Here is a 72,089-nt window from a genome sequence, read left to right on the forward strand (position 1 = left end):
ATCTGGGGGACTTTTGTTTGGCTGTTTTTGTGTGTATGCGTTTCTTTACTTTCTTGGCAATTTTGATGACTGGTTTCTCTTGAGGGTAAAAAGAAGAAAAAGAGAAGCATACTTCTTTCTTCTACAGATCCTTCCAAATCTGCATTTAAAAGCAACAGCATTGCCTTCTATCACTAGTTTGTACATTTTGCATACAATGTTTTAAGGGATGAAAAACTCTAAACTATAATTCTGCCTTCCATCCTCTCTCTGAAACATTACATTCAAAAAACTCTGATGAAAACAGAAAGAGCTATCCACTGCAAATAGGGATGCCTGCAATCCCTCACTACCTAGGAGCTCTCAGAGGAAAGAGATTAGATTGCCCCTCAGCTGCAAGCACAGTTCAGCAAAACCACTAGGAGCTCAGAAACGACTTCACCTCTGTCCCTCAGATCTCAGCCCAGCTTTCCTTCAGGCATTCTTCAGGTTGCAGCCAGCCAGTGCTGCAATATGGTTATGCTACACAACGGAAAGATGCAGTAATACTAGCAAAGCTGACTTTGGAGGTTCTGGTGTTTAGTTTAGTTTTATTATTATTATTATTATTATTATTGTTGTTGTTGTTGTTGTTGTATTGTTCTAACCGCTTTTCATCTTTATGCATACACATGTGCATTTACAGGCAGGGGGGACCTTCATCTCCAGACACCGTTAAGGGTTGCCTCAGCTAGAAGCATTTTGCCATCCAGTATTACTTTAGCAACAAAGTAATGCTGCTCTACACACAGGCCAGATTTCACTCTACTTAAGTACTGCTGCTTGCCAAAGGTTTCTAGGGTTCACAAAGCTGCAAACACATATTTGGGAAACATCAGTACCTGGATAACTATTAGCACAGCCTGTGAGTATGGTTCTGCTGAGTTCAGTCCTGTAAGATCTAACCAACCTGTCAATTCTTTTATTGAATTTATTGGAAAATTTGTAAATTTGATAAAAAGCTCAGCCCTAAGAAAGCAGCTCTCTAACCAAACTCCAAGCCTATGGACTACAATTATGTACTTCATAGCACCTATTGTTCTTGTACAGTTACACGAGTCTTCCACAAAGTACCTTAGAAGTATTTCTATTAATGATTTCTGCTAACATCTGAAAATCTGAGCAAGTTTCTCAACCTAGCAAAAAACCGAACTTAGACTGGATACCCCATGTCACAGTCAAAAACAAACCAGCTGTCCCTGTAAGACTGCTGACAGCCACACTCCGTTGTTTGGAGAACCAATGCTGCCTCCCTGCAAGTGAAATATTTGCCTACTGGACTTATTTTGGATTTGGTTAAGCCATGGCCTGGAGGTTGCTGTGAATCTTTTGCTCCAGTGCTCAGCAGTAAGAATCTGATGGAAAAAGTTTGTGGGGAAGAATAGGATTTTTACTGAGGTGCAATGATTTCTGTAACTGTAGATCTTCTGTAGTCAGTCTTTGTTATGTTAACTGCATCACCCCCGGAAGAGCTAGCTTTATCCACTCCTTTAAATATATACAAGATGAATTAAAGAAATAGGTATCTGCCTGAAAAAAAATCCAGATTTTAAAACAAAAGGAGGACCAGGCAGGGAAAAAAGATGCCTTAGTTGATTGACAACATGGGATTTAAAATCTTTCAGATCCTAATCCATGAAGGGATGTTTGCATCTGGCCCTGTAATGGAGTCCACATGCCTGAATTAGATGCCTGGACTCCGTGCATGTGCGAAAAGGAGTTAAGTGCCTCAGAGGGGGATTCACAAAAGCCACTGTTTGAAGAGCTGCCTAAGCCAGCCAAATAGGAAAAGCTGAAGATTGCACTTCATCCTAAATCCTAGCTCTCTTGTGGTTTTAGGAGCCTTCTGGGCTCAAGTCCCTCCATATGCATAGCCCATAGTCCTCTTTCAAAAGTGGATGCCAAATTTTTCCTTCAAACCATGAGGTGCCATCAGCAGCTCGAGCACACGCTTGCTCAGGCTGCGGCAGAGGGGTTTAATTCTATCTTTCAACAAAGGGCACCAACACACCTATTTTCTACCCTGAGGCACTACCCAGCCAGCCAGCTGCAGGTGATGGTGAGCTGCAGTGGTGTTCAGGAGGCCACGGAGGACCAAAGACACAAGAGAGTTTGTCTCGAAGCTTTGGCAACAGCTAATCAGTCTCTGATCAGAGATTTGAATTTCATCTATGGACTAAGGGGCTTTAATTTCTCCCTTCAATCCTATTTTCCTGCGTAGCTCCCAACCCACCTCTGCTTTGTAATGCTGTCAGCATCCATCATGAGGCTGGTGCCCCCACTGGCTCCAGAGGAGAAGTTTAGTAGCATCAGGTTCTTCAGCCTGCCACCATCAGTGCAGTCCTCCATCCTGGCCATGGTACTCATGAAATGCAAGTGCCAGTTCCTATTGCAGACATTTTTTATGACCTTTCATTTTAACTAGTATCACAGTTACCAATCACGAGTCCAAACGGTTATGCTGAACATTCTGTATTGTTTCTCTTGGAGCAGTGTTGTGAGATTTAAGCAAGTGATAGTATTTAGTCTCCAGTGCTTGGCTTTGATCTCCCTTGGCTCTTGGTTGGGTTATTCCAAGGTGATAGATACAATAATTTCAAGTCCTTTGAACCACAGCACACTGGATTGCATATAGGAAATAAATACTATCTTGTAGCATTTTAGGGGTCAAATCCAAAGCAATTTAAGTTGAGGGGACACAATATATTTGTTTCCATGAGAAGAGAATCTGACTCGATTAATTAAGTCGATTAATTCCTTATTTTGCACAGACATATATTTTCATGGATCCAGAATAAATTTGTCAGGGGTGAAGGAGAGCTCTGCATGTGTATGTGTTTTTCAGAACTATTATTTTTCTTTTGACAGACCTGATAAACATTTACAGTCAACATTCAAAACACTGAAGCAAACCTATGCTGAGTGTTTCAAAACTCAGGTTCGTAGTTTTTTGATGATGGCCCTTATAGGCAAATCTGTTTGAAGTGGTATAGGGATGTACAGAATCATAGAATCATTAAGGTTAGAAAAGACTGCTAAGACAGATCAAGTTTAGTCACCAGCCCATCCCCACCATATCCACTAACCACATCCCTCAGTGCCACAGCTACATGGTTCCTGAACATTTCCAGGGATGGTGATTCCACCATCTCCCTGGGCAGCCTGTGTCAATGCCTCACCACTCTTGCTGAGAAGAAACGTTTCCTAACATCCAACCTGAACCTCCTGTCGTGCAACATAAGGCCAGTGCGTAGCTCAGCCATGATGGCAGTGCAGAGATGTATGTTAGAGCTTTTGATAGAGCTGGCATCCAGAGAACCATGTTAGGAAGAAATATGCACTGGTAGATCCACCAGTCAACCATCCAGCAACTCCCAGTTTTACGTTAGCCCACACATTTGGCCCAAAAAACAGTGTTTAAAACAAAAAAGAAAGAGAATAAACAGCCCAGTTTTTAAAGCATTTCAACTGAATGAGTGCTTAGCTGTGGTTATTGTCATCTTAGTCCTTCATCTAGACACGTAAGAATGAAAATAAGACTTGCTTATGTAGGGAGTAGGATTATGGAATAACATCTGTTTGATTTGTGAGAATGAAGCAGTGTCAGGTCATGACTGAGATCAGCATGTCCTAACAAATATGACAATATCTGCAGCATTTGACAATAAAATAGGGAAATTTTTGTTGCTAAATAATTTTTAAACAACCTTCACTGATTTTTATCTGAGTGGCATAGTCTTGTATGCTTAACCTTCTAAGGCAAGATTACTTCTTCCACTGTTTAAGCAAAGGTAGGGAAAGTAGGTAAAGGGCAGGAATCTTTCAGTGGCAAATAACTTCCCAATAAAAATCCTCTAACAGAAAGGAGGCTTTTTTCAAGAAAAATATTTTACAGACATTTCTTTCATATATATGTTTTCATATCTCCCTTGGACTGGGACTGTGGGGTTCTAAAGTGCTGTAAAGTCAGACCACAACAAAAAAAAAAAAAGGGAGAGAAGAGCTGATCTTTCCCTTAACAGGCTTATCAAAGCAGAGAAAAGGGAAATACTACAAATGGTAACAATTCATCTCCAAAATGGAGTCTCCAAACCCTTTTGAATTTATTTAGAAAGAAAAAAATATGGAAAAGCATGAGTGCGAAAGCTAAGAAAACAGATTTTGTATACCATCAAAGTGGGAAAGTGAATAGGCAATGCTGTGCGTTGTTAGTTTCAAAAGGAGCAGTCAAGCATATTTTATGGCAAGAAGGCAGTGTAAGGCCACAGGATTGCAACAGGAGTCACAGAGAACAATAAATTGCTTCAGATGAATCAAGCCAAATACTTCAGTCCTGCACAGATTTTTGACTTTAGAGTTCAAGAACTCCAGAACTGTTATAGTAAATGCAGGCTGCAAAGACTACAGTACAATCAGTGAGAAGAGACACATCAAATGAAGTTTCTCTGTAATAAAGAGTCATAGAATGGCCTGGGTTGAAAAGGTCCACAGTGACCATCTGGTTTCACCCCCCTGTTATGTGCAGGGTCACCAACCAGCAGACCAGGCTGCCCAGAGCCACATCCAGCCTGGCCTTGAATGCCTCCAGGGATGGGGCATCCACAGCCTCCTTGGGCAACCTGTTCAGTGCGTCACCACCTCTGTGAAAAACTTCCTCCTAATATCTAAGCTAAACCTCCCGTCTCAGTTTAAAACCATTCCCTCTTATCCTGTTGTTATCTACCCTCATAAACAGCCATTCCCCCTCCTGTTTATACGCTCCCTTCAAGTACTGGAAGATCACAATGAGGTCTCCCCTAAGCCTTCTCTTTTCCAAGCTAAACAATCCCATTTCCCTCAAGCTTCCCTCACAGGAGAGGTGCTCCAGCCCTCTGATCATCTTAGTGGCCCTCCTCTGGACCTGCCCTAAGAGTTCCATACCCTTCCTGTACTGGAGGCCCCAAGCCTGGATGCAGTACTGCAGATGGGATCTCACAAGAGCTGAGCACAGGGGGACAGTCACCTCCCTCTTCTTGCTGGGATATAGCCTGGGATATAGTTGGCCTTCAAGGCTTCAATCAAAAAAGACTGTACCCAGAATTAGACACTCAGTGAGATTTCATGATGTTGACACCTTTTTAGGGGTTAATGACTCCTATTTGGACCACTGAAAAACACTCAAACTTAATCAGCATCAACGTGCGACGCCAAAAAAGAGAAGGGGAGGAGAGTTACAGGTCTAAACTTTTAAGAAACCCATTTTGTCACTGATAACAGAGACTAAACCACACCCCATTTTTTACACATACAGACAGGCTTTCCTAAATGCACTGAGAGCTGCCAGCTTGTAACAGGCTACCCCTCTAAGCAGTCTTCTCAGAGTCACAAGAGAAAATCTTGAACCAGTCTATGTTATATATGCATGTGGCCTGAGCTGAGCCTTGCTGGCCTCTCTAGGAGTCAATGCACCTCCACAAAGAATGTATTTTGATTTTCCTACTTTTAGTACAATACTTCCATTAGTAAAAGTTCTCTGAGAGTAAAACCAGCAGATATCCCTGAGACTCTTTGCCATTTATATTTGGGTGAAGATTCAGGTCACATTTAGTTCAATTTAATTGCCAGAGCTGGCAGCAGCCTCCTGCTTCCCTTCTGCCTACTCACACACCTGATGCAATGGGGCAATTCACCCCTTCACTTCAGAACCAGCCCTCAGAACAGGACTGGCATCAGATCTGCAGTTAGCTCAGCTGGGGCACCTGTTGGAGCCCTATCAGCTGCAGCTGGCTGAACAGAAAGGCACCAAACTGCAAAACTCTTTCACCTCTTACAGTGAGTACAATTTACAGCAGGACTGCTAGAGAGATTGTCTTGTATTAAAACACTGAAATACTAAGAAACACCTTGCAGATCACCACAATTTGGGGAACTTTCCCTGCATGTTATTAGCACAACCTCATGAGGGATGGAGTAAAAACCAAGAGCAGCTTAAAAGCCAGATTGTTTTGTGGCCAGTAATGCTTTGTAGCCAGTTATGGTGTGAGATTCAGCCCAGGTTGGGCACTGCACCAGGAAGGTTACCAGAGCTGATCAGCACACAGACAGCACTGGGATTTGATCACTGTGTGGCTGCCTTATGGGGCAATGGCCTGGCCAGTATTGAAGGTGTCTCCATCGAAGCCATCTGACCAAGACTGCAGGCAAATGGCCCAGAAGAGAGCATTAGACAGAGGATTCAAGCACATGATGCACGGCAGGAAAATGTATTCAAAGGCAGGTCTTTGCTAAATCCAACTCATAATTAATACTAGTCCCATAATTACAGTCACATGCTGTTATGCTAACATTCCCCTAAGCTGGTCCTCTCTCCAGGTATACAGAGAAGACTGAGGACAGTACAGTTAGGTCTACACAGCCTCGCTTCCCCTTCCCATCTGCTGCTTCCAATCACAGGACGTGCTTTCACACACAGTACACACAGAACTATCTGCAGGTAGGCAAATATGTATGTAGCTACAGACACACACACATGAATGTAAGTTGTTTGAAAGTAGGAAAGGGGTCACTTAAAGGGTGCCATTTCCATCCAGACAGCCAGCTCACTATCCAGGCTGAGCACATGCACAAATCTGCTTGGAAGAAGATTGGAGCAGAATGGTTGCTTCATCTTTGGAAATGGATTTACAAATGAATAAATGGAAATATCCCCAGGCACTGAGAGAAAAGATCATGTAATTGCCATGAAGCAAAAGGCAGCTTATAGATGATTATCTGTTACTAAGATTAAGCCATTTACTGAGATGTTTTCACGCTTCTCCAGGAAAGCAACTTCAGGCATCATTTTGATTTAAAAAGACAGAAATAGCATCTGCCACGTATTGAGTATTCCCCACTCACAGCAAGTTTATGCATGTGTGCATTTAAAAATGTTTATTGTGACAATCCGTGGTATGACTGTCTTAGATTTACTAAATAACACATGGTAATCAGCTGCAGTTCGCAGACCTTCAGCAAAATGATTTAATTTATTTTGAACGTACTGAACAATAGCTGTTTCTCAGTTACCCAAACAGAGCACAAACACTCAACACTACTCTGACTCCTTGGAAGGGGCAGTGAAAAGGAAGGAGGCAAAAAATAAACAAACCTGATCTTTGTGGGGGAATCTCACGGGGCACAAAAATACAGTACTACATTCAACAAACACCAGTTTGCTATGATTGGTCTTCCCTGCTGAGTACTCAGGCCCTTCAGCAAGGTAAACTCTTCACCCACAAGAACCAGGTGTTGTCCCCAGTAACACCAAGCATTGTCAGAAGCAAAATGGTGAAGGATACTCCAAGCCTGGCACAAAAGATCTATTTCCTCCTGGCAGCGCAATGGATGGGGTCACTTCCCCACCTCCCTTATTCTCTCTATTGCCAAAAATAAGGTTTAAGATTAAATTGGTAGAACGAGTCTAAATTGATGTTCTGGAGGTTTGAGGGGAATTTTTGTGCCAAGCTGCAATTTGTTGTCCTTACTTCCTGTTTACATGTGGTTTGTGACTGAACATTCAAAAAGAAACTTTAAATTAAAGGTTTAATTAGTTTGATTGCAAATGTGAAAACATCTGTCCAAATGACATTAAACATTGTTTGGCACAGAAAGACAGAGAAGTGCTTCACCTTCGAGTGGTAAAGCACATATTATGGCATCCTAAGCACTAAGCAAACAAAATTATTTGGCAAGCAGAAGGCTGTCAGTCTTTCCTGCCCCTGAAAATACAAATCGTCACTAAAATTCAACCTCTGTGCAGTACAGTGCATCCCCAAATCCCTTCAGAAAGTATTCAGTGATGGACAAATTACTCCTCAAAGGCATTAAGGACTAATGATGCAGATTAATTTTAGCTGAGATTAGATTTTGAAATCAAGTCTGAAAACTGCAGACATCAATGTGTTAGGAAGGACACTGCTCAAATCACTTATGGGTTGCCATGATGCTTCCAAGAATGAGGACCCCTTTTACTTGACTCTTCATAAATAAAGGCATTTCCCAGTGGCAGTCACCCCAGCCAGTCCCTAGTAATGAGCAGTCACCCTATCTAAAGCTCTGATGGCTGCTCTTGTCATTTTGTGATGCATTTCTCAGAAGAAAGCTGGCTAGGTGGAGGTATCCATGTGCTCACAGGTGTAACCCAGAGGTTAAAGAACAAAGTCACACAACATGGTAGCAGTATAGATTTTTTTGTTACTGATGTAACACCAGAAATGAAAACAGAAAGCAAATGGCTACCACCTGTAGTGAGCCTCTTTTTGGCTCAGCACCAGCTGCCACTTACCTCTGTCTCTGAGCTGGGAGCCAGGGGGGTCCCTGGGGAGGGCTGCCATGCCTCTGAACCTGCCAGTGCTCTGCCACACAGCTGTGCTACTCCTCACTCTGAAGCATGTTAATGGCTGCTTCTGTGGCTTTCTGCTGTCCCTGAGTTCCTCTGTAGACAGGGAGAGACTTGAGTGAGGTTCAGGAGGCCCCAGGTGGGACTGAAACTCCCAGTTCCCAAGACAGGAGCCATCCCTGAGTACACCACTGTAAATATTTTGTAATGTGATAAGTTATCAAGGATAATCCTAAAGTAGCTACAAGTTCCTAACCATTCTTGATCTCAAGCCAAAAACACTGTGGAGAATGTAGCTTTTTGGCAACAAATATTTTTAGTAGCTCTCCTCTGTGTGCAAACCACGCAGAGACATCAGGACGCCTCCTCCTTTGTGAGTTTTCCAGCAGTCATGTCCACATGGCAATCTGAGCACTGGCCAGCCCATGCCCTTGGTGCAGTGGGGAGCAGGTCCCCGCAGCTCCCCCACGGAAAGGACCCTAGGGCAGAAGAGTTCAGGTCACTGTGATACACTCCTCATGTCTCGTGCAGTTTTGAGAAACCCAGCAGCTCAAAAGCAATATCTTGGCAATTTAAACCAGTAGAACTAGCCTTTGGGCAAATGTCCTACAAATCATGAGACACTGGTAAATTATATGTAACCCAAAAATTGACTGCAAAGCAGTCATTTGCCTGTAACAAATGACTAATCAAGGTCTGATTTCCACTCTTTGCAAGACCACCTATGATTTCAAGTCTAGACGGGCATCACTCTTTCCATACATTCTTCACCCAATTAGGCTAAACAGCCATTATTTCTTCACACTAATATAAGAATTATGAGTGCTGGTACATTTTGTTTTGTCTTCGGTTTCTGCTGACAAACACAAACAGCCTAAGGGAGGTCCCCAGCTTTCTCAGGAGAAAAGCTCTACCAAAGAGATTATTGAGAAATGTTCTCACTTGAGCTTTGCCCGTAAAAATGCATTTTTTTTTCCATGGACTCCCTCACCCACAGATTGATCCACATGCATTCACACACAAGCAGTTAAACACTGTGGCTTGGGATAATTTTCCTTTGCCTTCCAGTTGCTTGCCCCACCCTAGGTGAAGCAAAATATTTACAACCTGAATGACAGGAGCAAAATGATGTACCTGACTGCATCTGTTAGAGAGGCAGACGTATGCTTGGCTGTGCACGGGACGCAGCAGCTTTTTCTCCCTCTTTCTTCAGACATTCAAACAGTTTAGGCAAATTTTTGCTTACTTCAAGTCTTTGGCTTCTCTAAATGAGCATGCACACACGGATTCACTTGCCATAAACATGTAGACACATTCTACTAGCCCAGGAAAATCCCTTTCCAAAGTCAGCTTATCACTCTGCTGACAGATAATTTTGAAAGCACATTGGATCATACTGTGTTTGGAGGTCATCCCAAAATTGCTGAGATATGGGTGAAGGGTGTGGAGAACCCTACACTTTGGCTGCATCTTCAGCATGCATTTTTCTCTTCCTGTCTCTGATATTGTCCTTAAACTGTGCCGCTGCTGTCAAAATCTCCTTTTGCTATTCATAAGCTCCAATGTACCTAACCAACAGTTAGGATCTACACACTTACCTAAAAACCAAGACAAGGTCTTCAGCAGCTTCTAGGTACTTAAAGACTCTTAATAGCTTCCTAGCAGCTGAGAGGCATTTTGCAGTAGCAGTCAAACACATGGCTTCATCATGCTCATCGAGGCTAATTTTGCCTGACCCTTTCTCCTGTGGGAGCTGCATGGCCATCAACCAGCACTGCCCCTTCCCAGGTTCCTGCAGTGGATCCAAGACCCCGACAGCATGCGTGAGGCTGCCCGGGAGACACTGACCTCCTCCCACAGCAATGTCAGCCAAGGCCCATTGGGCCCAAGGTCACTCAGTAAATACATCCCCTACTTTCCACTCCACAGCCACTGGCCCCAGCCAAAGTCAATAGATAAGAAACAATCTGTCATTTCCAAGCCACACTGTTTTGGTTACAATGAGTCAAAAAGACTTGAAAGGAAACACAGATGTAATGAGGTCACCTCATTTCTGGAGCCTTCCTATCCCTCAAAGCTCTGGCTGGATTGCCCTCAGAATTTCCACGCACGCGGGCACATAAAAGCACCTCGTGTGTGCACAGTCGTGCCTGCAGGTGCACTGCGAGAGGTTTGGTGTGGCCAGGTATGGCAAGCAGAGAGGTTCAGTTCCCTCTACACTGTGGACTGGTGCCTCCCCATAAGAATTTACTTCAATTATTTCAAATGGCTCCCACTTGCACACCAAAACCACATCTTGCAATAAGAACAAAAAGAAAAATTAAGTCCAAAGGAATTTTACCTATTTCCCTCTCCACTGATTCCACTATCTTTTTTTTTTTTTTTTTTTTTAAAGAAAAAAAATAAAAAATTGGCCACCAGAACAGCAAAGTAGCCAAAACACTAATTTAATAACCTCCTTCTTCCAAATCCGCCCTGCCCTTCATACTTGCAGGTTTCAACAACAGTCTCAAATTATCCCGCACCTTGTACTGCTTTTCTTCAAAAGCTCGCATGGCGATTTTCCCATCACACGAGTAGAGCAGACCTCGACACAGCTCTCCAGCAACACGGAGCGCTCCCTGCACACTGAGCCGGCGTTACCCCAAGAACGTCTCTCTGGGCCACGGGTGCAGCTCAAGCTACCAGACGAGCCCCAGCCGCTTCCCCGGTGCATGCTGGGCTTGCACGCGGCCTAAGCCCCATGGCCAAAGCATTCAGCTGCCTGCACGGCGCCGACTGGGACTGAGCTGCACCACAACCCCAAAGCCTCCGCGCTCCCCTTTCCTCGCCACGCGGCCGTTGCTGCGCGGGAAGAGAGCGCGGAGGGCAGCCGCGAGACGCCCGCTCCACCTAGCGTTAGTTCGCCTGTACTTCGCTTCTTCTTCGGCTTGTTTGCCCTCCGTTCTGACTTCCGTGGCTTGCTTTGCCTGTTTAGGATCGTTACTGAAAATATTAACGTTCTGCTGGGTGTTTTAATGACAGCAGTGTCAACATCGACAGAAAGAAAAGCCTCCTGAAGAGCAGAAATAGGGAAATGGCAGAATCACAACTCACAGTCGTAGGAGTTGGAAGGGTCTTCTAGAGGTTACTGAGTCCAATCCCACTGCTAAAGCAGGGTGCCTACATCCTGCGCATCCTACAGGCTGTACCTGTGCAGGATGCACAGCAAAGTGTCCGGACAGGGCTAGAATATCTCCAGAGGAGACTCCGCCATCTCTCTGGCAGCCTGTGCCACTGCTCCGTCACTTTCACAGTACAGAAGTCCTTCCCAGTGTTTGTATGGAACTTCCCGAGTTCCAGATGCACTGTTGCTCCTTGTCCTGCCACTGGGCACCAATGAAAAAAGCCTGGCCCCATCCATTTGACTCCTGCACTTGCAGTGCTGAGATATCCTCTCCACCTTCTCCAGACAGAAGAGTCCCAGGTCTCTCAGTGTTTGTTTCCTCATAAGTGAGATGCTCCAGGTCCCTCATCATCTCTGTTACCCTCCACTGGACTCTTTCTATAAGATTCCTGTCTTTCTTAAAACAGGGAGCCCAGAACTGGACACAGTACTCCAGGATGTGGCCTTACCATGGCAGAACAGAGGGGGAGGATCACCTCCTTCAACCTGGTGGCCACACTCATGTAATGCATCTCAGGATACCAGTGGCCTTCTTGGCCACAAGGGCACACTGCTGGCTCATGACCAACCTGTTGTCAGCCAGGACCTCCAGGTCCTTCTTGGCAAAGCTTCTCTTCAGCACATCAGCCCCTAACTTGTACAGATGCATGCAGTTATTCCTCCCCAGGTGCAAGACTACACTTGTCTTGTTGAATCTCATTAGGTTCCTCTCTGCCCTACTCTCCAGCGTGTCCAGGTGTTGTTGAATGGCAGCACAGCCTTCTGGTGTGTCAGCCGCTCCTCCAAGCTCTATATAAACAGCAAACTTGGCAGACTTCATCCGTTCATTCAGATTGCTTATGAAGATGTTGAACAATACCAGACTCAACGCTGACCCCTGGGAAACACTGCTAGTTACAGGCCTCCAACCAGACTATGCGCCACTGACAGCCCTGTGAGCACTGCCAGTCAGACACTTCTCAATCCACCTCACTGTCCACTCATCTATCCCGCATTTTCTAAGTCTCATTACAAAGATGTTGCAGGAGACAGTGCCAGACCTTGCTAAAGTCAAGGTATGCAACATCCATTGCTCTCCTGTCATACACCCAACTGATGATTAACATCCTTGTTTCCTACACAGTTTTAAATTACCCCTCCTCAGTAATAATGACACATTAATCACCACTGAAAGATTAGATTTCAGAGAAAGTGAAGGATAATGTTCTACAAAAAGAGCAGGCCCTTCTTCAAATGCAAATTAACAGAGAACTCAGAGCAGGAGCAAAATGTGAGAATTAAGCAAGATGTCACTACATGGTCCAAAGCCTTCATAACAGCTGAAAACAATCTCTGCCAACTGATTTTTTTTCTGTTTTCCTACAGGTGATGGCCATGCTGCTCATTCCCACACAGCTGTTGGCAGTGGCTCTTGCTATTTCCCTGCAGCTGGTAAAGTCCACTCGTGGTGGTGTCTACTATGGAATCAAGCAGCTGCCGCCCCAGGTGCCCCAGTACCAAGCCCTCGGACAACAAGTACCTCACATGCCGCTGGGCAAGGAAGGCATCCCAATGCAGCACATGGGCAAGGAGGTGCCCCACATGCAGTATGGCAAGGAGTACCCCCACCTGCCTCAGTACATGAAGGAGGTTCCCCAGGTGCCAATGCTTGGCAAAGACATGGGTGCCAAGAAAGAAAAAGGTAGGCAGGTCCCTCATCAGCCTGGCCCTGTCACACTCCACACATCAGTGTTTGCCCCTGGGTGAGTGGGCTGCTGTCAGCTGGATGTGGCATACATTTGCTTTTTTGATTCTCTAAGTCATCTTTCTGTTGATTATCTATGGGACTGAAGTGCTGAACACACAGGACTTACTACACAGTCCTGCACCTACAAGTGTTTTCAGTATTCAGTAAAGAAAGTTTGGAAAATATGATGATACTTACGAAAGCAACAAAAAACATCCAAACTAGCAATGCCCACACAACCCTTTTGGAGACAGCATGTGTCTGTGCGACCTCAGCTGGTTAATGCTTTGTGTTTTAAAAGTTCAGATTAACTACAGTCTCCACTGGCTTCAGTGGCAGAGGGAGGATTTCAGGGTCTATTTCTGGAGTATGTGAACAAGAATAACTCTCTGCGGTAAAACCAAACCGTCTTCTGAGCAAAGGACTTTTTCTGTGCGCATAAAACGCAAAACATGCAGAGAGAGGGTTTTCCCCTCCTAAAGAACAGTCAGATCTTTTGCCCCGAAACCTCTTCTTTCATTGAACCTCAAACTCTCACTTTATATTCTCACATTATTCTTCTCACGTTACAGAACAAAAAAGCAACCAGACCCCAGCACAACTGCTCCCATGTGGCACCACCTTCACCTGAAATGCTGCATGATCACATACACAGATAAAAACGTGGTTTGGGATAATATAAAGCATTTTATGAAGCGTTTCGAGGGAGCTCTAATTAGCCATATCTATGCCAAAAACTTTTGAGAGCTTAGCAATGCTGAGTGAGGCTGCAGGTTTCCAGTAATATCTTAAAGGAAGCTAAAGCCTTGGTGTTGGCAGTCATACCAACACATAAATTTCTTACTGATACAACTTTATTGTATTGATCTTGCTAATGTAAGCCCTCCCAGCAACAGTACTCTGATGCCAAAACTACTCCTACCACACAATCACACCACACAGCTTCTGCGTCCTTCTGAAAGTTAGTTACTCACAGGTTAGTCTACAGTAATACAGGAGAAAAGTCAGATTTCTCTGCTTAATACTGTACACATGGAAAATGCTATGAAATGGCTCTTATGTGAAAAAAAAAAAAAGCAAACAGAGAGGATGCAAAACAATTCTTTCATATAAACAGAAACACAAGTTGGAAGTAAGCAAAACAGCAAGAACATCTTCTTAATTGCAAACATCAGCCAGTAATTTTTTTGACTTTTCCAGCTACCACAAAACCAAGAGGTACCATATGAAGCAGGCTCAGTTCAAAATTGCCTTTGTGTTTTTCAAGAGTTGTGAACTGTACATTGTACAATCGTCATTCGATTCATACAATTCACACTCCTACCTTTTCCTTTTCCTTTTTCTTTCTTCTCCTACACAGAAATACCCATGCGCAGCTTAAGGGGTGAGCAAGGCCCCCCTGGTGAGCCTGGACCAAGAGGACCACCAGGGCCACCAGGATTACCAGGTCATGGTGTGCCAGGAGCCAAAGGAAAACCGGGTCCGCAAGGATATCCAGGAATTGGGAAGCCGGGTTTGCCAGGGATGCCTGGGAAACCAGGGGTGATGGGACCACCTGGACCAAGAGGGGAGATGGGGCCGAAAGGAGAGGTTGGGCCCATGGGGATACCGGGGCCACAGGGACCACCAGGACCTCATGGACTCCCAGGAATAGGGAAAGCGGGTGCTCCGGGGCTGCAGGGACAGCCAGGACCAAAGGGTGAACCTGGGATGAAAGGTCCCCCAGGGGTCCCTGGGATCCCTGGTCCAAAAGGGGAGAAGGGTGTTGGGATCCCAGGTTTGCCAGGGCTGAAGGGCCCACCTGGGCTGCCTGGTCCCCCCGGCCCTGTGGGTCTGCCAGGGGTGGGGAAGCCAGGTATGGTGGGGTTCCCTGGCCCTCAGGGCCCTGTAGGCAAGCCTGGTCCCCCAGGTGAGCTGGGGCTGCAGGGGCCTCCAGGTGTCCCTGGGATGCAAGGACCTCCTGGCCTGCCTGGTGTTGGCAAACCCGGCCAAGATGGCATCCCTGGTCAGCCAGGTTTCCCAGGTGGCAAAGGGGAGCAAGGCTTGCCAGGCTTGCCAGGCCCTCCAGGTCTCCCTGGGGTTGGTAAGCCAGGCTTTCCAGGCCCCAAAGGTGAGCGTGGGGTAGGTGGCCTGCCTGGTCCTCTGGGGCCCAAGGGGGAGAAAGGCCATGCAGGGCCGCCGGGCATGGGGGGGCCACCAGGGGAGCCTGGCCAACCAGGCCTGCCGGGCATCATGGGCCCCCCAGGTGCTGTTGGTTTCCCAGGACCCAAAGGAGAAGGCGGCGCTGTGGGGCCACCAGGACCGGTGGGCCCCAAAGGTGAACCAGGCCTGCAGGGGTTCCCAGGGAAGCCAGGCTTTCCTGGGGAAGTGGGAGCTCCAGGGCTGAGGGGGCTGCCAGGCCCCACTGGGCCCAAGGGAGAAGCAGGGCACAAGGGCTTGCCGGGGCTACCAGGTGTCCCGGGGCTGGTGGGGCCAAAGGGTGAGCCGGGGCTGCCTGGTGCCCAGGGTCTTCAGGGCCCCTCAGGCATCCCAGGCATCGCAGGGCCCAGTGGCCCTATCGGCCCCCCAGGGCTGCCAGGGGCCAAGGGGGAACCTGGCCAACCCGGTCCTCCTGGCTTTCCTGGCGTGGGAAAACCTGGAGCTGCAGGGCTGCAAGGCCCTCCAGGGAAGCCTGGGGCACTTGGTCCCCCCGGCCAGCCGGGTCTCCAGGGGCCTCCCGGTCCCCCTGGGCCACCTGGACCCCCAGTAATCATCCCCCCGACTCCACCAGCTGCGGGACAGTACCTGCCCGAGGTAGGGCCAGGGATAGATGGCCTCAAGCCCCCCTACGGCTATGCAGGCAAGAAGGGCAAGGCCGGCGGCGCTGTCTACGAGATGCCTGCGTTCACGGCAGAGCTCCTCACTCCCTTCCCCCGGGTCGGTGTGCCCGTGAAGTTTGACAAGCTCCTCTACAACGGCCGTCAAAACTACAACCCTGCAACAGGGATCTTTACCTGTGAGATCCCCGGGATCTACTACTTTGCCTACCATGTTCACTGTAAAGGTGCTAGCGTCTGGGTGGCTTTGTTCAAGAACAACGAGCCACTGATGTACACCTACGATGAGTACAAGAAGGGCTTCCTGGACCAAGCCTCTGGGAGTGCTGTTGTTCAGCTGATGCACGGAGACAAGGTTTATGTTCAGATGCCATCCGAGCAGGCAGCAGGACTCTATGCTGGGCAATACGTTCACTCATCTTTTTCAGGATATTTATTGTATCCCATGTAAAACAAAAACCAGACACACACACACACACACACACACACATTCACAAATCTAAACCTTTCTTCTCTGCTTCAAACTCTTATACCACAAAAGATGCATTTAATGACTGTTTTGGACCATTCTGTTAAAAAGAAAATACAAAGTTTAACATGCACAGCTAGATATAAAAAAAAAAAAAAAAGCGTGGTGAACATATTTAAAGGCGTGTATCAGGTTCATAAACAGTTGTTTCGTACCCAAGGGGGACATATTAGCTGTACATTATATATTTCTGTGATGCCGTGCTTCATTTCATCACAATAATGCAATATTAAGGTTCAAATCAGTTTTTGTCACTCACTCCTGCTGTGTATTTGACTGATGCATTGATCACAGTTATGAGACGAAAAACAGTGACTGAAAACAGAGTAGGTCAGTCTCCAATTACATGGAAAAAAATGAGTGGCTTTTTATTTGTTTGGGGGGATTTTGGTGGTGGTGGGGTTTTTTCAACAGCAGGGCTGCCTGACAAGCGGAGGTTCTCTTACTGGAGAGCTTTCCTTCTCTTCCCTTTATGTAAGATATACCTACAGATTCATTTTTGTTCTTCCTAAGCAATTTGTTTATTATGGAAAAGGAATACTGACAGCAGAACCGTTCCCTGAGAGCTTTCTCCAGGGGTCTCTGGATTCAGCACACCGCTTTACTCCAGCAGGCACTGGGTTCACCCCCAAACACCACAACACCTTCAAAAAGCCTCCATCTGTACTCGCACCGTTGAAGCAGATGCGGTAGATCAGAGCAAATGTAAGGACTTCACTGTTTGCATTATGCCACGTGATTAAGACATCATAGCCGACACATGGCAATGCAGCAGGGTGGTATAAATTAGCATGGATTCCCATATTCGTGCTAAAAACCTGCAGTCTGTCCAGCTTGCAAAAGGACACACATATTCTGCCACTCAGCCAAAATGGAATCAGTTTACTCTTCCATGACTAGGCAAAGCAAAAGTAGCTCTGTTTGCTAACTAACTAACTCATCGCCTGAGATCAACCAGTAACCTTACCCGCAATGCTGATCACACAAATTCATCTGTGAATTTCGTTTTATCTAACGGCTGATTTCCAATCCCTATTTATATGTTACCAATTGTCTAGGAGAATCCGCAGGCCTCAAATCTTTTCTGTATCTGGGAAAAGCGACTTTTATGCAAGAACTGTCTTTTCATCAATGGTGCTAATCTCACCTCAAGAGTAGTAATTTAAAAAACGACAGTGTCCTTCTCTGTGTTTCCCTGTACAGTGCTGCACATCACACACTTACGTTAGTTGAAAGAGTTGCTCCTCACTTCTTCCATGTCTTAGCTAACGCTACTGCTTTTGATTCAAAAATGAACTAGATTTTTCATGCAGAACTAAAATTGGATTTAACTGGCATTACTGTTATTTAAATACAGAGTTTAATGCAGTCTGACATTGACTAAGGACTCCAGTGATATAATGTGGTGCTTTATCTCAGAAATTTTATGGAACGTTGGCAGGAACAGACGGACAGCTTACCAGCCACTGGTGACTTTGGTATGTTTCCAGAATATATGAGATATGTCAAAAGCAAATAATTTTGTATTTAAAATTTTTGTACTGATTTGAAAAAAAAAATATCTTATTAAATATCTTTAAAAAAAAAAAAAAAGAAAGAAAAAGAAAAATGGATCCTCTCTTCATTAAGCAAAGTCGTTAGAAGGAACGTTCAACCCATCAGCTTCATGTACCAGGCCACAAGGACTGATTTCCTCCAGCTCCCCTGTGGTGGCATGGCTGGCTCAGACCGTGAAGGTCTGCCACTGAAAAAGGCACAGGGGTAAGAAAGGAGGGGAGCTGAGAGATTGGACATATGTGGGATGGGCTGGTAGGTGCTGTACTCAGCCAAAAAGTCAACGTTGGCTGTGGGATGCCAGGCTAAGAGATGTGTGCTACATTCCTATGGTGTGGAAACAACTTTTCACACTCCATCCGCGTCCCCTCATCCTGTTGTTCACTCATGGCAAAAAGCTGGTGCGAAAGTGGCAACTAATTTCTCACTGATCTAGTTCAGTGATAAACTGCAGTTCCACTGCAGAGAGTAAGTTACAGCCCAGGGTGTGCCACCCCAACCTCGCTTCAACGACGAGCATTTCCTCCATCCTTAAAGGGCACTACCGAAATGAATACACTAAATACCCACCACTTGTGGCAGGAAACTGCTTTTTGAACCGCCCTGAAGATGCTGGCATAGCAGGGGAGGGAAAAAAAAAGGAATGGAACATTGCAATCAGTACCCAATCCCTTCCTATCCCTTCCTAGTACCCTGTGTCTTTCATCACACACCATCTTCTTAGTTAACTGTCTTTCATTTTAGCATTCTCCTGAAAGAACCAAGTAAGATAAGATCAGAAAGCCATGAAGCAGTTTCAAGAGGATGTTTGTCTTGATCTTACCCACTAATACCATGTCCAGTTTTGCTGTTAATCAGCCCAGAGCAATATTTCTACCTGCAGCACAGCTTGGTGTAACCAAGGCTCAAGCATTTTAAGCTCTGTTTGCCCTTCTAACCACAAAGGTTTGTTCTGAAACGTGATACCACATCTGAGAAGGCTGTATTTGCTTTACACAGAGCTAATAATGGGATTGGGCATAAACAGCACAGACCTTGCCAAAAAAAAAAAAAACCCAACTTGGAAGTAACATCTTAACACCATTTATTCACAGATAAATAATTGATTTCCATCCGTAGCATTCAAAATTTCACTTGAAACATCCATAAGAAAGCCTTCAAAACACAGTTGACGCTTTAAAGGCACATAAACTTTAGACAAATTGCAAATAAAATAATGAAGTACTAATCTATATCAGAAACAGACGTTGAGCTTTGCATGGTCTTAAGATCAGGCTCATCTTAAAAGTGACAGTACTTTATTACCTGCCCTGCTAAAAAAAGAATCCTGGCACAGGAAACAAGAGGTACCATACACTCACTGATCAATAAACACAAAAGCTGTGATTCTGTGTTGTTCTCAACAAGCAGCCGTGAGAAATGTGATTTAGCTGAATCTGTTAGGCACTGTCCAGTTCATATTCAGTGCAATAATTTGTGACCTTCCTTATCTCGTATCTCAGTATTTCCTTTAATTATTACAGTAAAGATACTGGCAAAAACAAACAGGCTCCCTAAGGGTCTGGACCAAACAGAACTTGGGCTGATGGATGTTATCCAGCTTGCTACTTGTGTGTACTTCGGTACTTCAGAGTGAGGTCTTTCTAATGGTGCAGCATTTTGTAGGGCTAGCAGATAAAACACAGGAGCATCTCTGCTGCAAGATGCTGCTGGTGTGAGCTTCAGTCCACTGCTGGGGAAGAGGAAGAGAAGAAGCAGTGGTGAACCATCTGACTTTGCAATAGATTCAGAAAGAAACTTCACAGGGTACTCATACCTGTGGAGACACGCTACTACAGACACGAAAATAGGGGTTGAGCACCTTGGGATTCACAATTTGACAGCTTCTCCACTGATGATGTAATCAAAGCAATGGGCAGCTTTCAAAGGAAAATTCCAGTGCAGAAACCTTGCCTTTGGAAAGGCAAAAAATAAGAAGTATTTGAGGTATGCATTGTAGCCCTTCTGTTATTATATAATAAAATTTTAAAGCCCTAAGGCCAACCTTTGATATTACATGCTACCATTGAAAACGTGACCCAGATATAATAGGCACCACAATCTGCAGACATTATTGACCAAGTAAACACATTAATTCCTGCCCTCAAGAAGTCCACATAGAAGTCTGTTCTCAAGGCAGAATAGCAGAAGTGGCCATGTGAGGTGGTATGACACTGACAAAGCAGGGCCAGTATACACAGAACCCTTCTAAAACATTTAAGGGAGAAAACCAATGAAAACCAATTAGCTCACTGCTAATTGCTGAAGATAAAAGCTGCTGGACTGCCAGCTGTCCTTTTTCAAAAAAAAACAGTGCCTACTGTTTATCAATACTATCAAATCTTGCTTCATGCCCGAGCAAACAGGTCTGGCTCTGAACATGGCAGAGTCCCCCTGCCATGACAGCAGCCTCAGCCCATGTGGACTCAGTGTTCCTGCAGGAGAGAGAGATGTGGGCAGAAAGCATGCACAGGAGTACTGCCTAATTATCAGAAGGAGAAAGTCATGAACAAGGGAAGACTCATGGAGGAGAAATAAAAAAACAGCAGCCGATAGGGATAAATGCCTGCATTTTGAGCACATTTACAATATCCAATGTCAGAAAAGAAGCTTAGAGAGACCATAACAGTGATGTGATTAAAAATGAGAATAAAGGAGACTACTGTAAGTAAAAAAGGAATTTGGGGACACCGTCTGTTTGCCATGAAGTCCTTTTTACCAGTTATTTTGTCTGCAGGCAGCCCCCACCTCTGCCCTCAGCATAGTGAGACTCCTGCAAGGACTTCTGTGCAAAGAAAGCTCAGCGCTGCCAGCTGCATGAAACACCTTTCCTTGCCCTTTTGTTTCCTTGTGGATTTGCCGTCAGTAGTCTGAATCAGTGCAGGGCTGGTGCTGCATAGTCATGAACACTTTCTAAGTGACTGAGGTAAACATGAGGCATAGATGCTGACAGAGCTAAAGGCAGCGTCACTGTTTTCTGGTGCAGAACTCCACCTTTTTCTGTTCAGATTTTTAAGTAAGACCACTTCTGCTACTTTAACACAGAATCATAGAATGGCCTGGGTTGAAAAGGACCACAATGATTATCTGGTTTCACCCCCCCGCTATGTGCAGGGTCACCAACCAGCAGACCAGGCTGCCCAGAGCCACATCCAGCCTGGCCTTGAATGCCTCCAGGGATGGGGCATCCACAGCCTCCTTGGGCAACCTGTTCAGTGCGTCACCACCTCTGTGTGAAAAACTTCCTCCTGATATCCAACCTAAACCTTCCTGTCTCAGTTTAAGACCATTCCCCCCATTTCCTATCACTATCCACACTTGTAAACAGCCATTCCCCCTCCTGCTTATACACTCCCTTCAATTACTTCTGGTTTCCTCCACCCCTGCAGCACAGGTACCTGACCTGATCCTCCAGCATGCTCCTTCTGTCCCTGCTGCCACCTGCACACAGCTGTTTGAGGGGCCCCTCCATGCAGAAGCACCATCGTGGCTGAACTACCACTTCCTCGTGCCACACTGGGATGCACATTTTTATGACATCTGCAGTTATTTTAAATACGTCCCATTTGCTTGAAATTGAACAGAAGCCAGGAGTCACTAGGTAAAAACAGCATACAACAGCACAAGCCACCTTTTCATTGGCAGTGGCTTGCCTCCAAAGTCACACTGCACTCAGCAGCTGCCAAGTGGCAGAGCCAAGGAGCTAAAGAAGAAGCTATCTGGAATTTTTTTAATCCCCAATTGCATTCTACAAGAGAAATAAGAAAAAGATATGATGGCTCTTCAGTCACTCCAGTGCTTACTCCTCTACACTGCTGCAGCAAAGGAACTGGGATCAGCACTCTTGTAATGCTCAGCCCCTGAAAAAGACAACACTGTGCTCATGACCTGTTAGAGGCTTGAGATCATATTGTAATTGCTTGTACTGGTTCCAGATGTACTACATCTTTGTGTCTTTTTATTAAAAAGCAACAAATTTTTTCTATCCACTTCAAAGACTTTTTTGAAACAGATTTTAGTGTTTTCTTCAGGTACGATCAGTAGATAACTATAAAGATCTTCCCAAAAAAGCCTGACTCTATAAAAAGATATATAAATAGATCCTGTGAAAGATTTAGAATGGAATTCTACTTGTTCTTTCATTTTAAAAGTTGTCAAGTACATTCCCAGGCAAATATAACTTATTTGGTAGGGTGACTGAAACAAATCAATACAGGAAACACAATCTTCCCAATAAATGTCTCCATTAAATTCCCATGTAAATGCCCACTGATTTAGCTCAGCCACATCATTTAAACCTCGAGAGATGTAAACGGTAGCCAAACAGTAATTCAGCTGATGCAGTCTTACAGTGTCCAGTACATTCTGCTGCCGAAGACAGGAACATTTATTGTTCGTACTTATGCATGTCAGAGTTGTAAATGCTTTGCAGCATGCGAGAAAGGGGATTACAGTTGGAAAAATATATTGTCATTCTTGCAGGAGAACAGAAAGACATACTAGATTCTACCCTGAAGTCTGGAAATCCAAAAACCTGTGCCTCTAAGGTTAAACTCAATTGTGAACATCTCTGTCTGAGCTCACATTCCTGTTGTCATTTGGGGGAAGCAAGAGACACAAGCAGTCGAGACAAAGCTTCAGTCTTCAAATTCCCTCTATTCTAAGAGAAGTCAAAAACCGTAAAATTTATTGGAAGCACAGCACAGGTCATATGTTTTTTTCCATAAACTGGTACAACATGAGCATTGTCAATGCCAGCATCTCCAGTAAACAGACCAAAGGGTCTTCACCTTTGGCACACACAGACAGCAGTTCAGAGTTGATGACCAGTGCAGGTTGTGGCTTCTTCACAGAAGATGGATGTCCTCTGCTCAGGAGGAGGGCAGATTGAAATCTGTACGTTTGCATGTTTCCCCTTCTCCCAAACACACAGTAATGACTTAAAGGCATCGCTTGTAAAGCCACTTCCGTATTACAAGATTCAAGCATTGACATCCATCCACTACTTGAATAGTTGTCTCAGTCTCTTAACAGTGTAATCCTTTTGGAGGACATTAGAAAAGAAGGTATTCCAGAGAAGTAACCATTTGGAAAAAAGTTCTTGCTGATAAATAAGTAATGTGAATCACATTTTTATACATCCCTGATACTTTCAGCTGAAAGTTTTGTGTTTTTCCCATTAAATAGCTTCACAGAAATTCAGTTAGCTCAGCTTGAAATAGTCCATTATCCTCTGGCTTAGAAGAAGCTTCTGCCTTATGAGGTTTCCGTGCTGTTTTTCAACAGTAAACAGTTATGTTGCACTTAAAAAATAAAAATGTCATACAAAAAATAAAACATTTTGAAATCTTGAAAATAGTGATTATTCTTCATATTTTCCATCCAACTTTCATGTCAAATTGACCACAAAGTTCTTGTCTATAAGCTTCTTCAAGAATTTCTGCTCAGCGCTGATGTCATGGTATTCATTCTAAGGAGATGTGAGGAAATAATCATCATTAAAAAATTAAATACAATGTATTACCAGAAATATCACCTCATTGCTCCTTCCTCCTAATTTCCCATGAAAGAAGATGCTAAGAGCTGGGGAAAAGACTTCCTAGTATTGGCTGTGCTACAGCCTTCCAAGAAAACAGATAAGTGACCCCACAGCTCAAAACTAGACTAGACTTTCTATTAGGACACAAACCAAACTGATAAGGAAATGGTCTCATGAACATCCTTCCTTTACCAGCTCTCCCATCTCATCTCCGCGCTCAGAGGCAACAGCTGCTTAACCACTTTTGCAACATAAGCAATCAGAAAACAAGTAGCTCTCAAAGCTCAAACATGGTTCTCACAGAGCGCTCGTTTGCAGCTTCAACATGTACTGCCAGTCAGCTTTCCAGCAAGCCAAAGCTAACTCATTTTTAGTGCTCTATCATGCAGGATCCTGAATACATAAGAGATCACTGAGTAACCTGAGGACAGCACAAGGAAACCCAGAAGGCCTCCACTGCAGACAGCAGAGAATGCAAAGAACCTGGTACATCAGGTTAGCTTACTGGAAATCACCTGCAGAGAGGAACCTCAAATTAAAGGTGAGCTCAGTGTCAAAGAAAAAACAGTTTTGAGCAGAGGGTACCTACTACTCCCCAGAGAGATACAATGTCCTATGGACGTTGCCTCATCCTTCCTCTTCAGAAGAGGGAGGAGGAGATAAAATAGGTCCCACATGGAACCAGTGTACCACACTGGGTGTGCATGCGTAAGAGAAAATTGCTCACACTGAGGTAAAGGGTCGAGATGAAGATGCTTGGAGTACAGAGAAGAAGGCATGAGAAGAGACAAAAACCAGAGACATAGCTGTAGCAAAGCCCTTCTCTGCAGGAGCAAGAGGCTTTGCTGATGTCTGCCAGCCTCCTACTGCTTCCTCCTCTGGTGAGCTGTGGCTTCTCCCTGCTGGAAGTCGTTCCTTCTCCTATCCCTTTTTACAAGCTGCTTTTCTGCTTTTCATTTCTGAAATTCATCTCTCTTCCTAACTGCAAGCTTATAGGTCTTTCACTCCTTCCTTTATTTTTCAATTTTTTTATTAAAGAAACTTCTGTGATCTGTGATCACTGTGATCACTTTTGCAAGTAGCTGCCAAAGAAAAAGAATGGAAATGTGAACAGTGCCTACTCATGTTCTAGCGGTGCTAGCAAATATGCCTTTGTAGGCGAGAGCTGTGCAGCCATCATTAAAGGAAAACAACACACAAATGGACAAAGTAACACAGATACGCTACAGAATAAAGTGTAGCTTGAGGGACACAAATATTATCATCCACATTTTTCAGAAGCAACAGCAGAGGTTAAGAGACATTAAGCAATAAAAACACATGAGCAGCAGAGAAGATGGGAAGCCTTTCTAACCTGTAGTTCCTTTTATCTAACTGCATTGCCTTCTTCACTTGCCAGCTGTATTTCCCTAAGCATGCCCCTCAGCATAAACAAATGTGCGTTACCTGCATCATCTGAGACATTGTTTCGTTGCCATAGTAGTGCAAAGAACTGTTCCTGTCAGTGAAGTCGTATTTGAAGCCCGCCAGGTGAACTTCATGACAGATATGAAATGCTAGTGTAATGGCAATTAGCCCCGTTGTTGGATGCTTGGGTTTCTAAAACAAAACACAAACAACATGCATACATAAACAACTAGCAGCTTCACATGAATAGCAAAGATAAGAAAAAAGGCAGTCAGTATCAGGGAACCAAGCTCTTCTGCAGACATTTGGCTTTGTATTTGGACCCCCTCCTGCCTCCTAAGGAGTATGGTGCTGCCTGCAGCAATTCCATGGCAAGTATACTTGTCAGGTCAGCATCACGTTGGCTTCTCCGGTTTCTAACAAGGGCTGAGCACGCACTGTGGCCTTCCCTCAGTAGAGGAATCGGCAAAGTCTCTCCATCGTTCTGCTCAGAAACCTACTTTCATGAAATTGGCTTGACCTCAACGCATTGCAGAACATGTCTCCTCCATTAACTTTGACTGAATTGTCAGATGCTTTCATACATTTCTAAGCGTTGGAGATCCAGACAAACATGATACACTTCAAATCTTCACACTGCCAAACTAAAGAACATGAATGTTATTGCTGCATTAAGTTGGCTACATTTCAACTTTTTCAGAGCAGTGAAATTCCTGAGGAACAGCTTTAGACCTTCCCACACTATTTCCATTAGAGGAAAGTAAACTGTAGATAAAACTGCTCATGTTTCCCTACAGTTGATAGCTCAGAAGTAAATGCAACATAAAACGTCAAGAGCAGGTGATAAACAAGTGATTCAACTGCTTAAAAATAGAAGTATCTAGCTGAAAATGTACACTTCTTATAAGAGACCAGAGAACAACTCATTGCAACTGTCTTATTCTGCAATAACATACATGATCGTTCTAGCAGTAGCTAAAATAAAGAGGAATTAAATTAGGCAGGATTTGTACAATGAAGTGATCTGTCATTAGATTACAGCTGATGAATTTTAGAGGAGAAATTCCCCAGAAATGGACAAAATGTTCAGGCAGACATGCCTGGTTTAGCTAAAACAAAAGAGGCAGTGGCACGGGCTGTCTAAGGAGGTGGTGGAATCACCATCCCTGGAGGTGTTCAAGAGCTGTGTAGATGTGGCACTGAGGGACATGGAACATGGTTAGTGGGCATGGTTGGGATGGGCTGATGGTTGGACAAGATGATCTTGGAGGTCATTTCCAACCTTAATGATCCTGAATTCTGTGAATTCAGAGACCAAAGGAGCTGAACACTTCCAGTAGTTGCAGTCAAACTCCAGCTGAGAAAAAAAAAAAAAAAAAAAAGAAAAAAAAAAAGAAAAAAAAAATCACATCCTGTTTTCAACTTTTACTGAAGGCTCAGTTTATTTGCCTCCAAAAACAAAGCACACAAACCAGAAGTAGGAAATTCTGGGTGGAGAAAGAGTAGATGTATTCTGTGAGAAAAAGTATTTATTTCTGCTGTATGATATAGAAACAAAACCCTTGGAAAAAAAAACCAAACACATTACTAACATCAATTCTGCAAGCCTAATTAAAATCACAATATTGGACTATCATATTTTATATTATTTGGGGGGGGGGTGCACTTGTTATGCCTTCTGTTATGACAACAACATCAAATAAAAATACACACCATTGCCCACGGGTCCTGCCAAACAGAACAACCTTCCAAAAGGGGCCAATAGCATAACATTGTGGTGCACTTATCAGTACCCCAAAATTATTACAGGAATGTTACATGTCAGGAATACTGCTAGTTGGAAATCTCAGGAATATCACCAGCTGCAAACTAACTCTCTTCACCTCTGGCTACCATAAGCATACAGCTCAGAAGAATACACTAATGAAAATCAAAACTGCTTTTAAAATATACTGTCATGCTTTAAGCATGGTTTTTTGTTCAACCAAACCTCAGAGAAACCCTTGAACATGGCAAAGGAAGAAGCCTTGATCAAGCAAACTCATTTTCTGCAGATTCTGCTAAGCAGAACTGCTGCCACTTCAGTGTTCCTAGCATGCCCTAGAAATATCCTGGCATACAATGACATTTGTTCACATCCGATTTTACAGTTGTTTTTCCTGGCTCAGTTAACACCATCATAGTTACTAATAGAGAATTGCTTGCTGGACTGGGCAGAAATGCACAAACAAGGAACATAATTTTGGCTTAATGGAAATGCAGCAACAGCAGGGAAAGTAACAACTGTCTATGGTATCTCCTCCAGGCAGAGGGGGCTGAAGCACAGGACAGCAAAGGCAGTACCACACAGACATGCTACACAACACACCTCTGTGAAATGAGAAAACTGAGGACTTGAACTCACCTATTGCTGCCACCTGGGATGAGAGGTTCCGAAACCCCAAAGGATGAGCAAGGGGACAGAGAGGAGGCAGAAAGGGGAACTACATCCTACCATGGACATAGACTGCTCCAGCTCTGAGCAGGAGAGGAGCAGAAAGCATGCCCTTTGTTCAAAGCAACAGAGCAGCCTGCACTTTGCATTAGCTCTGGAACATCACACACATCTGCTTGGCTCACTGACAGCACCGATCCTACTTTTACTCACACTGACAGGGGAGCTTTATGTAAACTAACAGAACGGATTTCTGAAGCCACGAAAGCCATGGACGTATTGGGCCCTTGAGGAGACCGATCGACCTCCAGCTTCTGGGTTGCCCTCTTCTTATCCTCAGCTGAAAAACTAAAATGCCAAGAAGCCCTGGAAAGCATCTTGTAGATAGATTATTCCAGAAACAAATTGTCAGAAGTTCCCACACGTGTCAGGTAATCTTGATGAAGCAGCTCTGTGTAATGACCATGACCCCAGGGAACAGCACTCATACAAGCATCTGCATTATATAGTGTATGGTCAGTCACGACTGCACAAATGAGCTCTCCAGCCTGAAGCCTTAACTTTCATCCAAAACGTCCTCCAGCCAGATGATAAGAGATAAGATTTAAATGTATTTTTTATATCCAAATTCTTAATTTACCCATTACAATGTTTGGCATCAAATCACTGAGTACAAGAATGCAGTTAGATACATGCCATTAACGTGGGGCTGTTTCCCTGCCCACCCTCAGCAGAACAAAACTGCAGCAGTGTTAGAATTACAGGCTCTCCTTGCCTTTTTGTTGGTGGTGGTTTCATTCTGTTTTTAAATAAGAAAAACAATCCCTACATTTAGTAACTCAGAACTCTTTAATATTTCTAGAGTCTCTACAGATCCACCATGTTCCAATACCTGCCTGGTTTCCCCTATTTTATAAAAGGAATTATCTGTCTACAATGTTGTCTCATTTAATACTAGTGATTGACTCCATAAGAGAGATTTAGCATACAAGACTAGCTATTTTCTCAACTTAGTCTTTTTGTCTCTGAGCATCACCTAAACCCAAGCTAATGTAATACGATCCTGAATTGATATTCTAATGGTGTGCTATAATGAAGAAATAATTACTTTTTTGGATGCATGCCGCTTTTACAGGCAAAAACAAAGAAAGCTTACCTCTTTTTTGGGAAATCTTGTTGGGAAACGAAGCCAATCATAAGCTGTTTTTCTGGTGATGCTAGGATCAAGAATCCTGATTTGATTAGATTTGTATATCATGTTCAGAGCTGGTTTCTTCCAAAAGCCTTTAGCACTCTGCAACGGACAAATAAATACATGTTATTTACTGCTATTTTTAACAGTTGATTTTGTTTTTGTTGCAACTCTGATTCTAACCAAAGCAAAATCTAAAGGTAGGTGTTTGAGGAAGAAGAAAAACAGTGAACCTTCAAGAGCTCAAAGATATACACCGAAATTGTGCTCTTGCAACAGGATCACCCCCCGCAGCAGTAGAGGCTGGGCTGGTTGGCTGGCTTTGCAGAAATGTCCATGGTGGACAACAACACACACCATCACCATGCCCTGGAGGTAATAAATGCTCATTGTATACTTGGCTCCTTTAACAAGAGCATAGGGAGCAACAGAGAGAAGCAATCATTCTCAAGTACTGCACCTGCCTGTGGTCTCACAAACAGCCTTTTAGACTGCCCACAGCAACAGCATAAGAGAGCACTGATCAGGGGCAAGCTCAGTACAGGAGGCCAGAGTGCACAACATGCAATGCGAGAAGGGTATGAGGAGGGTTTGTTCAGCTCATCTTCCAATAAGTGGTAGAGGTTTAAAAGAGGGAGAAGAAAAAAAAAAAAAAAAAAAAAAAAAAAAGACAGGACCAGACAGATCCTGAATGCTCATTGCTCAGGAGAAATCCTTTCTGCGAGAGTAGTGCAGCACTGAAAGAGTGATTGTAAAAATATCCCTGGAAATAACCAAACCTTTTCTGGACAAAGCCCTCAGAAACAGGTATGGCTTTGAACTTCGTCCCATTCTATTTGAGCAGGGGTTTGGTCTCAAAGACTTCCAAGAGAGGTCCCTGTTAACGTTATTCTGCAATTTCACCAAGTGCACAGGATAAAATAACATAGGAAACAGCTGGAGCATTTGTGTTAGAATATGAAGCAGTGCTAGAAGAGAATTAAAAGAAATTTCCAAGAACACTGCTTTGGGGTGAAGGACTGATTAAATGTGGGAGTGAGAAAGGATAGAGGCATACGAGGGAAAGGGAAACTGAGCAGACTTGACAGATGCAGTATGGTCCCCAGCCAGGAGGGTTAAGGTTAAAAGCAAACCAAGTACATCTCACAGGAGAGATACATGGCAAGCTGAGTGCAAAAATGCGTAAGTAATTACACTCACTATTTTCTGACCGCCTAATATCTCCCAAAGCCACTTTAAGTCACGTGGCTTGAAGACGATAATAACAACAGTAGTATTTGGGTCGTAGTGGATTGGATCCGAAAAGATGGATTCTGGGTAGGAAAGGCGGAAAGTCGTCCTTCTCCCAACATCCTCTTCGTAGCCTATAACAGGGCCATTATTCATTCTGGAAAGAACAGAGACACAGAAATGGCAATGACTACTCCAGACACGCATCCTTTCTGTGCAGCGGTTGACACACACGCAAGTCCGCAAGGCAGGCAGCACGTCCAGGTGTGCAAGGGTTTAGTGCCCTGGCATTCACTTATCACGTTACATGGCAGATGAGCAGTTATCAGGTGCCTCCTGCACTCACCTGCTAACCCAGCAGGATCAAGAACACACGGAAACCCAGCCAAGGTGGTTTAGAGTACAACTGTACGATTGCTTATCGTATGTCACTCAAACAAAAGACCTTCTGATTTTGTCTCAAGCACAGCAACTGAAGATGATCTAGGAGAATACCTGGCTTGGAGAATTACTGACCGCTCCATCCATAATATCAGATGGCTTGAGAGGCAATTCAAGAATGCTTTAATACTCTTCACTATCTACATGGCAACAGCAATTATGACTGTATACCTGACACTCATTCATCTTTGTTTATAGCTTTTTCCCCCCTCCCCCCTTCAAAAAAATACCTGCACAGCTGCCACTGCTTTGAAATACAGCAGGTTAGTAAAGCAGGAGGCAGGTGGGTAAAGTCTCTTTTGCTCTGAGGTGCCAAAGAGGCTGTGTTTAACTCTTTATCTTGTAGATTTTGCTTGGTGGCTGCATTGCATACTCTTTGGAGCGCACAGGCACAGTTTCTCTACACCCCATTCCTGCCAATACAACTGACTGCTCACAATAGGAGGTGTGCTGCTTGGGAGCAAATGTTTACAAAACAAGGCATGTAGACAAGGCAACACTTCAAAGTTTTAATCAGAACATGTTTTAAATACAGAACATAAACACCACTTTTTTGTTCATTCACAGTAAACAAATAGGTAATGTAATTCCAAAGCAGTTTTGGCTTTAGAAATAACTGCTTTAAAGTGTGTAACACTGGCATATATGGATTTCTATTCTAAGAAGAGTAGATGCATCTAAGGGGAGCTTTCGAATTGAAGAATTAAATCCAAATACTTGAAAATAAGGTCAAAATAATTAATGGATCTTCCTTGTATAACTGATGGCAAAGTAAGAAAAATGAGACTGAGACAATAGCAAAGCAGAAACTGAAATGGCAGCTCAGAAGTTTTACTGAAAGAGGACACACCATTTGACAGGACAGCTGCTGACAGAAAGACTGTTTGGTTAGTTAGTATCTTGGCTTCCGTTAGAAATTAGCCCAACAGTCTGTTTTCAGATTGTTTGGCATTTGAATTCCACCCTTCTTGCCTGTTCCTCTCTAAGGCTTCCTTTGTTTCCCTGAACCAGACGCCTCTTCTTCAGACCCAGCATCCTCTGGTATACTTCCAGTATGAGACAGTGTGTTTGAGGAAAAGATACAAGCATCGGTATTATATTGTGGATGATGAGTGCCTTGAGGTGGACCTCAAAAGAAATCCACTCCAAGCAATGAATATGCCAGCACATAGGGGAAGACGAGCATGGTGTTGAAGGTAAGAGGCAGGGCTGGACTCTAACGCTACTGACTTACTATATATATTTTTTTAATATCTACACGTAGAAAAAAAAAAAAAAGAAAAATAAATACCATTTACCTTATTATCACATCATATGAGTCAATTTTCCCCCCTAATGTCTTATTTCGAAGTACTCCTCCATTACCGACCACAACACACCGTCGACAGGCAACACTGTGAAACAAACAGAACATTGATAGGCACCACACCTCATGTTTCAATACAGTGACGAATATATTTGTCTCACGAGCACGTAGCTGATGTGTTTCTCTATGCTGTGTCTTGGAACACTCCTTGTCTCCTACACAGGGGTCTCAGTCCTGTTTCATACACTAAATATTTCAGAGTATGGCTGCATTATTTCAAGGGCTGCAAATGTCATGTAGCGGCTGCTTCTCTATAAAACAGAATTTACATGCTCTTTTCTAACGGCTTATTGAACGCACAACCAGACTGTGATGCAGGTGCAGTTCAGTAAACCACCTCTCCCACAACACTTCAGATTTTTCTCCATCCTTTTGAATTCAGTATATATTCACAGCTAGAAAGCATATGTAAAAATTACATAAACGGAGATGCTAAACTAATGAAATTGAAGTCTAACAGTAAAATTTTCCAAGGAGTTGTCCCGTATCTTCTAATGGTATCTTCTGCTCTCTATTGCATATTTCAACGTTAGCAGAAGGTATACTTTGCTTGCAAAAGAAGAGTTGACAGGCTTGGTCTTGTTTCACTCAGGAAGACTTTACAGAATGCTTGCAGTCCTAAACATCAGATATCAATTCCTATGGCTCTTCAAACAAGAAAAAGGCTTTGTGACATTTCTTACTGACAAGGATCACGATATAAAGCCATAAAGAATACTGTAACCTGTGTAAAATGCTCAGTATGGCACTTTATGCAGCCTCCACAGTCCAACTTACTTTTCTCAGATGAGGAAAGTACTACTGAATAGCAATGAAAACAGTCCCAGATCAGACTGACCCACGCTCAATGGACAGTGTAGTTCTCTTTCTTACAGAACTGTTAACACAGTTAAACTGCACTGCATACAAGCTAAGGAAAGTAAACTGGATGCAAAACCAATGCTGAAAACCTAAAGCTTATTAAAAATGTCAAAAGAAAATAAATGCCTACAGTTCAAATAGCCATACTTCAAAAGAAATGCTGACGTGGCAGGCTCTCACTTGCTGCTCCTAGGATAACATCCACAGAGGGAGTTGCCTGTATTTAATTAAATACATATATACACCTACTACGTGCATATTTTATATTTGATCAGGCTGTTAAATATCTCTGAATCACTACACACACATCCAATAAAATCCAGCACTGCTAAATACAGCTCTGAGAGCGGAGTGATACCAGAAAAAGTTGGCTTATCTTTCTCTAGTTTCCTAAGCAGCTTAGGAGATGCCAAGCACTCACAAAAAAAAATAAATTAAAAAAAAAAAATCTTCAGCTAATGCCACAACTTCACATGACTTGACATCTCCAAAAACCAGAGGTGTAGAACCTGTGCTACCCTCTTATCCTCACTACGCCTATTCCCTCTACCACCACAAAGTCATTCCCTTTACTCCAGGATTGCTTCACAGCTCATTCATTTTCAAAATATTTTCTTCAATATACTTATGTTATATCCTAAGAAAGCATGCAGATGAACTTGCAATGCATGTAGGTGAACTCCTGCAATGACTGCAGTAGGAGGAAGGGAGCAGAAGTTACCCTTATAGCTTTGTTACTTGCAACTACAGCACAGAGCTCAATGCAAGACCCTACGGCACAGAAGAAGCAGCAATAAAGAGAAATGGGAAGGGAAGAGGAAAACCTCACAGAACCCATAATCAAAGTGATTAAGGTGAAATGAGGGAAAGATGAAAAAAGCACATCTTGCTTTTCTGTCATTTACAGTATGTCTCAAAAACACTGCATTTCAGGAACCTGGGCTGCAGCTGGGTAGCTATGATGTACAAACCTCACAGGTTACAAACCTAAATAGGTGACTTCTATTATTCTCACCATGGCAAATAGACAAGAAGTTACCTGAAGCTGCACTGCTCATTCTTTCCTCTGTAGCTGAATTTTAAATTATTCCTTAGATTAAGCACATTCCTACTTTTGGCCAAAGTAACAATTTAAGAAGCTTCATTGCTAATATCCATCCTACCTATAATATATACTTCCAAGATTTTGGATGACACCTATTGAAATAATGCCTTCCACTCTGGTGTAAAAGCAAGCAGCTCTTCAGTTTGCTTACTTTGCACTGTGCAGTTGTGATGTAGCATGGCATTCAGAGCAAGAAGGTAAAATGAAATGGGACTTCAGGGCTGGGCAAGGGCTCTCAGGTCAAATCCATTTGCCTCTTCTTACTGAGAGATGCAGACCACATCTTGTTAGGGGATTTTTAATAGCTGAAATACTACTCAGAGAAACAGACTGAAATGTGGCATTTGATAAAGCTTTCAGATCTCAGCACACTCAGTAACATAAATACTGAAAAAAATGTTATCAGCTGCCTATATATAAATATATAAATAACCAATCATGCATCTAGCAGTGGTAACATAAATTTCTGAAACTGATATCACAGTCACATGGTGACTTGTACACATCATTGTGGAGTCAGGGATAAACCCAAACAAACAAAAAAAACCTCAGTGCCCAAGAAGTTAAAGGCAGCCAACTCAAACAGGAAGTTTGGCAAGAACATACATTTCTGAATTATCTGCTCCTTTTAGCTGCCTCCTCTAAGTACTTGAGTGTCTCCAGTTACTATGATAGGCCTACACACACAGCAGCAGAGTTCACCGATAAGCAAGTAACTGAATGGCTTACTCTACAGACTAGATGCACTTGATACACACGTGTAAATGTTAAGAGCAATGAAAATAGAATATAACTGTATAGGAAACCTGTTATGAAACAGAGGTAAAAAGTACATAGCAAGCCTGGACTGTATTCAAAGATACTTGACTTAATCTGACTTCTAGTTATTGCAGATTACAGAAGTGAAGTATTGATTTTCAGCAAAGTGTTACTCCCAGATATTTTACCCTTCTCATTTCTTAAAGTTTTGTGTGTTTTCATTTTAAGAAAAAGAAAATAATGCTCCTCTTTTCTCCATATTCACAAATCAATAAGAAGTAAACTTCCAAGTCCTTAGATGACATCTGACTTGCTACACAAGAAGTAAAATGAACTGAAATATCTAGCGATCCAGATTACAAACACAAGCACAAATACTTAAGAAAAGGAAAAGGATTAACATCTCAAGTATAGCAATGGCTTGGTTGACTAAGGGATTACATGTAGGCGTTGGATATCTACATGGTGTATGCACAGATCCCGATACAAATGGCACAGTAATAGATCCCTAACACCAAAACACTAATGCCTAAAACAATCACTCAAGCCCCTCTATTCACACTGTGTGAGCCTCTTAACTTAAAGGTCAGGCATGAATTTGCGTATTTTGTTTACAAGGTGAAGAAACATTTTCCTAGCCCCATAGAAGAAAAGTACTGTTCAGTGGCAACGAAGCCTTTAAAGTGCAAATAAAGATTCCATCCTCAGCTTTCCTGTTTTTCTGGAAAGAAAAAAAAAAAAACGATGACAACAAGAAATATTTTGACCTCAGCTACTTTAGCATACACCCCCACTGGCCTATTGAGGAATGCAAATCATTTCCTTGGAGGTTGTTTGGAAAAAGGAGGATGCGGAGGTCAAAGCTTGTTGACTCAGTATTGTGTAAGTGTATTTGTAAGAATTTACTGCTGATAACCTTGAAGAGTGATCATGGAGTACTTGCGAAAAAATGGGTGGAGCACATGTTTGGAAGGTGTTCTGTGGATATACTCTGAGCATGGAAAACCCTTCTCTGGCAGGCTGAAGACAATGACACTCTTACTTTCTGAACAGCTTCGCAAAGCTAGAGCTTTAAAGCAAGATTTTGAACTAAGATTTAAAAACTGCACTGTTCAGAAGAAAAATCCTTTTGCAGCAAACTGTGTGTCTTCACTATGTATGTACACGAGCTGTACTGATGTACAACATCTGATGTTCATATCAGCCCAATATCTGTTAAAATACATTACAGTAGGTTCCCTATCCCAAAAAAAGTTTACAGAAAAATTTGGTTGCTATGCTGTCAAATGACAGCAATACAGAACTGCCTAATAATTCTATTGCTGGACAACATGGTTAGGAACAATTCCCAAAGTTTTTCCTTTTCAAAAGCCACTGTATATTGGATAAATGTATACTTCTTTTCCCCCCAGGTTATTCATGCTATATCAGTGCTGCACACAAGAAATGATTAAGAACAAACACACTGAATGTTGTCATTGAACACTCAATACATCTACACCACTGCAGTTTTGCTTCAGTACCAACTCAGGTATATTACTATTAATAAAACGAATCACACTTCCCAGAAATTCAAAATATACCTCTTTTTCAAATGAAGAACCTACATTCAAAGTATCACAGGGCAGACGGTACAATTTAAGAGACGTCATGCTGTACTACAAGGTTTGTTACAGCCCAAATTATTAGTGCTCAACTTGTGATTTCAGTAGATTTCTAATACAACCTTTGGCACTGTCATTCAAGACTAGCCTCTCTCAGTCACCTCTATGCAGGTTTACCCAATTATCCTACTCATGTTAAAGCACAGGTGTTGAGTTAGTAGGTTGTTTTTGCCCCACTCTTCTTAACTTGAAAGTAAATCCAAACATCCTAGAATTTGATACTTAACACAAAGGAGGAAAGGAGTACAGTAGGTGAAAAAAATGACAAATGAGTATTAAAAACATGATAACCTTTGGGTTTGAACAGCAATTACTTTTCACATTGCAATTAGGTTTAATTAAATTAAACTGGTCATTTGATTTGAAGCAACAATCTTCTGTTTGATCTTCTTGATTAAAAAAAAAAAAAAAAAAAGCACAGACAAAACCAAGTACAACCAATTTCAGCACTATTTGCAACCAAACATATTAAGTATTCTGCATGTTATCCCAGTATAAGGCAGTTTCTCAGGTTTGTCTCCCCCACTTCTCCCATAAATGAGAAGGGAAAACTGACTACAACAGACATGGACAAGTCTGAGACCCAATGCATTCTTTGCTGTCAGTTAGGCAGTCATGCTTCTCACATCCTTGAATCTTTGGGTGGTAGCTGGAGGGAACAGAGTCCCTTTCTTTATAAGAGAAGTGCAAGGCCAAGACCACATCATGAGACTGAATGTGTACAAGCCTACGGGGCCAAGGACGCGCAATCCCAGGGTCCTAAAGGAACTGACTAATGCAGTTGCCAGGCAACCCTCCGTCATACTTTAACAGTCACGGCTGTCAGGTGAAGCTCCCGGTGACTCTAAAAATGGACACATCACTCATTTTTAAAAAAGGGAAAAAAGAAAACTCAAGTTTTCTCAAGAGAAAACTCACCAACTACAGGCTGGTGAGCTTCAAGTCTGTGCCTGGGAAGATCATGGAGCAGATCTTCCTTGAAGCTGTGTTATGGCACGTAGGAGATGAGGCGATCCAAGACAGCCAGCACAGTTTCACCAAGGGGAGACTGTCTGCCCAATCTGCTGACCTTCTATGATAGAGTGACAGCATCAGTGGATCAGAGAAGGACAATTGATGTCATGAACCCAGACTTCTGCAAGACCCTTGACATGGTCTCACACTACATCCCTAAACTGGAGAGATACAGATTTGGACTTGTCAATAGATAAAGAATTGGTTAGATGGTCTTAGCAAGAGGGTTGTGGTCCGCAACTCTATGTCAGGTGGAAACCAGTGATGAGTGGTGTCCCCCAAGGGACCAGTACTCCTTAATATCTTTATCAGTGACACAGTGGGATGAAGCACACTCTCAGCAAGACTGTGAACAACACCAAGCTGAGTGGTGCAGTTGATCCAACAGAAGTAAAGGATGCCATCCAAATGGACCTGGTCAAACTTGAAACGTGGGAACATGTGAGTCTAATGAGATTGAAAGAGGCCAAGCGCAAGATGCTGCACATGGGCTGGGGCAATCCCACCAGCTGCTATGTATACAGATGGAGAAGAATGTATTGAGAGCAGTCCTAAGAGAAGGACTTGGGGTCCTGGTGAATGAAAAACTGGACCTGAGCCAGCAGCACACACTTGCAGCCCAGAAGAAGTCAAAGAGTATCTTGGGCTGCATCAAAAGAGAGGTGGACAGCATGAAGACAGAAGTGATTGTCTCCTTCTGCTCTACTCTCTCAAGGCCCTGTATTGAGTACAGTGTCCAGGCCTGGAGTCCCCAGCACAGGAAATGTGGAGATGTTGGAACAGGTCAAGAGGGGCCACAAAGATGATCAGAGTGCTGGAGCACCTCTCTTACTAGGACAAGCTGAGGGAGCTGAGCTTGTTTAGCTTGGAGAAGGCTACAGGGAGACCTCACTGTGGCATTCTAGTATCTAAAGAGAGCTTGTAAGAAGGAGGGAGACTGACTTTTTACATGGTTTGATAGTGACAGTACAAGGGGGAACAGTTTTAAACTAAAACAGGAGAAATTTATATTAGATGATAGTGGAAAATATTTCATTTAGGGAATGTATGGCACTGGAACAGGCTACCCACAGAAGTTGCAGATGCCCCCTCCCTGGAGGTGTTCAAGGTCAAACTGTATGGGTTGCTGGTCAGCCCAATGCAGTGGCTAGCAACTCTGTCCACAGCAGGGAGGGGTTGGAAATAAATGATCTTTAAGGTCCCTTCCAACCCAGGTCATTCTATGATTTGCTTGACTGCATGTCTAAGAAATCATTTGCGTCACTTGGTAAACATATGATTTTAGTAGACTTGCCAACCCTATCACCTTACTTCAAAAAAAAAAAGTAGCAAAAGAAAACATACATATACACAAAAAAGACAACCTAAAAAAAAAAAAAAAAAAAAAAGAACCAAACATAAAGAATCTTAGCAGAAGTGGCTTCTATCCAAGACTCAAACAAGACAATCTATCAAATGGAAAATGAGTTATCAAGGGCATGCTCCACTCTGTGCCAAATTCTGGTTACTCCCAAACTGCCAGGAAAGATCTTTCCTGGCTGCATAAGACTCCTTTGGAAATACAATGAAGTCATTTATGGGAAAAGGAAGCTGAACATACATATGAGTAAGTGCTTGCACCAGGACAGCAGATGCAGTAACATGGGGATTTGGGTAAGATTTCTTGTTTAGAAATAGTCTTCTCCAGTCTTCTCCAGTCTTCTGAAAATATTTAAGTTATGCAAAGATAGTATAAGTAATCTACTTACACCAGTAATGACTTCAAAAGAGATCATATACAATTTTTAAGGGTGTGAGTTTCACTTTTCTTGAGTATAGGAAGACTAGAAAAAGTTCAAACTGGGTTCAGATAGCAAAATCCTAAAGCACTTAGGAAAAAAATCCAGAATTTTAAGCTCCCTCGTTGAAAATATTGTTTTTGAATGTTGGTACTATAATTGTTTAAAACTGAACTTATTTAAACTTTGGAATCAGTTACGTACAGGTTGGACAATCTGGTTAGATTCGCATTGTACTGAACTCAAACAAATTCAGGATAACATCACTGACATTTTTCAGATAAATACCAAATATTGAAAATGCAAGGAACAAAACCAGTAGAAAAAGAACATCTCACCTGTCGTCTTCGTTGGACAGTCCACAATTTTGCAGTTTCGAAAGGGCTAAACGAAAAAATTGTTCTAGAAAGCAAATACAGAGAAAATTTTAAAATACTCAGTGCTTTGCAGTAAAAAAGTAAGTATGTCAACATGACTACAGCCTTTTCATGCACTTTTTTTATGCACTATTCAAAAGAACTCCAAACCTCTTCAAAAATTCAAGTTTATTAGAGCTGCTCGCTTGGAAGCTTTTCCTGACTCCACATTCCACTGCTGGAAGACAGCGTAGGATTTGCACTCAAAACCATTCTAGTTACAAGTAAGTAAGAGATTTCATGACCTTTTTTTTTATTCCTCCCACCTTCAGCTGAAGCAGATGCAGCCTTGACCACTCAGCTAAGGACAGAAACTGTAGTACACATTTTGGGAGAAGATATCCAACCAGTCTGTGCTCACTAAGAAATACAGGCAGAAGCACCTCTCCAGCCCAACCCCATAGGCACACGCCTGCTGGACACTCACGTGCTTCTCACTGACAGAGTTTGAACAACTCTCAATCTCAAATGTATTTTTCCACATCACTATTCCAGAGGAGCAAGAAAATGCACTATTCTTGTTACATTGATAGAGGACAAAGCAATAGGCTTATGCCCAAATTTGCATGGGTGCAAATTTGAGTGCACTGATTAATGTTAAAGGCTACTCTGAGGCTACTCGAGATTTACAGCCCTTTCCAAAAGGATACTTAATGCCTGGGTTCTCCAACCCCATCTACTCTATCTCAACCAACACAGATGTAAGTAGGCAAATGCTGCATGGGTGCAGCAGCCACACAAATGGTGGAACTACCCTCTGCAGGCCCAGTGACACCCCTCAGTGGGAGAAGTCCTGTAAAAGGGAAACATTGCTGATGTATCTGCCCTAGCTGCCTCAATTGGGAGAGCATCTAGCTCAATTGGACTCTGGTGTTCAGCTTTGGTTTTCTGATTGAACCTTTACTCTCACTCAGCTGAAGTTTTCCCTAACAAAGCATTAGCTAATTATCTTCAGCATTTCAGCCCACCTACCAAGGAAAGGAAGTTGAATAAACTCCACCCTCCCTTACTCCCACCTTTCTGAAGCTTCTCTCACAAGAGGGAGAATCCTCTTCCCTGCAGCACTTCATTCGTTAAGAGACAGAAGGTGTGAAGTCAGAGAAATGAAGCAAAAACATTAGGTGACATAGGTGTCCCAAAAGCACTAACATCAGTGAGAAGGAAACACCAGGCCCGGAGACTGAGATGGCCTTACCTGACATGTAGGTGTTTCCATTAAAAAACAAAAACAAAAAACCCAGCTACACAAGGAACACAAACCTGCTCTCTTTATTCCATAAGGTAGCTCGAACTTATCACTTCCATGGAACTCTGCTACTCTGATAAAATCATTGGCACACAGGAACGGGTATATTTTGTCAACACTAGTGAAGAGAAAATAAAACACAGGAAGTTTCAGAATGCCACATGATGTATTTGAATAAGCTAATAATGCCTGTAGTTGCTTTTAAAAATATTTTCTTCCCCTACTTAAAACAGGTAAGTATCATCAAGTTTTAAGCAAAAACTCACGATCACAGGGAAATAAAACAGATGACAGAAAAGGGGAAGATTTTATGATGAAAAATTCTCTAGGGAGTGAGATAAAAGGCCCTCTCTGCTAGTATAAATTACGTAAATTCATTAAAATTCTGTGCAATGAAAGAGCTCACACCATGAAACAGCATATTTGATAGAAACTGTAACCCAGTAAAACAATTAGTTACTTCTGGTGTAAAAAGTAAATAATAATGCTGAGGAAGAAAAGCAATAGGGACAGCAAGAAAAACATAAAAATTATTATTATATACAATGTTTAAAATAAGAAAGGACAGGACTTGAGGCAGGTCACTCCAAAAGTAATGCCTCCTAATAATTTCCATGGAGATTACAACAGATACAAGGAGCACAATAACAATATTTGATAGAAACAGTTCTCAGCAATAGAACAGTATTGTTCAGCAGTCAACAACATTAGCTACACATTTTCACCAGTGATGAACACAAGCCTGCATGCTGCAGATGAAATCTCCACTTGTGGAGGTGACCACTGCTGCTGTCACCAGTGCTGAAATGCACCATCCATTGCCTTGCTGTGCTCAGTGGCAATCCACTGTTTGGTCTCCAGAAACGTTCATCAAGTATCAGTGAAGGCCAATGGGAGACATTTTTCCCAGATAGAGGAATTCAATTCCACACCTTTGCTTCATCTGCACTCCCATGTCACATAACATTCTATCAGACTGGCCCTCTGCAGCGATCTGTCACACGACAACAACATGTAAGGGAATATTGGTGGGAAGGTTCTGCCTCTACTGCCATCATCTGCCTCTGACAGTGTGGGCCAACATATCAAAATAGGAGGCATTACTTTTAGAGCAGTTTCCTTATTTTAACTTGAAAATATTATCTCAAATATGCTGGTTTCTTGAGGAGAAGTGCACCAGTTTCAAATAAAGGTCACTTTATGGCTGCATTGACATTATTAAGTAGTTGGGGGCAGTAGGAGTAGACCCACACAGCAAAAAGGTATGAAGTTTCCATTTTGGTTTGGATTAACATTAGGAGAGTCCCACCTACAAAGGCTACGTTCCTGCAGCACACCTTGTGACACAGCACTGTCTGAAAGGAGACTATTCCATGCGTGCCACAATTGCTCTGCAATGGGAAGCACAGTGCATGGGAATCACAAGATTTCCCTCAAAAAACACATTGCTCCTGCAAACTGGAACAGGAAGGCATCAAGATGCATGCAAGATCAAGAAAAGGTCACTTCTTCAAAAGGCAATAGCCACAGCCAAGGGTTGTTTTACAGCAGGGAAGAGACTCTATTATTCTATCTGCCTAATATTGAGACAAATGAATGAATCAATCCAAATCCTGCCGCATGCTACCATGCCCTCAGATTCACCTCATAGTTAAGTCAACTTCTGCTCATCAAACTAGCTGACTTTTCAATGATCCTGCATACTAGGTCTTAAAAATGTATTAAAATGTAAACACAAGTATGCAGCTACAGGGAGAAAAATGAAGTGCTGCCACAAGCAGCACATGACTTGCTACTCCATTAAGAATAGTAACAGTTGTATACACACACCTTCCTCTAACAGTCTCATAAATCAAGTGTTTCATTCTTTAAGTTCCACATATTCAGAAGGTATGCAAGAATAAAAACAACAAAAACTACACATACCAAAAACTGGGCTATAGGTTAACCAAGCAGATCAGCTAATTTTGAGACATTATGCACTAAATGCCCATACTAAATTAGTAACTTGCCTTGCTGTTCAAAAGCAGCTGGGAAGTTCAGCCATAACGAATAATTTACCTACTGCAAAGGGATTCTTAATTCTAGCTCTTCTAGTGCTGGTTCTTTTCCAACAATTTAGCCAGGTTAGACATCCCCTGAATACCCTCAGGCTACTACAAAGTGCACAGACCAGATCTTCAGCTCACAGAAGCTACTGCTGTAAAGGAGCTATGGAAATATCGAAGATACTCAGTTCTCACTCTGAACCTCCCTCCAGAAGTGAAGTATGCATTTCCAAGTCCTTCCCTGCCTCTCTGATCAGGAGCTGATCTACCCTGTTGCACCTGTCACCAGGACAGCCTGGGAACGCAGTAAGCAAGGAACTTCAGTCAGTCTCTGAGCCAAGCAGCTAACCAAGACCCACAGACTAAGGGATAACAAGCTTTGAGAAGGAGAAAGCTCATGATCCTTGAATGTTCTTTGATTCAGTGCTATTAAAGTGCTATTTTCTTGTACACAAAAAGGAGAAGAAAAAAAAAAGGCATATTTTAAGAGTCCTTTGGCCAAAACTTGATCTAAACATCTTCCCAAGCTTTTCTCGGGCCACACTCAATGCTTGCTCAGATAAAACACAAAGTCAAAGCCAACAATATGCCTTGTCTGCTTCTGCTCCTGCAGCGCTTCTTTGATCTTTAAGACACACTTCTAATAACAAAAACTACCAGCATTTCCTCACAGACACCTTGGATGCACTTCTGAGATCAGACATCTCCATTGTTTTGGGTAGAAGCTCTACTTTTCAGTTGAATGCTTCTTACTCAAGGGAAGTTTCTTCTGTTATCTTAAAGCAAAGGACAGCTACATGCAATTCAGCAGCACCCATCAGAGGAACAAAGCTGCGGACTACTCCCAGCTTCATGAAAACTGAATTCCACTGAAATTAAAAATCCACTAAAAATTGGGGGGGGGGGGGGGGGGGGAGAAATCCTATTTCATTAAAGACTGAATGAATTTTTTGCACATTTCATACTCTTCTCTTTGGGGGGAAAAAAAAAAAATGAAGAGACTTTCAAAACTTGTCTGGCTCCTGATTGCTAAAGAAGTGCTTAGCTATCAAAAAAATCCTTAATTTTAATTCAAGGCTCTTAACAGCAAAATAGCTGAGTCTTAGTCTTGGATGCAAAGGTTTCTTCTATGAGAAAAACATGAGCAGGGAATTAAAAACAAGGGCTTGTCTTTTGATCAAGGAAGTAGTTTCACTGTTACTAGCTGCAATACATGAAATGGTATTTATTTAAGCAATATATACAAGAGCAAATTGAGTTATTTGTGCTGTATCACTCTGATGTTGAACGACGACAACCTAAACAATGTGGCACAGCCCAAAAAGAAAACAAAATAAATGAATACAAACTCAAGGATGTACTTACAAAAATCAAAATGTGAAACAGTCCAGAACACGTAAATTACAAATATTTCTACCTAAGTCAGTACCACCTTTCCATCTCTCCACTCCTCACAGAGTACTCACTCCAGTAAGGATTCAAATGCTGGTTTCAGAAGACAAGTGTCCAGTGCGTTCCTTCTCTCCACAGCCGTAGGCGGCAGCCTACAAGAGAAGAATTTCGAAGACATAACAAAAAGAGTAATAGATAGTGACAACAAGGTAGGGAAGCTTGGACAACCAAAACTAGCAAGCTGATTACCCAGTTAACACTGTGCAAATGGGAAAGCTTGGCCTTTGCTGGTATCACAAAGATGGGTCCTCCTGATTGTGATATGATTATTGTCACTAGTAAGGCTTTTATTGCACAGTGCTGCCCCAAGGGCCCACAGCCTCCTTTGACAGGTAGCACCTAAAGTAGCCATAATCAGAGGTTCTCAGGATCTCAGATCTACCTGGAGAGAAGCAGCACACCTCAGTTGAATCACCCCTGCAGCCTACAAGATAGCTGCACCAGCTATCCTCAGAGAGTCGGAACCTCAGAGGAGAGGGGAACCATGTAGGGTGCTTCAAGGAAAATTAAATTACATGAATATAAGTCATTCCCTCATAATGAGGCTAGAAAGCCAAGACTTATATTTCTAGACACGTTCCCAGCTCAGAGCTTTTGTTTCTTCAAGAACATGAAGCTCAGAAGGGAGGGTAAAGTTCAGTGAGAGCAAAGCCTGCATCTGGGTTGCATTAGGAACAGAAGGATGAAAACACCACATTAGAGCCACAAGTCATACAGACCATTAAGGTTAATTGCTTTCAGTAACCTCAAGTTGTCACATGAATAATACTGACACCGAGAAAGCATCCTGTGAAATGGATCAGCTGGTCAGCTCATTGCTTTCCAGCACCAGCCTCACAGACAGCATTTTGCAAGATAGCTTCAGAGGTAACGGAGACCTTCTTTCAAGTTTTAGCACAGGCTGTCATTCGACTCATAAACCTAATTGCAGGAATTTACCAGCACAGGATTTGCTTATACAAGCACTTCCATATCATACAAATGAACTACACCCCTGATTGCTTCCTAAAATTAAACACATATATTGCTCTCATCTGTAATTTTAACTCATATTTAACTCTGCATTGCGCAAGTTTGGAAGCTGTAAACAAACATCCTTTCAACAATTTTCTGCTTTCTACAGATAGCCACAGTTAAGTGGCCATAAATATTAAACAAACACTGGAAATATGAGCAAATTCCTTTGAGCAACCTGACCTAGCTGTAAAGTCCCTGCTCATTGCAGAGGAGTTGGACTAGATGACCACTGAAGGTGCTTTCCTACTCAAAACAATTCTAGGATCCTTTCTGCCAGTCATGCTACAATTATGTTCATAATACTCCATGGGCACAGTTATACAAAGATCAATTGAACCGAGGCTATGGATTTTAGACTCGCTCCCTCCCACTTACCCAAAAAACAGATGGGGGAAAAAAAAAGAAGAAAAAAAAAACCACAAAAACAAGACCACACACAAAGAACACTCAGCTGCTGAACTTACTGGGTAACTCCACTAGCCTCATTGGAAGAAGGACCCCTCACAGAAGAAGTCTGTCCATAAAAGCTAATCCTGCAAAAGGGGAAATGGTGTAACACTGAGGTTTGCTATATACAGAAACCACAACAGAGAGCCATTCATATCAAATGTATGCTCTAAGTGAGATAAACACAAGTAAGCTTTTAACAGTAATGTCTGGCTATCACGATAGTCTTCATAACACAAGCAGAGCTCTGGTCACACCAGTGCAAACTCCAATGGAAGCTCAGCTTCTGCAATAAGTTTAGGTCCCAGGCCACCTGTCATGTGTGCCCTGGAGACAGCAAGGGCTCACCTTCCAGAATTTTGTCTATGGGACTTTGTAAGCTTCAGTTTTGCAAGAAGGTGGTCATTCTGCATGCAGATATTCATTCTCATGTGTGTGGCAGGTCACTCCCATGTCATTTATCTATGGTAGCAAGCCAACGCTAAACATGCAAGGCAGGAGCGGACACAGTGCAGACACATGGCACATAGATGAGACCTTTCTCATCACAGGAGCACCTATTTTCATGGAACTCGGAGTGGCTTCCTATCTTTGAGGACTTTAACTCTCCATAAATCTAGCTGTACGTAGTCTGCTAAGCTTAAAAATGATATGAGAGGAAGGGTGGCAGGACAGAGCAATCACAGTCATTCCCTCACTCTACCCACAAAAAAGTAAAACCAAAAACAAAGAACACATAACAGGAAAAAAAACAGAAACACACATACGCCCACACCAATCATACTTTCTATCTATTACTCATAGACAACTGTTCAGCAACACATTACTAACAGCCACATATCTCAGACAGCCATGAGGGTATTTGCACTATAAGCAAACAAAGTGTCACCATACCAGTAGAAGTTATTTCTCCACAGATTTCCATGCAATATACCATACATAACTGCAGCAGCCAGGATGAAAAACAGAAGAATTCGTTTCATGACTGGTAGACCTGAAATAAGAAAGAAAACAAGAAATTTAAATCCAAGTTACAATATCAAAATGAACTTTCATGCAACATCTTACAACCTATGGAAGGAAACCACTATTATTACAGCCAGTCTCCATCAGCACAAATTCGACAGTTTCTCAAACTGAGGATTTGATTTCTCAAACTGAGTCCCAGTGACAGGAGTTGAATGCTGCTCTGCATCTAACACACAAGCTTACTCTGCACAGTGACACAAATACTGAGAAAGGCTCACTTTAGGTTCACTTTAAAGACAGCGCAGAAAGACAGGTTCTTCCAGAGGTGTGTCAGAGCCAGAGCTCCACTTTGCCCACCGGCATCCCAAAGAAATCAGCCTCACAAGACAGAAGATAGCCTTTGCAGCTACCTGTTCTTCTCTTCCTTCTTACCCCTCCCACTGTCTTTTTCATAATTACACAGTCAAACCAGCATGCACACTCTGCAGGATGCAGATAGGCTGACACCGATGAATCTGCCGCAAACTGCTGCTGGCTTCTAAAGGACTACTGAATATCCTTTAAGTCCAGTTTTGGCCATGTAAAGCTGCACTGAAGCTGCCTGCTCACACCCTCATACCCTGCTCATTCTCCAGCTCCTGACACAGGCCAGGCTTCACTGCCTAATAAAAGAAGAATGCTACATTTATGCATAGTACAGCGAGAGAGAGAAGTTAGGGCCCGATCAGTGGAAAGTACTTAGGAACTGGTAAGTTTGGGAGAAAGAGCAGCAAAAATGTTTGGTTTTCAAGTCAAGTTTTCACCTCATTGCGCAGATTAGTAAATCCAGAAGATAAAGTAGAAATACCAGAAGCTTGTGCTGCTACAGACACGCAGGGGAAAAGTTCTGCATTGCTCACATCTTAACAGACTGAGCTGCCCTTTCAGGAGCTATGAATGAATCGTTGTTGCTTACCCCTCTTCAAAGTCCAAAATAGACATTCTGGCCACAAACTACTGTGGAAATTTACTTGAGAGCTATATTCTTCTATTATTTTGACCACTCCCCCCGTCACAGTAAGGGAAAACAGGTTCAGTGCACACAATGCATAAACACCTACTTGCACATTTAATGTATTTTAAAGCGAAGGTAACAAATAGGTCTCCAACAGAAGCAAGCCATATTCAAACAACCATAGTGCTGTGCTTTCCAAAACAAACCCTTTAGCTTTCTGATGTGGATTTCAGGGGCAATTTTTTTCTTTCTTTTTTTTTTTTTTTTTAATTCCTATTCCTTCATGGAATATTTAGAGCTGCTGTTATTTTAAGCTTGCACTTAAGAGCATGAAGACAACAAAAGCTGAGGTATGAACAACTGAAGCGATCCATAAGCAATATGTTTAAAAAGCAAACTACTGCTACTCACAGATTCCACCCTGAAGAAATACCTATCAGTGACCCATTTGTCACAGTGAGTGCAGAAAACCAAGAACTTCCTTATTATTTCTTTTTATTTCTACATTCTTTGCAGAGATTGAACTGTAGGGTCAGGGACAAAGTTTTATGACCTTGCATCCACCAGTAAAAAGTCATTCAATGAGCAAGCTATAATCTATCGATCTCAAGTATACTTCCAAGGCTGTCCTGCTCTCTTCTAGATGGAATTCCACAGGAGCAGCTATTACCATTTCAACCTTTTTTAGTCAAGTCTTATTAGCTGCACGAAGTGACTCATTCACTTGGAAAATATACTGTTCAATTTTGTTGTTTTTTTTTTTCTATAAAATTGTTGGCATTCTTGCATCCCCCTACTCTGCAAATAATTGCTAAAATATACCACTAAGGCAGAAATCAACAGTTCACATTTTACCCCCTAATTCAATCAGTTCAACTGATTGTATTACTGATTTCACCAACTTCAGTGTAAATTGATAAAGCTCCATTGACAGAGAAGCTTGCTGACAGGTCAGACGAAGCTGCATGTAACAGAGACAAGGCAAAGCTACCCAGTAAAGGAGCACTTAGCATCAAAAATACTGTTCATAACAGTACTATTCACAGAAAGGAAAAAAAAAATTCTCTTCTAAAGTATTTACAAAGATACTAACAGAGCCTGCAAAGCATTATTGAAAATAAGTCATCATGCTTCTTCAAACAAGATTATAAGGAATCAGTAACAACTTTCAGCATCTTATGTAGGACATCCATTCTGGCACATGCACACAACTGTAAGCATATATTCGGGGTGTTTCTAACTCAGCTCTTAGGAACACAGAATGGTCTTTAATTACGTAAGTGCCTCCTCACCATCCCATCCTCCCATGCCTGGCTTCACTCAGGGCTTTGAGGAGACAGCTCTGTAATCAAGGAAATCCTTTTTTAAGTGAAGACTTTCTTAACCTGGTTTAGTAAATAGGAATGCTGCCTTATTTGCTGAAGAAATTATGAGTTTATTTTTAAATGGTGACAGTGTTTTCCCTTCCCCTTTCAAAAATAGATGACTGTTAGAGAAAGTTAGTCAAGCAAAAACAAACTTCTGTGACACAAATATTGCTCTAGAAAATTCCTATAGTGAGAGATGCTAGAAAATATGGAAAGATATGCTTTGGTTGTAAAATGCAGTCTTGTTCCAGCTTGCTCATTATAAGACTAGGCATCTAGATTTAAGTTCATCTATCTAATTGACAGAGCTCATGGTGTCTTTAGGTCAAGGTTGACCAAGGTTAAGTAAAGCAAGAAGGGCAAGCCTGGAACTCTACTATTCAATTCTTACTTCTTACTAAAAAGCCTCCAATAGCACACGATGAATGACGTGTGAAAGCCAGCACATCAGCAAGCACCCAACATGCACACTGCTAGTTTTCTGAAAGCAAGCAAGTGACTGGATGCATAAAAAAAGAATAACGATCGCTTTTTAACAGGAATCTAAACTAACTTCTGCTCAACTTCACACCCTGGCCAAGTAGAATGGCATTAACAGAATTAGGCATGATCAACAGCTATGGAATTACAAGATTTCCAAGATCTGCCCACACCTCTTTGGGACAGGAGGATGCTTTCTCCAGCTCCCCACCAAACCGCCATGGGGTGCACTGGATATGTGATACGTAAGCTCTATAAGAAGGCACCTTTTTCTTCCCCTTGGTGGAAGCAGGGAACTAGCACCCTTGCCAGAAGTGCATCCTTATTTACACTACTATTTAATCTGCTACTTTAGTAAGTGCCGCGTCTGATAGGAGCCAGTATTTCATAGCCTATTTCATAGTACAGTTACACACGCAGTTGATGGAGCTGTACTGTAGGGTAAGAATAATCATGCAGGCAGCTACAGAATCACAGAGTCATAGAATGGCCTGGGTTGAAAAGGACCACAATGACCATCTGGTTTCAACCCCCCTGCTATGTGCAGGGTCGCCAACCAGCAGCCCAGGCTGCCCAGAGCCACATCCAGCCTGGCCTTGAATGCCTCCAGGGATGGGGCATCCACAGCCTCCTTGGGCAACCTGTTCCAGTGTGTCACCACCTCTGTGTGAAAAACTTCCTCCTAATATCTAACCTAAACCTCCCTTGTCTCAGTTTAAAACCATTCCCCCCATTTCCTATCACTATCCACCCTTGTTAACAGAGGGTAGTTTGTTTTTGTTTTTTACAGCTGATTGATCAGACAACCACAGGATCATATTATGATCCCCTTCCTTCATAACTCCTATAAAGCCTTCTTTTTGTTTTCATGCTTAATACTAAACCAGCAGCAATATAATGCTGGAAGCTTTGCCATCCATCCTTGTTATTTTACTAAGGACCCTAGAGGATTAGTAAAGTAAACCATTAATAAATATTTAACTAAAAAATGGTTGCTACTGAATTAAGTACTACTCATCTTAAAACAGTCTTTGCTCCATACCCAATCTTGTGATAGTTTAACTTCTTGCTGCTGCAATTAACTGACAGCATAAAAAAAGCTCTCTCAGGCCTCACATTCCTACCCTTGTAGCTGTGGGGGAGGAAGGGCAGCAAGCTTCAAAACGTGCATGGAGTGAACCTTGTAATTTAAAGGGACAGTGGGGGGAAAAAGAAAAAGAAAGAAGTACTTGTGATTGCCGGCCTTGCAATACTGTTTCCTTTTGGTCTGCACTTACAGGTGATGAAATAGCCCCATAGCAGAATGACAAAACAAGATACCACTCTCATATGATCATTTTTCTCAGGTTAAGTTGCCAAAATGTGGGCATATTATAACACATCTATATATTTCTACTGCTACATCTATAACCATTCACCATTAACTCATCCAGCTCTTGCCTTTAGCACATGCAGCATAGTTTGTTATTTCCCTTATTTTCCAGGAAATACCACAACAGACAATAAAATAGCACTGCAGTAGTCTTAAAGGTACTGCTGTGGCTGAATAAGTCCAGTGTCTTCCCTTAAACACTTTCAAAAAGAAGTTTCTCAATTTCCAAAGCTCCCTTTCAATGTTAGATTATTATAAAACAGAATTCCTCAAAAATATTAGTTTAAATTAGAAGAGCAGATTGGATTATTCTAGCAAAGTGACTTTGAATTAAAAATACATTTTTAAGCCTGTAGCAATAATTTGGTTTTGGAGTGCTGAGTTTAACAGTACCTTAACTGGAAAAGCCTTCTGTCTAGTCTGCCCTTCCTAATACGAAAATAAAGCTGTTATTCTTCCTCTTGCAGATCTGCAAAATCACAACACCATAAGGTTTTTCTCTGACAAAATGGCACTGGGGACTTCCAACATCACATCGCTTGTAGCAATTGAAGATTCCACCTGTTCCAGAAGATAAGGCATTTTCATACTCCTTCTGCCCTAATCTCTCTGACTGATGGTCTAAGCAGTTGAAAAGACTTTTCTGACTCTGGATCCTACAGCTTTCTTCCACACTCCAACATCACACAGAACTCGCCATTTACTTCCATAGCATCCCAATTACTTTGGGAAGAGGTGGTCATCTCCCAGAAAAAGAATGGGTTTTGGAGCTACCAGTAAAGCTTTCTATTTTCCAACAACAGCAGAAGATCTGTAAAGTAGCAGCAAGATGGTCTTTTCTCTAAGGACTCAGCTACAGTCAATGGTGTCCAGTAGATTCAGTAGCACAGAAATAGAAACATTTCATAGATTCATCAGTTTAGTAGATACAGCCAGCCTTTGCTTTTTACCAGCTACTACAGCCTGAAGCATAGCTTCTGCTGACTTCCCCTAAGAGAGGTGCAGACTGGAATTGTATCCTTCTTGGATCTTCTTCATGGCCGCACAGTGCTTCAGGACAGAATGCAGGAGGAGTTAATAGATTGACTTAAGTGCTTGCCTCCTGATCTTTCACCATCCCACTAACGGTGGGCCCTACTCTGTACTATGAGGGACAGCAATAAGTTTATCATTTTATTTCATTTTTGTTTTTTAACTGCAGACATAAGTACTTTTGTTCCTCACCAAAGCATGCCTGCCAGCTGGATCAAACAACAGAGAACAGCAGCTTCAGCTATATCTTTCATAGTCAAGTGCCATTTCAGTTCACTTCTCTTTTGCTCTTACGTGATTCTCCAGCCCTACTTACATGCCAAACACCTTTCCCAAGCAAGAATATCCTTCAGCCAAAATGCGTTCATAAGGAATTCAGGTCCAGTCAAAACATCTATTGTATTCTCACCCAGCAATCTTCATTGACTTATGTGGGACAGCTGGGAGAGAGGTTGGATTCCTTCCAGAAATCTCAGGCAGTTCTTCCTACCAAGTAGGCCATCATCTCCAGCCTCTCTCTCTCACTCAATTTATCCCTACTAGCACCTTCAAATATAAGAAAGCAAGTACAGTGGCATGATCCAGCCAAACCCAAGCCCTTGTTCATTTCAGACAAGACCTGTAACACATGAATTTGTAGCCTCTCTTTCTCTCACATGCAAGAAACACAAACCATAAGTTATGCTATCAACAGGGAAAATTCAGCAAAATGTTCCAAAGGCATGCATGACCTGATTCATTCTTGGCCTTATCACTAAGGCCCAGGCTCCTGCTCCTCCCTCCTGTTTCTCCAAAATCTGTTCAGTGGCATCAGCCCTTGTCTACTCCTCTTCTGTCTGCCTGGGCACTCAGCAGCACTCTTAGGTGCCCTGCAGCAGGCAAACGAACAGGAACAGGACAGAAAAAAAGTGGTTGCTTTCACTCTTTGGATTGTTTCTTGGAAAGCAAGAAGGCACTAGACTTAGGTCAGTTACTGTAAGTGTGAGGTTTTTTTAGACCTATTCAAAAAAGAACACGCCTCTCAGGCTGCTGTGATCCTGTGCTCAGAGGTACCACAGCAATCAGTGATGCACATTGGTTCACAGACGTATCGCTTTGGGGTCTAACTATGTTGAATTCACTGCCGCTGAGACCAAATACCTGCTTTGTAGAGAAAAACAGCAGTGCAGAGGATGAGCCAGACTATCCTGCCAGAAAACCCTGATGTGCGAAACACAACAGAACACAGGCATCAGCTACCACTGAACGTGCCCTTAAACAGTAACGGCATTTGGTGCAGTGGTTCGATGACAAGCTAATTAGCCTTGCTGAGAGACAGAAAATATTATCTCCAGCTTGAAACTACAGTAGGGCTGGTAGGTGAACCTTGACATCTTTCTAATATTTTGACTCAGGTTGACACAGTGCAGTGTAGATCCATATCTGTGGCACAGTGTAGATATAATCGAAACTGAAAACATTAAAGAGCCAGTTGGTTTGCTGTTTTCAATTTTTCCCATTCAAGAAAGAAAACAATATTCCATAGTGTTCTAAAATGGCTTAGGGGTCATTCCAACAAGTAACATATCCCCTGCAGCACAGATGAACATCACTAACTTGGGGTTGGAGGGCAGCCCTACAGAGATCCAAATCCAACCAGTGGCTTTGGAAGGGAGGAAGAGAAACAGTAACTCCTGGATTCTCATCTAAATGGTGCTTTGTAAGTATCATATATTTCATATATTTTCTAAACCTTGCCTATGGTCACAATCAAGAATAAGATAAAGTCCATTTTCTCAGTTTCTTTGCCTACGTTTATGCCTCTACATGAGGACTAGGAGAACAAGACGAGTTTCTGCAATAAAAACCACATCAGCTGGAAACAGATTTTCATACACTCTTGTCTGTTCTGCCCCTCTAAGGCTTTTCCCCACAATTTCTCTTTATCATTTTTAAATTCTTCCTGTGCATTTGAACGCTGAAAAGAACTTATCGCCATGCCCAGCAGCAATGGAGCTCTAGTGCAGCACAAAAACCTCTGAATTCTGTCAAAAGCTAACCTATAACCTATGTAAAATCCAAAGCACGTATAAGCTGAGCAGAAATAGCTCTGCTTCCTCAACTCTCAAAGCTTTAAGCAAAGCAAACGCTATAAATCCAGTTCTAACTGCATCAAAAATTAAAATGATAAATAAGAATGAAACACACATTAGATAACACAGTCTTGATGGAATGATCATAGAATGGCCCAGGGTTGAAAAGGACCTTAAAGATGATCCAGTTCCAATCCCTCTGCCACAATCCAACCCACCAGATCAGGCTGCCCAAGGCCCCATCCAGGCTTAATGAACACATCCAAGGATGAGGCATCCATAGTGTCTCTGCGCAGACTGTTACAGAGCATCATCACTCTCTGAATAAATAGTTTCTTCCTAATAACTAATCTAAATTTCTTCTCTTTTAGTTTAAAGCCATTCCCCCTTGTCCTGTCATCACTATTAGGCTGTCATTTCCCCAGCTCTGTTATACTCTCCTGGGTTTAATACCGAAGGCTTTAGCCAGCCTTCAGATGGACTCCCATTTAAACATTACACATTCTAATTGTCAATCCGTACCCAATAGAACAAAACACAGAGGGAATGGGAGGTCTGAGTTCATGCAGGCTCCTCCCACACTCTGCAGGGCCAACACGGCTCCTTTTCAGACCATTTTTTTCCTTTTCCTTAAGATCTTCTTCCAGAAAGACAAATACGAACAAGTCTCGCAACATGCTCCGGGGGCTGGAGTTCAAGTCCTTTTCTCCTTATACCTCAACATGCAAAACTGAAAAGATTTCTGTTGCTTAGGACAGCTGCTCCTCCTGAAGAAATAGAGCATGATAGTTTTACCTCTCCAGATCCTTTTAAGTGAGCAAACATACTAAAGAAAACACACATATACTATACAAAGCTTGAGAAAACAGAAAACTGTTAACAAAGACAAACCCCACCACAACATCACTTGCATTCACAGCCAGTGGTGTTATCTCAGGAGTGCCTGCAGAATCAGAGACTCAAGGTCAAGTCCTTTGGATACCCAGATGGTATCCAAGGTGGGGAGAGGTAGAAGGAAAAAAAAAAAAAGCTGGAAATAGCTAAATTAGGCAGGTCTCAAAACGGTTCAGTTACAAACCATATCAGATCACCACATTTTCCCCAGAGACCACGATTGATCTAGATAAAGAAGGAACAATCAGAGAATTTTACCATCTGTGTGATACACGCACATTCAGGTACACCTGTCTTGTAACAATACTAGAGCGTTCAAAACACCCAGCTCTGGTTGATTTGGAGCCAGGGACTTAATCTCAGCTCTCACAAAAGCGACTGGGAATCACGCAACTGAATCTACCAGTCAGTTTGTGGAGATTACATTATACAGATTTGCATGGAATAAACAGGCAAGCAAAGAGGTGTGAGCATACAGAGTTGTGCTAGCATACAGAATGGAAGTTTCACCTTCACTGAAATAATGCACAAAACATACATGCAGTCATAGCTCCAAGAAAACTGTAGTCACTGTTTTTCACCATGCTGCTTTTAATCCTGCCTCTGCTGCTTAAAAATAACAATATCAGCAAACACCATGAACACCCCCACCAGCAAAAACTAGCTTTTTGGGACGGTATCTTCCCCTAACAGCAGAGCTGGCACATCCGTCTGCTGGGGCACATATGTGCCAATGGAGAGCTCAAGAATGTAGAAGCAGGAATGTAGCAAAACAAGTCAGTGAAAAGCATAAAGCTAAGTTAATTGAGAGAGTGGGGGAATGGTGGCAAGTGGTAGCACTTACCCCACACTGCTAGCAGGTCTTGCAAGCTTCCCAGCGTAGTGATCCTAACAGATCAGAAGTAAGCAAGCTTCGGGACACCAACAGTTTCAGCAGCTTCTTTGATAACATGAATGCCTGACATTTCCAGTATTCTCAATTCAGTACTGCAATGAATATATTAATGTTGCCTCTGGGTCATGAAAGTTAATCAGAAAACTCACCTTACCTGCTAACTACTAAAAACTAAATCAAAAGAGACACTGTGCAATTGGAGAAGTTCAAATATTGCGAGTATTAGGGCTTTTTTTCAAGAGCTTTTACACACAGTTTAATTTTCTCACCACTAAAGCTCAAAAATATCTCCAACACCACCACACATGGTAAGAAAAGCTCAAACAGCAACTTCATAACTGAGAGTGCTTTGTGGGTGTAAAGTGTTTTTGAGCTAACAAAGAACGGTTGTACAGGTAGCAGCAGAGTGCCTGCGGGCTTTTAGTGCTTTGTTTCATTTCTTAAATGTGTCTTAAATAGGAAAAGCCACCAAATACAATCCTCAAACAGTACTTAACCTGAGCATTTCCACAGCTACAAGATTCATACCATAGTTGAAAGACACGGTTCCAAAGAACACGTAATGCAGAACGTGAAATCTTACTGATGTTTGCTGAATGGGAAAAGTTACTAAGAAGTCTACATCGCAGAATAAAATCAGTTCATATCACAATGCATTCTTCACTCTTTAAGATAATAAAAAGTAACAAAGGATGTTTTTCAAAACTCATGAGCTTCCACTGATGTAGCTGTAGCTGACTTCAGCATTAGGAGTACCACTAATTACATGTTTCCTTAGACAACACTGAAACCAAATTCACAATAAGAACTCAGGGCAAAGATGTGGGCAAAAAGGCAAATTCAGAACTGGAATTGTTCACAGCACAGCTGTGTTGGTTGTTACACAGGAGCTCAGCTCTTAAAGAATACTTCACACGTTCATTTACATGTTTCTGTGTCATAGTTACAGTGACTTGGTGCTATAAAGAGACACAACAGCACATGTTGCAGTGCTGACTATTAGGGGCAGTCAGCCTGCACTGGCTTTCTGTGCCCTGATTTACGCACCTTTGTTTCCTTGCCTGTACATAAGGAAAGCTAATTACCTCTGACAGTAATCTTCAGTTGCCATCTGTCTGAGAGGAAAGCTGCCTTAATCAGTCAGTAGGGAATGCTGGGAAGGCTTATATGCTTTTCTCAGCGCTACACAGAGATCCCTTCTTCCCCCAAAAACATGAGTATTTATGTATCAGCATTTGGGACGGTTGCTTCTGAAGAGGAGAGTCACCCCTAAAATCACAGCAGCCCAGAGGAGTGTATCATCCTACCACACACTCTCACGTCCTCACAGTCCTTCTACTGCCATAGCTTCAACACCTACCACCACTGCTGAGAGCCATGGGGCACAAAATGTATGCAGGCCAGCTCTCCTGATGGGATGGTCACAGGCACACAGTCCTGTCCTTCCCACAGCCCCCTACCTTCACACCCCATGCTCACTGCCAGTCATCAGCTCCTGGCATCGCTTTCGCTTGTTACTTTCTCAGCCAGTTCTGGTCTGCTGGAAGTGAAATAGTACCTATTGCTGCTGTAGGAGTCTCGGTTTCCACAGCTGTTCAAAGTTACAACAAAACAAGCAGGATCTTTCTCAGGGCTGTGATATTTTTAAACATGTTAGCGATCCTTCCCTACCCAATCTTTGCTAAGCATCAGATTTGACCAGGGCTGTATGCATACAGTCTCCTACCTGAAGATAAGAGCAGCAGGTGAGCCAGCCCCATGACAGCACACAGCTCACCTCCCTGCCAGTCACAGCAGCACCATGGATCTCCTGCAGCACGGATCTGCTCCCCTGTAACCAAACCTGACTTCATGGCATATTCCCACAGCAGTGAAGTCTGATGTTTATTTCAGCTTACAGCTAGAAATCTCCAGAGCAAGGTATGCTGTAGGCAGGAACAACTGCATCATCTATCAGTGTCTTTGCTGCTCTAAGCATACGGAACCCAGCTCAGCTTCCAGCATCACCAAGATCCATCACATTGCTATTCGTGCACGCCATTAGAGCATGAAATGCAGTACAGTAATAGGCACTTTGTGCTGCTATAGCACAAACGTTTGGAGCACAAAATGAAATTTATGCAATCATATTCTGCATGCATATGCACCTATCCTTCCTTTCCTTATAGAGCTTTGGAGCCCCTTTGGCTAATTTCAGACAACTCTGCCAGGAGATCATAGGATCATAGAATCATTAAGATTGACAAAGGCCTCCAAGATCATTTAGTCCAACCATCAGCCCATCATCACCATGGCCACGTCTCTCAGTGCCACAGAACTTCACATATTTGAGACCTCCACAAGTTTTGCGGAAGTTACCAAGCAGCTTTGCAGAACAAAGAAACCCTCTAAGCTTGTCTTCCATTAAAGATCAAAAAGTCTGCTTGCAAAAATACATCAGAAACTCAACTATTTCTGCTTGTCACATAATTGCGTTGCAGAAAAGTCCATATTTCCTCAACACTGTTGCCTGAATTTCAACACTTTAAATGCCGCTTTCAGACACTTACTAAGTGGCATTAGTTGAGTTCAGTCATTCAACTTAAAAAATAATAATAATGATAATCAGACACCAACCGTTTGTAATAAGAAATAAGTCCTGTGAAATCCAAAGAATAACACATATGTTCTATTTTACTTCAGTGCCCTTTCCAAGGAAGCTCTGAGCAGCATTCTTCATTTAAATCAGAAATCCTTAAAGACGAAAACATCCATGTCCCAAGTTGAAAACAATAAAGGGCATGTCTTCAACACAGAAGAAATGAAAACAGCTATTCCACTTAAATTGCTCCAATTAAGATCACAGAATCAGAGAATGGCTTGGGTGATGAAGTAACAGTATTTTCTTAACACGTTTTGCAAGAAAAAGTCAGTCTTCGGAAACTGTATTCACTGTTATTTCTGTATTTACTGTACTTCAGAAACTGTACAAATGTTATTTGTACTGCCAGTATCTGAACCAGCTGTCTAGGTCACAACACAGCATACACACCTGGCCTGTGCTCCGCAACACAAGCTGAGCAGCACGGGCAGGAGAAACACACAGCTACGTCAGACCTGCCAGCCTCCAGCAGCAGGAGATGCTATTTAGGGAGAGCACACAGCAGACACTTTGTGGTCCATTCCCCTCCTACACGTACAGCATTTACAACTGCTCTGCAATGGAGCTGGAGGATACATCCTTGCCCACCCATTTTAGCATCCTTTTGCCAACATCTACACTTGGGAATCGCGCAGAGAAAGGAGAGGACAACCACCAAAGAAGACTACAGAGGTACTGCAACATCAGAGCCGCTGCACCACGTGGCAGATCACTACCAAGTTCCTCTGAGAATTGGGGATTAAAACCACCACAGGCAGTTACAAAACTAGTGGATGTGGGTGGGAAGGATAGCCCTACAGCCTTCCAGATCTTCAGCTGAGGCAAAAATTGTCTCCTCGTCTCATCAAATATTGCAAAACGTCTGGGCAAGTAGAGCAAGCTGTAGTTTTCCCTTAACTCTTTTCAGTGAAAAGCAGGCTTTTCTCAGTTAACTGAATGAGAAAGCAGTAACTTGTCTGCACGCAGGGCACGACCAAGACTAGCAACCACATGCTAGCAAGCCTTGCATACATTCACCATACGGACAAATCCTAACTTGCTCTGGTGTTTCATTAAGTGGATTTAATATCGTGTCTCCACTTAATCTTGTGCAAATTTTATGTTCAAACAAACCCTACAGGGTATCTCTCATCTACACCACTAACCCTGCTCCTGGTTTCAACTCCACACATCAGCTTCAGACTATCTGAAGCACTGTGGAGATTGAGGTGATAGCATTTCCAAGGTGCTCAGACATGACATTGATGGAGGACATAGGCAGGCAGGTTCAAGAACTTCAGAGAAACAGGAAATATCTATTTTAATTGCCAAAAGATGAGTAAGGTCATGCTTTCGTTCAGCAACAGCAGTTCTTAAGCTGTCACGTACCCTCCTCACTTCCCATTACAGAACAAAAATCTGCAAGTTCCTTCCCTTTTGTGTCCCTCGCTTCATGCTGGGGTGCTGGCAGGAGGACTCTTTCCCTAAGCAGATCGTTTCTCACACACAGGTCATCACGTAGCCAAAAAACTGCATCAGCACAACACAGAGCAGCAAAATAAGTCTGCACAGAAAGGAGCTGCATAAGTCAACACCTACAGTGGAAAGGAGGAAAAAAAGATGTATCAGAGACACAACCTCCATTCTTTTCTTACCCTGGGAAAAGGGACTCCTCCTCCCCTGCCTCCTGTATGATATCTTACACAGGCACACACACATCATTTACCATTAAGCAGCCACTTTGTATGCGTATTTCCACTGCCTACTTCTGTTGGGGCTCTGCCCGAGCTGATGACAAGCCCCTCACTCCACTCTCATTTCACTGCTGGCCAGAGGGCTTTGAGAATAGTGGTAGTGCAAGCAAGCAGCACCAGGCTACTGCTGTGCAAGAGAAGCACCAGTCTGCAGATCCAGCTTAAAAAATAAGCTACTCTGAGCTCTGCAGCAGCTGATCTTCATTTTCATATTTCCATCTCATACTCTCAAGGCTGAGAAAACATTGTTTTAAAAGAGAGTTGAAGGGCCTATGGAAATCTAAGACTGCTAGTCACCCATTTCCCAAACAGCTTTCTGTTGGCTACTGTCCCAAAAGAAAGCAATACTACTAAGAAAATGGTAACTTCCACTCTGAACCAACAGATGTTAAGGAGAGCTTCACTGATGTAGTAAGAACTTCATTTCATTCCTGCCTGGTCTTAAAACCAGCCCCTGGTTACTCCATCCCTCCGCCTAAAGGAGGGAGGATCAGCTTTATGGCTTCTTAAGTTTTCCAGCCCTTCCTCCCCAGCCAGGGCACATGGGGGCTATTCAACTTTTTGCCTCGCTCCTCCTGGCTCCCCATGGATGCTGGAATGTAAAGAATAGCTCCATTACAATGCACTCGAGTTTTACTGCTGCTGCCGGGGCTGGGAGTGGAACAACACAAACAGTTACACAGAGACTTCAGTTATTATCCAGGAGACGCTTAAAATTCACCCATTCTGTAGCAGTGCTGTAAAGGATCTTCCTGTTGAGATACCAACATTTCAGTTTTGCCTTCAAGAGTAAGTTATGACTGTATTCAGAACACTGAGGAGCTACTCCACCCTAACAGAATGAATTTTAAGGACGTGATGTTTTAAAGGTGATACGTACTGAACACAGCATTACTGAAGAGTCTTGCCATAATCTGCACGCACATTTATTCAAAAGGCAGTGATACCGCAAGCAAGCTCTGTGTTTCTGTTTTTATTTAATAGCACACACACCAGTGAACGCTGCCTATCGTTCCTCAGCCCTTCAAGCTTTCTGCACAAAGACCAGCCACCGATAGCAGTAATTGAAACACCGAACCACAAAGTGCAGCAGATTAATTTCAATGCACTGCAGAAAGGTGACCTGCAAAGGCAACTGCAGCTTGCACGTGATGTTTCCCTCCAACCTCAGCAACCACTGCAAAAAGCTGAGGGTTCAGATTCTTCTGTAGGATGAGGATAAAAGGCAGACAGGAAGATTTAACACCTACAGAAGTTCATGCATCATTAAGGGGGAAGGGAAAGAAGAAAAAAAGTTGTATTTTATTTCCCCCTGAAGATTACAAATAGTAGTTAGTAATACACAACACTGCTATAGTAGAAGCAGAAAGAAAACTGGATTAATGGGAAAGTTGAGGGTTTTTTCTTGTTCTGCTGCTAAGCTCTTGGGCTTTTACGTAAACAGATGGCAGAAAATAGAAACTCTGAAATAGACCAAAAAACCTTCTACACTCAGTTACCTCAGATTAATTTCCCAGTATTTTTCACCACCTTCTTTATAAGGCTAGCACAAATAAAAAACATATTACTTAAATGAATGACAGCTGAGCTGTCAATCTCAGTAAATTAAACGCTTAAAAACACAGTGCATATTTCCATTTGTTATACTATAACACTGCAAGCATCTGTAAGAAAAGATATCTGAAGAAGCATTTCAAGCCATCTGAAATTTGTTTCTAAAACGCCCTTAACTATGGGGCCAGAGTAAAGTACCTCATACACTCACAATAATTAAAAAATAAAATAAATCAGGCTTGTAGTTAAAATAACCTGGATCTTCAGGCACAGAGATTAACAAAACGAGATCCTGTGATACACCGCAAGACATACTGTGCAAAATAGTTTTTCCTTACAGACTCCTTTGAGGCAATGGTGTGGACAGCCTCATGGAGACTCACAGCAGTCTTCAAATTACATCTGTAAGGGATCCACTGGATTGTACCTTCTTCCAGGCAAAGCACCTGAACCAGAATGCCCAGCAACACGTGAAGGTACACGCGGAGGGTAGAAAACCACAAACCAGCCAAGGCAGACTTGGGAGAGCTCTTGTAAAGCTGGCTTGGAAGGACAGATCAGTCGTTTACTGAGAGATATTTATCAGAACACCCGGAAACCATCACCAAAAATGAGAGCAGGATAAAAAGACACTCATGGTACACGGAAGGCATCACAAAGACAACTGTTCTTCCTCACAAAAATGAGCACACAAAGAAGAAAGCTATCACACAGAAACCTCTAAAACCATCTCTGCTTGTAACTTTTCAAAAGTCTGAGGAGAAAGTGAAGAAGGACCTCAAGCACTTGGCTCTGTGAATGGGATCATTCACTACGTGAGCCACTGCATTTTCCTTCTGAGGGAGGCAACACCCATATGTAATTTCTAAAGCCTCTATTTAGCAGCACACATGGTAGATATCAAAGCCCACCTCCTTGCCTAACCAAAACATCGTAACTCACCTATTTCCTTCCACCCTTACAGTTCGTGCCCTTGTGATCCCACAGACAGCTGTGGGGTCTCGCTGCCCTGCCCTGTCCCACCCTGGAGCCACTCTATGGGCACTGCCCCAGGGCAGCTGTCCTGCTTTGGGAATGCCTGGATACTGGGTGCTTCAGGGGATGACTCATATATTCCACATCAGAAAGGGTCTCTCACAGCCAGAAAGACCCTTGGGGTCTTGGGACCTATCCCGTGGTCCTTATTGCTGATGTATTTTTTTTTCACAGGCAGTTATCATAGGCCTGAAGAGTGACCTCACTGACTGCTTCAGCTCAGCAGACACAGATGCAAGCACCTCACCAGGCCAGACAGAAAGATCCATGGATTTATTCCATGTAGGTGGGAAGAAAAACAAAGCTATTGCTGGTGCAATCTTACATACGTACAGACAAATTTTTCCTTCAAAAACATCACATCTGTGATCTCATCAGGTAGGAATATTTTCTTCTCCTGAAATAGGTTGGTAAGAAGCCGCACTCACACACATTTCCTTTGTCTCCACGCCTTTCTTGAACTTAGTTTTCAAAATTTCGGACTGACAGGTCTGGTACAACCACATTCTCCACATTAAAAACTGTGTATGTTGTTACACACGGTGAATTTTATACCATCCAGCAGCAGGAGTTGCCGGGTTACACCAAGTAATCTCATCCCACAGCACAGCCCTTCTGACATAGCTCTGCAGCCACGTTGTTCCTATGAATAGTTCTGCATAGGGTCAGTAAAGGAGAGAGACACCAAATAAACGAGGTTTTAGCAGGGTAACAGGAACTCAACAGATAGCTCCCACCAGCCTTGGTTCCAACTGCAGAACAGGAAGAGTTCCTGCTCCTCTCCATGGAAATTTTAAGTCGAGGAAGAGCAGCGGGGCTGAGCACACGGCTTTCAGCAGCTAAAATAGAAACACCGATCCCACTGCTGAATAATAACTCAGCACAATAACCCGGAGACTCTGAAAAGCAGGCAGCACGAAGCTTCCACGGCACGTTCCCTCCACTACAAGCGCGCGCGCACACACACACACACAGCACTAATGGCTTCGCGCAGCTCAAGGCAGAGGCACCTACACAGCCATTGTTTCTCCCCCCTCCGGGCCTCCGGCCGCTCGCATAGCCGCCGCCGCCCTCCCGGCGCCCCGCGACAGCCCCGCTCACGGCGGCATTACCGGCACAAGCGGCTTAGCGGCACAGCGGCGGATCTCCCTTCTCGGCTCCGAACGGAGCCCGTCGTCGCCGCCCACCGCACCCGGCCCGTTACCCGCCCGCCGCGGGCACTCACCACCCGCCAGTGGTGCCCCGAGGCTGCGGCGGCGGGGGCTGACGGTGCACGGGACTCCGCCCGCCGCCCCGGCCCCACCGCGGGGCCGCCGCGGGGGAGCCGCGTTCCGCCGCTCCGCCGTCGGGCGGGGCTACGGGGCCGCCCCCTGGCCCCCCGCCGCTGCCCCACCTGGCTGGGGGCCCCGCAGCCGCCGGGGGCCGCAGGGCGTTCCGTCACCGCCGCTCGGCGCCGGCGCTCATCCCGGCGGCAGCCCTACGGCGTGGTTGAGCGCGCGGAGCTCGGCTTTGCCAGGAAGTTTCCGAGGACCTCTGGGAAAGGTCTGGGACATCTCATCTCGGCAGCTCGAGCCAATTACGAGTGCAGCTCGCTTTCGAGACAGCTTGTGGAGGCAGGCTCCGTCCCTCTGGCAGAGCGTTCAGTTCCCGGAGTGCTTTCGGCGAGGGACGCGCGGAGCGGCGTCAGCCCTTACGGCTCTGCCTCTGAACACCGGGTGACTTACACGGAGCAGTAGCTGCTGTCGCTTTTGGTGCGTACCGGGAGGAGGCTCTGAAGCTGTAAACTTGCGTGAGGGTAGCTGGGAGCTTCCCCAGCTGACACAACGCAAGAGAGCGAAGAGATGTCCCGTCGAGAAACGAGCGCTCTGTTCGCCAGCCGCTGTGGGTGCAACACCGTGTGAGCCTACGCAGCAGAGCACAAAGCTAGACGGGCTCCGTACAGCAAACGCATCCACTTACCAACTGCCAACAGGAAAGGGACTTCAGATCAAAACGCAGAGGAAAGATAACATGCAGCTTCTTATCGGGGCCGTACCGGCCGTAATCAGCTCCAGCCCGACTTACGCGCGTGTACGGTAATGCTGAGGAAGAAGAGCAGGGCTTCGTTCAGCTGAGCCCCACCTGCAAAAGAAAACGTGGAAGGAAGCATGCTGTGCGTTAGGATGGAGGTGGTGTTTGACTCGCGTCTGTTGAAGCTCCTCCTCAGCTTATATCGAAGCCTTCCAGGGGAGGAGAGCCTCGTGTGAGGGAAGGCACCGCGCTGCTCCATCCCCCGCGCGTCCTCCCTCACCGACTGCGCTTACAGCGACTGCTGTTTCCTTCCGCCCGCGCAGCCGCCTGCGGAAAGCACTGACCCGAGCCTGGGCAGCGAGGAGAAGCAGGGCACCCGCTTCAGATGTAAAAACTGAAAATCCAAGCAAGCTGAGGGGCACAAGGTTCTCCCTCTCCTTGCTGATTGCCACCCACGGGAAAGCCACAGGGCACCGGGGGAGGAACTGGTTCTAGGAAGCTGCTGCAGAACAGGGCTGCACCTGTGCCACCCTGTGTTACCAGCCCGGAGACAGCCGGGGCTTCCTGGAAAGTCTCTGCTTGCTGCAAGGCTTGCATTGAGATAAAACTCAATGGCTCTGCCAGCGGCAAAGGATAAAACAACGACAAAAATCACCTTGTTTTGACAAAAACGACGACAAAAATCACCTTGCATCCGTGTTGTATTTTTGTGATGGGGGCTGTACCGTGCTACAGGAAAGTGGAGGGGTTGCTAATATTTTAATTGTCTTTTCCTGTCATTGCCATTTCCTGCTTCAAACATCACGATCCTCAGCGCTGCTAATCTGTAATTTTTCTACATGGTGCTGTAGCAATATGAGAGAGCATTGCTTCCTTCACTAGAAGTGCAACTCCGGTGTATTTTTGGTGGTTACCATTGCACTGCTGTGGTCAGCCTCAGAAAGTACAGAGAATGCTCAGAGGTGGAGCCTGGAAAGCAGAACTTCGCTACGATCTAGATGTACGTGCAATGACATCACAGCTAAAAGATGGGAAATTCGGTCTCTTCTTAAGAGACTCTCCAACCCTGCAGCCAAACAAGGTGGCTTCAGCGTGTTCTGGACTGTGAACCTAAGTTCAGGCTGTTGTAATTTGTCTTGCCTTGAGCTGAAAATACCTTCACACTTTTGATCCCTTCTCTTGAGAGGATCCTGAGGTCTTCACCCTTCGCACTTTGGCACTTAAAAACAATGCTACTTCAAAGCATTGGTTAAAATATCTGTCTTCTATTTATTATTTATTAATCCTGTTATCTTTTTCCTTTCACCTCTCGTCTTTTCTGTCCATACTCTTCAATGCACCCCAATGGGCACAAAAACAATTGAATAAAGAAAACCATTATGGTTGCACAATGAAGGAGTCAGAAGTTAGGAAATAGCAAAGGACTGGCTATATTACTTCATCTCAATTCCCTTGCACATGTGTGCTTCATGACAGGCTTAAATTACACAGCCCAGCACTACGTCACTTTGGCCTTACTTTGCTTGGTGAGGCACATCCTTTGTTCAAGACACAGGATGGGCCAGTTTAGGGATGTGCCAGGTTTCTACAGCACAAGATAGTGGGACAATTCAATGCAGAGGAGCATAGGAAGCCTTGAGGAAATGGATACGATTCCTGTCTCTGTTCCAGACAGGATGCTTATGCTGCAGCTGCATCTTTTGCACATGAGTTCATGAGCATGAACTAACTTCACACCAGCTAGCTTGGGTATTAATAACAGCACAGTGTGGGTCTCTGGGCCGGGAGACAGCTGCTGGCTTTTGGATTCTGTGGGAGTCTTGCACAATGTGTGTAAGTCTAGGAAGAGCAAAGAATTCATAGTTGCAGCTGAAAAGGGGAGTGGTTTTAAACTCGGGGGATCAAGAGAGAATGGTTTCAAACTGAAATAGAGGAGGTTTAGGTTAGATATCAGGAGGAAGTTTTTCCCACAGAGGTGGTGATGCACTGAACAGGTTGCCCAAGGAGGCTGTGGATGCCCCATCCCTGGAGGCATTCAAGGCCAGGCTGGATGTGGCTCTGGGCAGCCTGGGCTGCTGGTTGGTGGCCCTGCATATAGCAGGGGGTTGAAACCAGATGATCATTGTGGTCCTTTTCAACCTGGGCCATTCTATGATTCTGAAGTCCACAGACCATACAGCGGACCCAAGAGAAGACCTGTTGCTGACGGTCTGATTCCCTTGCATTGAGGCTCTGTGTGTGACTAATAAATAAAGAGAAATATATGTAAGACACCTGAAAACATCTCTCTCTGGAAAAGAAAAGAAAAAAGAAAAAAGAAAAAAAAGAAAATCTGTGAAATCCCAAATTCTACCACAATGGTTAAACAATGTAATTACAGAGTTGCTTAACAGTTCTTTCACTTCAGTTTCTTCTGGCAACTGTACCTAACCAAGGCCAGCAGTGGAATGGAAACTGCTGCTCGTTGTAATCTAAATAATACCTCTGACTGAATTCAAGGATTTAAGTGCCAATTTGAACAATGGCTGTGGTGCAAAAAAATTGCAGCATTTGCTACCTAGCCTTTTTCAAAAGGATCTGCACAATCCAGAAGTTAATAACTGAACTGTAGCACCGACAGATTTATTTGGAAGAAAGCACAAGAAATCACTTCTCTGGGATATATTCCATTGCACACGAACAGTATCAGCAATGATTTGACAATGAGTAGCCTACAAAATACTTTGTGAAAGGATGACAAGCAGGAAGTCAAATGAATGCCCCTGCAAGCAAAAACAATGCATATGACCAAAAGTCAACAGATATTTTTTGCTTTTTCTGTTCAAAACTGAACTTCCCTGAGACACAAACCTTTCCCCAAACCAATCATAAAAACCACAGAAGCTTCTAGATGCAAAGCAATAACTAAAATAAAATAGAGTCACATTTATGTGCCAGAGGAAACTTTGTGAAAGACAAAACTTTTTTTTGTCTCAAAACTTGCTTTGTGAGGCCTTTTGGGTGATAAGACTCTAACTGACAACTCCGAATTCTAGGGGGGGCAAGTGGAGGTTGTCACCATGCCACAGTACTTCTGCTTATGAGTGTAAAGACAAGCAGAAGTGGATAAGCAGTCTTTCTCGGGGGTACGTCTTGAAGGAGCTGACCATTGCAGAAGGTGATAAAGCTTGTGCATGGCAATGAAGGCACCACTCCCTGCTGGCTTATCTGTTGGGCCAGGTATGTCACACTAACTGAGAAGAAAGATGAAAAAAAAGAACCTGAGAAATGAGGGATGAAAGTCCATCACTAAGCTAAGGACTTTGGAGAAAAACTCCCAAAGAAACCTTTGATGGAGAATTCCCTGAGGGGCAAAACCTCTTTGAAAGAACCCCCCTATCTCCCCCAGGCCCGCTTGCTGTGAAGCTTCCTGGCTTTCTCCCATCCCCATAAGTGAATGGATGAGTTCCTGAGATCAACAGACCTACTATGAACCTCACTGGACCCACGGTGGTGACTACCTCTCTCTTGCTTTCTACAAAGACTCCATGCTTTTATTTCCTATCTCTTTTCTATCATCCATCTTCCCTTCCCCACATCCCTAAGTGACTAGCATTTGTAATGAACTGCTAACATTTGAACCGTTGTGTCTTAATTTCACCATCAAGTACATATACATTAAAAGGATCTCTTCTCCTTCCTATAAAGTGGAGACACTCCTGAGTCACTGCTAAGCTGAGAAAAAGTTACAGCCAGATTCTACCCTAGCTTGCAAAATGAGAGAAAAACAAAGAGAAAAATTACAGGAAATGAAAGGAAAACCTGTTGGACATGGAAAAAGCAAAGCTTTACATAGTACAGAATAAACAGAATGGAAAGCTGCAGCATCATGAAAGGGATTTCCTTTGCTGCAATCCATTGAGATGATTTGGTAATCTGGCACTGTGCACATCCTACCATACATCCCTGACTCTAGAATTAAAATGCAATTGAGCTTAATGACTCTAAGAGATGAACATAGAAATACAGGCTATCACAATGTCCCTTTCCCACACATTTTCTAGCCTTACTGCCTACCATCAATCTAATCTAGTCTCCTTTTTATCATACCATGAGGACAGCCCTGAGTCCCACACATGCCCAATCTCTCTTATGGAGCTCCAAAACCTAACTCAGCACATCCCTGTTTCACAGAGCTTCTCTTACTCCCATTGCCTGAAGTGCTAGGGAACTGCTAATCACTGCTCTGACTGCAGGAGCTGTGCTAAGCACCAGTCCTCACACAGTTTGTTCACTCGCTGATTAGTAGTTGCAAGATATTTCTCCCAGAGACTTTATGCAAGGAGACAACTTGACAAAGCCCACCCCAGGAGTCAAGTAGCCTGGGCCAGCCTCCCCACCAGCCAGTTCAGTGGCACCTGAAGTGGTGAGGACACCAGAAAGCACCTTCGGCCAAGCAAAAAGAAGACCTCAAGGTATGCACCTACACATAAGACCATCTGCAAAGCCTAAAAATATATCATCCAGTAAGGATTAAGCATCCTTGTGCTTCACTGAGAGTGTGCTGAGGCAGAAATAGATCAAACACACCCACCTGAAGAGCGGTGTAAGAAAACTAAAGGAAGAAGGAGAGTGAGTTCGCAAAATTATGGAGAATGGATCGTGAGCAGCTAATGTTCTTCACAAGGTGAAGAATAACATTAAACCTCAGATTCCTCCCTCCTGGTTGTTACTTCATGCCTGCTAAACTACACTGTCTTGTGGAACTCAAGTTTCACACTTATATCTGCCAACCTTTCTTGTTGCCTATTACCAGTGTGGCTCCACCTCTGTGTATTCAAGGCTAACACCAACCAAAGCTTCACAGTGCCAAGAACAGTCTTTCTCTCAGGGACAGGGGACAAGGGCTGACATTTCTTCCCCTTGCAGGAAACAGACCTTTCAAGATCCTCTTTTCCCACATGTCTAAAAGAGATGTAGCAGTCGTACCTAGACTGTTGTTCACAGAGAATGCTGGCCATGGTGTCTAGCATGGGTTAGACTTGGGGGGAAGGAGAGAAGTGACACAGTGCACAGGAGAGAGCAACTAGCCAAGGGAGTGGCAGGGTGCTGGCAAACACTCATTCATAGTCTTGCTATGTCACAGTCACAGCACTAAGTGCAGCAGGGCCCTGGGCTCAGAGGAAGCAAGGAATCCTTGTTCCTGTGGCTCTGGGTTCCTACCTACCCAGCATCATGTGCTTGGCTCACTGACATAAGGTCCTTTTGGAAGATGAAATACATAGCCTTTTATGTAGCTCTGTCATTCCTACAGTAACACTATGCCCTGCAGGACTCACTGCTCCCTGTCTGCCATTTCAAGAGCAAGACAGCATGTGAGATGATGCCTTTTCCATTTTAAGCACAGCTTAATGCCTAGATTCTTTTTCTGTGCATTTTATGAGAAAGTTTCCCTATTTTTCCCACTGACTCCTCACTGCACAGCCTATTCTGTCCTCCAGCCCACCATGTTTCTGTATTGTGTCATGCAGACTTCACCTATACAGTGAAGCCATTACTGCAAGAACTACTGCAGCTCTCATGTATATATCATCCCACCTTCACTTTTTTGGCACATTTCTTTGGCTGACATTAACCAGCCTGCACTTCTTTACTGGCTTGTAAAAGCTAAAAAACTGGGAACAGGTGCATGTTTTTCCTCCAAGTATTCTTCAGATTGGAGCTATGCATGAAGACATCATGATAATGTAGCAATACAGGATAAGAGACAGGAATGTAAAAGTGATACAAACAATCATGATTAGAGCCCAAGAAAAAGGTTAAGAATGCTAAGGGAACCTATACAAATCAAGAATGCTAGAAGCCTCACAGTACATAAACAGCAGGCTAAATGCAATGAGAGAAGGATGCTGGCAAAGAGAAAGAGGACTTTGCGTGTTTCTTACACTTAGAAGCTCAGGATGTACTCAAATTCTTGGCAAAACAGCTGGGAAATTTTAAAATGCATTTAGTCTCATGATTGACTTAGCTTGCAGCTTCTGCCACATAATGACTATTTCTTTGGGCCAAATGGTCTCCTCTTACAACAGGTCAGAGGACTCCAGTAAGTACCTACAGGAAATAGGGCTGGCAGCATGGGAGAGGGAATCCTGTCATCATGGCACTCCAGGCTGAGGAGAGCAGCCTTAGAACAGTAGAGGCTAGCGTGGTCTCCTCAATGCACAAGAGCTCATGGAGGGGACAGTCCTTCTACTGCTCCCCTCCTCTTCCAAACAGGAGCTAGACCTGACCCATGTGAGTACAATCTGTACGCCAGCATCCAAAACATTTGTAATCTTAATACAACACTCCTTCTATTTCAGTGTTTAGACATTTCACCCAGCCAAGAGGAAAACACCAAATGATCTTTGCAAGTTATTTAAAAATAAGCCATCTGTCAATCAGCTCATCACCATTCAATTCATCATAAAATTCTCTATTGTACATGAACAGGAAGAGCCACTTCCAGCAGCCCAGGCCACCTGTTTGCAGCCTTTGTTTTTTGAGGAGTGGTTGGTTCTGCTTTGTACACCTCATTTAAACCTGGCCTTTCTTGTCTGATGTCAAAATACAAAGGTGCTAGAAGAGGTCTATCACTGAAATGTTATTATAGAAACATTACTGGGAATTATGCCATGGTCAACTTTAACTTCCCCAATACCACTTGGGAAACAAATGCTTCTAATAATAAATTTGGGCCCAGCTAGCCATGGGTATGATAGCTGCCAGATTTCTTCAGCTGACGGTAGTCGCTGAGACAAGACACAGCCTCAACTTATTAAGTAGTGAAGACATTCAAAAAAGCTGGTAGTAAAAAATAGCATGGGCTGAGTACTCAGCAACTGTTTCCATTTACTTTAAACAGAGTAACAAACGGAAGTAGGTTAGTAATGACTTACATCAACTTCAGTAAAGCAAACTTGGTCAAACTGAGGAATTTTAGTAGTGAATTTATCTGGACTGAAGAGCCAAAAGACTTGAAGGTGGAGGGAGCTTAGAAAATACCTAATTAAAGGTATAAAAACTATCCTGTACATACATATACTGAAAGCAAGATAAAAAAATCTTGGGAAGCACTCTAGGCCTGAGTTAAGTGGGGAAATGAAACAGCAGAGAAGTTCTTAGCAGTCACAGATTGCAAACAGTGCTGGGCAGCAAAGACAGCTGTGGTGTTGAGGTCAAGGTGTGTAGGATTAAGGCCAGATTTGCCAAAGTCAGTGAGATAGGTTATCAAACAGGCTATTGAAATAAACAATAAGTAAATCTTCAGCCATTTGCAAAAAAAAAAAAAGAGAACGTGCCTCAGAAAAGACACTATTCACTAAAGGTAGAGAAGCCCTGATGTAGTTGTACAAAATTTTGTTGTTTCCTCCAGGACATATATGACTTGGGCTCTCACATTC

At 43.3% G+C, this 72,089-nt stretch overlaps 2 protein-coding genes across 6 annotated transcripts; one reads left to right on the top strand and one right to left on the bottom strand.

Annotated features, from left to right (window-relative positions):
* Positions 1–12,908: 12,908 nt before the first annotated feature.
* On the top strand, positions 12,909–16,533 carry COL8A1 (collagen type VIII alpha 1 chain; the record flags this gene model as incomplete). The annotated part of the gene is made up of 2 exons (XM_079549587.1): positions 12,909–13,221; positions 14,627–16,533. The coding sequence occupies 2 exons, from the start codon at positions 12,909–12,911 to the stop codon at positions 16,531–16,533; spliced, it is 2,220 nt and encodes a 739-aa protein (XP_079405713.1).
* A 7,060-nt stretch (positions 16,534–23,593) lies between these two features.
* ST3GAL6 (ST3 beta-galactoside alpha-2,3-sialyltransferase 6) lies at positions 23,594–51,545 on the bottom strand (the record flags this gene model as incomplete). 5 transcript variants are annotated; one of them, XM_079549674.1, is made up of 11 exons in its annotated part: positions 23,594–23,674; positions 25,190–25,342; positions 28,741–28,878; positions 29,977–30,163; positions 31,746–31,841; positions 39,333–39,396; positions 40,671–40,774; positions 44,171–44,248; positions 45,638–45,706; positions 46,515–46,614; positions 51,491–51,545. In XM_079549674.1, 11 exons carry the CDS (start codon positions 51,543–51,545, stop codon positions 23,594–23,596), a joined length of 1,125 nt encoding a protein of 374 aa, XP_079405800.1. The 5 variants fall into 5 exon arrangements, with proteins under 5 accessions (XP_079405800.1, XP_079405801.1, XP_079405802.1 ...); XM_079549675.1 differs by lacking the exons at positions 45,638–45,706; positions 51,491–51,545 and having other exon boundaries at positions 46,515–46,603; XM_079549676.1 differs by lacking the exons at positions 28,741–28,878; positions 51,491–51,545 and having other exon boundaries at positions 46,515–46,603.
* Positions 51,546–72,089: the final 20,544 nt, after the last annotated feature.

Source organism: Tetrao urogallus (genome assembly GCF_951394365.1).
Source record: "Tetrao urogallus genome assembly, chromosome: 1".
In the NCBI taxonomy this organism is placed as follows: Eukaryota; Metazoa; Chordata; class Aves; order Galliformes; family Phasianidae; genus Tetrao; species Tetrao urogallus.